The sequence below is a fragment of the Apodemus sylvaticus genome, chromosome 22 (assembly GCF_947179515.1).
Source record: "Apodemus sylvaticus chromosome 22, mApoSyl1.1, whole genome shotgun sequence".
Taxonomy (NCBI): Eukaryota; Metazoa; Chordata; class Mammalia; order Rodentia; family Muridae; genus Apodemus; species Apodemus sylvaticus.
The window spans coordinates 25,829,384-25,898,031 of NC_067493.1; the positions used below are offsets into that span (position 1 = coordinate 25,829,384).

The 68,648-nt window shown below is 50.0% G+C and overlaps 1 protein-coding gene and 1 long non-coding RNA gene across 2 annotated transcripts; one reads left to right on the forward strand and one right to left on the reverse strand.

The window, feature by feature from the left end:
* Positions 1–5,123: 5,123 nt before the first annotated feature.
* On the forward strand, positions 5,124–46,788 carry Card11 (caspase recruitment domain family member 11). The gene is made up of 23 exons (XM_052169168.1): positions 5,124–5,365; positions 9,369–9,506; positions 11,213–11,538; positions 15,924–16,103; positions 17,470–17,622; positions 18,848–18,973; positions 20,234–20,431; positions 23,215–23,391; positions 25,473–25,524; positions 27,880–27,962; positions 28,892–28,992; positions 29,794–29,846; positions 31,985–32,117; positions 33,695–33,896; positions 34,096–34,222; positions 35,937–36,177; positions 37,164–37,260; positions 37,688–37,783; positions 39,377–39,512; positions 41,589–41,768; positions 43,187–43,311; positions 45,314–45,429; positions 46,229–46,788. The coding sequence occupies exons 1-23, from the start codon at positions 5,167–5,169 to the stop codon at positions 46,431–46,433; spliced, it is 3,444 nt and encodes a 1,147-aa protein (XP_052025128.1). The 5' UTR covers positions 5,124–5,166; the 3' UTR covers positions 46,434–46,788.
* On the reverse strand, positions 11,928–12,331 carry LOC127673411 (uncharacterized). Its single transcript, XR_007975154.1, has 3 exons — positions 12,266–12,331; positions 12,086–12,205; positions 11,928–11,965 (listed from the first exon to the last, which is right to left on the reverse strand). It is a non-coding gene; the product is annotated as an uncharacterized LOC127673411 (long non-coding RNA).
* Positions 46,789–68,648: the final 21,860 nt, after the last annotated feature.

Below are 68,648 nucleotides of genomic sequence, written 5' to 3' on the forward strand. Positions count from 1 at the left end.
GTCATTCAGTTGGAGAAGATTAAATTTTTTCACCAAATCATACTTGGATAGCTAGATATCTCCACATTTTAAAATGCAGTAAGGAGGCTCACTTCTCTTGCAGAGGACCCAGGTTTAGTTCCCAGAAGCTCGAAACCCCTTATAGCTCTAGTTCCAGGAGACCAACGCCCTCTTCTGAGCTCCGTGGGCACCTACAATCCATGTGCCATCTCAAACAGATAGGCAAAATTAGAGTTTTCATCTTGAAGATGAAGGATTGGGAGGGGGAGGAGGAAGAAGAGGAGGAGGAGGAAGAGGAGGAGGAAGAAGAGGAGGAGGAAAAAGAAGAAGAGGAGGAAGAGGAGGAGGAAGAAGAAGAAGAGGAGGAAGAGGAGGAGGAAGAAGAAGAAGAGGAGGAAGAGGAGGAGGAGGAAAAAGGAGGAAGAGGAAGAGGAAAAAGAAGAGGAGGAAAAAGAGGAGGAGGAAGAAGAGGAGGAGAAGGAAGAGGAGGAGGAGGAGCAGCAAGAGGAGGAGGAGGAGGAGGAGAAGGGGAAGGGGAAGGGGAAGGGGAAGAAGAGGAAGAGGAAGAGGAAGAGGAAGAGGAAGAGGAAGAGGAAGAGGAAGAAGAAGAAGAAGAAGAAGAAGAAGAAGAAGAAGAAGAAGAAGAAGAAGAAGAAGAAGAAGAAGAAGAAGAAGAAGAAGAAGAATGCATTTGGACCTTTATATGGCTTGACAGTTGACTCATGGGTTTAATAAACACTTGGGTGCAGCTGGTGCTGCTGTTTGGCAAGGGGCTACAGAACATTTGGGAAGTGAAGCCTTGACGGAGGAAGTGGGTAACTGAAGGTGAGTTTCAAGGCTTTAAGATCTGGCCTCACTTCCTGTTCCTTCTTTGCTTCCTGACCATGAATGCAATGTGACCAGCTGGTCTCTGTTCCTACCACCATACCTTCCCCCACCATGAGGCAATGCTCCCCTCCAACTGTGAGCCAGAACAAATCCTTTCTCCCTTAAGTTGATTTTGTCCAGGTATTTTATCATGGCAGCAGAATCAGATGCCTATATCAGACCACAAACACAATTTAATGAAGTGAATCATAAGCCTTGGTTTAAAAGCTTAAACATAAAACTGTAACAAGAAAAAATGTAAGCCTTCATTGCTTGGCTTTTAGACCAGTGTTTCTCAGCCTGTGAGCTGTGACCCCTTTCGTGTAAGGGCCACATATCAGATATCCTGCATATCAGGTATTTACACTATAACCCACAAAATAGCAAAATTACACTTATGAAATAACAATGAAATAATTTTATGCTGGCGGTCACCAAAATGTGAGGAACTAACTGTATTAAAGGGTGACAGCATTAGGAAGGTTGAGAACCACTGTGTTAGATGATGTGTGTTTTACGAATGCTGAGGTGAAAACATTCAACAAAATGGATGACATCTGAATTTAAAGGTTATGGGCCAGAGAGAGGCCTCAACAGATAAAGGCAGGTACCACCATACCTGTCAACCTGAGTTCAATCTCAGGGACCCACATGGGGGAAAAGAACCAACTTTCCCAAGCTGTCCTCTGACCTGCACATGTGTGCTCTGGCACATCCACATCCACACATGCACACATATGTACACACATGTACACATATGTACACACATGTACACATATGTACACACATGCACACAAATGGAACTTCACAGAGGAATTGAAAGTGTGTGTGACAGACATTGTCTTATAGACAGTTGCAAGGATAGCTGATGACAGTCTTGCATGCGGGATTCGTGAGGAAGCTCTGAAGCTCAGAAGAGATATTCCTCTACACAAGTGGCCAATGCACACATGAACAGGTGCTCTGCACCATTAGTCATTAGGAAAATGCAAAGCAAAACCACAATGAGATGCCTTTTCACAAGCAGGAGATCAGCTATCACAGAGAAGATGGAGGAGAGCTGGTGTTGGCCAGAGAATGTGGAGGGGTCAGGGAGGAGTCAGTCCTCGGGCATCACTTACACCAATGGGAAACCATGCCCCCTTGCTTTGCAATATGCTGTGGCAGGTCCTCGAAATGTAGCATCTGCCTTCCTGGGTCTGAGGAGATGCCTCAGTGGGTAAGAGCGCTGGCTGTGAGACCATGAGTTTTCACATCCCCAAGTTCCCATTTTCAGCTTACCATGTGACTAGAACACCAAACATGGCTGTGCTGTGGAGTAAGGGACAACAAAGTCACAGAGCTAGCTAACCACCAGCCTACCTCCAGGGTCAGCAAGACACCTGGCTCAAAGCAATAGAAAGAGGGGAGATAGCACAGGACCCCCAACATCCTGTGGCCTCCACATGTGTGCATGGGTGTGTATACCTACACACCCACGTATGTCTCACACACATGCCCACACACACACATAGTACTTTCCATCCAGCTTAGAGTTTCCAATTCTCTGTATCTCCTCAGGGGAATAAGAAGCACATATTCCCACAAAATCCCAGTCATGCGTGTCCTGAGCAGCACTGTCCGTCAAATGACTCAAGGAGGCAGAATGAGCCCAACCATCCGTCAGTGCATGAAGAGCCAGGCTGTGAAAGCAACACAAGGAGCAATCCTTTGACAATGAGGTTGTGCCCACCTGTGTGGGGGTGCACCTGTGTGTGTAGGACAAGTCTGAGTGTGTGTCCACCTGTGTGGGTGCACCTGTGTGCACAGAACAAGTCTGAGTGTGTGTCCACCTGTGTGGGCGCACCTGTGTGTGTAGGACAAGTCTGACTGTGTGTCCACCAATGTGGGGGTGCACCTGTGTATATAGGACAAGTCTGAGCATGCATCCACCTGTGTGGGGGTGCACCTGTGTGTGTAGGGCAAAACTGATTTCATTTTTTCAGATACTGCACACCTTGGGTTTTCTGAGACGAGGTCTCTCACTGGTCTGAAACACACTAAGTAATCAAGGCTGTCTGTCCAGTGAGCCTCAAGGATCTACTACTGTCTTGGCCTCTTAAGAGCTGGGATTGCAAGTGTGAACCACTGTGCCCAGGTTTTTATGTGGGCTCTGGAGAGCAAACTCAGAGGGTTTTTTGACTCCCCAAAGATGGACACGGTTTTGGAGGAAGAGCTAGTGTGGAATGACCACACCACGGAAGGCCGGAAGTCGTGATTCGTTGCTGTGATGATAGTTTGGATCACCACTGAACACAGGGTAGAATCACCTGAGCTGAGTCCTACTGAAGAGTGTCTAGATCAGCCTTGTCACAGGTCCACAGGTCAAACTGTGGACATGTCTAAAGGCAAGGTGTTTCAGTCACACTAACTGATTCAGAAAAAGCCATTCCCTGGACGTGGGCTTTGAGCTCCCCTAGCGAAAGCGAGCTGAGCCCTCTAAGGCACGCCTTCCTTTCTCTCTGCTCTCGACTGTGGGTGTGTGATGTAATCAGCTGCTCCAACACCCTGCTTGGTCTTCCCCACAATGATGGACCTTGAGCTAGAATCGTGAGTTAGTGTAAACCCTTTATCCCCTAAGTTGTTGTCTTGTCTGGGTATTTTATCACAGCCACGGAAACAAAACAGGGAAGCCATGGAAACAGGAAGTACATTAGTTGTTGCCAGGAGCTGGTAGGTGTTGGGGGAAAATGGATGGCTGGGTTTCCTTTTGAAATAATGAACACGTTTTCAATTGATTGTGGTGACAGTCACACAGTTTGCGAACTATTGAACTGTACACATTAAAAAGATGAATCACACATCACATGAATTCTAGCCCAATAAAGAAAACTGTTTTGAAAGGAAGGGAGGAGGAGGAGGAGGAGGGGAGCCAGGGAGAAAGAGAAGAGGGGGGAAAAGATTGATACTTACTTCAAAATTATCAGACTTTGAGAACAGTATGGGAAATAAGCTGTCCACAAAAGGTTACATGTTTTGAATCTGCATAGGGGAAATCATAGACAGAAAGCAGATGTGTGGACACAGATGGGACACTGGAGATCCAGTGACTGCTGATAGGGCTGGGGAGATAGTTCAAAAGTGGAGAGTGCTTACTGTACAGCAGAAGGACCTGAGCTTGAATTCTACCTTTCATGTAAAAAGTTGGGCACTATGATCATGCCTATAACCCCAGTGCAGAGGGGCGGAGACAGGAGGATTCCTAGGTTTGATGGATACCAGCCTAATTCCAGGTTCAATGAGAGATGCTGTCTCAAAGGAGTAAAACAGAGAGGATCAGGATGCCTGACACACTCGGCCTTCCATGTGTGCACACAGGTGTACGTGCCTGCATACCTGCATGTGCACATGCACTGTACACACACACACACACACACACACACACAAAGAGTAACCCCTCATAGGTATGAGAAATACTTTTAGGAAAGACATAAGTACTTAAAATTATTGGGCCATTATAAATGATAAGAGAACAACACAGTGTTGTTTAAAGAGCGTTTAGGCTGGAGACACGGCTCAGCAGCTGAGCTCTTGCAGAGGACCCAGGTTGAGTCTGAGCACCAAAATCGGCCGCTCACGACCACATGGAATTACAGGTCCAGGAGACCTGACGCCCTGCTCTGGCCTTCAGGAGCACTCGCACAGGCAAGGCGCACATAAACGCATACATGCAGGCCCGCATAAATAACAAATAATTCCTTAGGTCACTGAATTAAAACTGAACAAGTTTATAGGGCTTGAGTTGTATCTTAATAAAACTACATTTTAAAAAATAAGTTAATTGGGTCTATCTGCACCCACCTAAATAAACCTCAAAGAAAATGCAGAGGGGGAATAATGTGGAAGGAGATACAGACAGTATAGTATCATTTGTGTGGGATTTGAAAGCAAATGGTATTATATAAATATTGTTGGGAGAAAGATATATGCTTGGTAGGATAAAACCTGCAAAGAAAGAACATATATGCCAATGACAGGACTTCCCATCTCTCCCTATAAACTGTCCTTTAAAAATATTACAGCTCATCTTTCTATTGTTTAGTGTTTAGTGTGTAAGAAAATGTATACTTGTATTTATGACCCCAACCCCTTCTCCCTCGGATAAGAGGCAATCTGTCCCTTGCACTTTTCTGTGCTATACGTTTATATTTTTCTAGCGGTATTTGCCAGCCATCACTCCCGAGGGTTTTATAGCATTGTTTTGTGAGACTTTTTTATTAACCTTGCTGGGGTTTACGCCTCACAGGAGGAGGGCCAGCTATGGACGACTACATGGAGACGCTGAAGGATGAAGAAGAAGCCCTCTGGGATAACGTGGAGTGCAACCGGCACATGCTGAGCCGCTACATCAACCCCGCTAAGCTCACCCCCTACCTACGCCAGTGCAAAGTCATCGACGAGCAAGACGAAGATGAGGTGCTCAACGCGCCCATGCTGCCGTCCAAGATCAACCGTGCAGGTAACGGAGGGAAGGGGAATGCGTGAGCCGCGCATGCCCAGTCAAGGCCATGCCTCTGATCAGCTCCATCTCCGGAAGAGGGCTCTGGGGTCCGGAGATATGTTGCTTGTCTTTCCTGAATGAGGCTTGGACGAACGTCTTCTCACCAGCACCAACCCCCCACCCCATACTAGGCACCAATGCCAGACCAATGACACAGCTCCGCCCATGTCTATATCAAGGAACCAATGAGCTACTTACAGGGTGTGTGAGGAGTCACATAAGAACATATGGTATTACTAACGGGAAGGGAGTTGAAGAGTTCCTTAAAGGAGCCTGCGTGGGGGACTCCCTGGTACGAGTGTGGGTGAGAGGCTGCATACATGGGTCCATTCGGTGTGTGTGAAGGTCTCCTCGCAGAAGCCTGGGTAATGGGTCCCTCACTGGAGCCTGGGTGAGCGGTACCTCACAGAGTATAGGTGACTCTGGGACCGTCAGCACAAAAACTGCATCCCTGGAAACCCCTGGACAACTGGCAGGCAGCTACACTGAAGGGTCCTCTCCACAGCAGTTGTCACTGCCTCCGAAACCTCTGGGTGGGGCCTCGTGAACCTCCTGAGCTTCATGATGCCCAAGCCTTGGCATGTCCTCATCTGAACATCCCTGATCCTTTCCATATCTGGGCAGAAATGTTACAGTACCTGGAGGGAAGGACATCACAGTAGGCCGCTCCCTGCCCTGTCTAAGCTTCATGTGTGCAGAACTCAGAATCAGTGAACTTGAAGGGGAGGGTACCTGTTCTGCTTTTGCAAGCCTACAGTAACGTTTAGCTTCACCTCGCATTATTGAATGGCAGCTGGCAGTAGATCACACCGCTGATTAGTGGCACCTTTGACCTTGTCAACAGTAAAGACAACAGCGAGACCTGTATCACATCCCAGTGCTGCAGACAGTCAGACAGACAGATAGAAATATCTTTAGATATCTACAGATATAGACAGAAAGTCTTCCTTTCTTGTCTGATGTATATAATGTTTTAAAATGCTATTTGGCTGGGAGATGTACCAGTTTCATAGAGCCCCTGCCTAGAATCCCCCAGTGAAAGGCTGGGAGTGTGGCTCAATGGTGGAGCACCTGCCTAGATTCCCCCAGTGAGGGGCTGGTGGGGCGTGGCTCATTGGTAGAGCCCCTGCCTAGAATCTCCAGGGAGGGGCTGGGGGTGTGGATCATTGGTAGAGCACCTCCCTAGAATCCCCCAGGGAGGGGCTGTGGGCATAACTCAGTGGTAGAGTGTTTGTCTAGTATGCACAAGTCCCTGGTTTCCATCCCATCACCACAATACTATATATACTCTACTGTTCTAAGAAGAAACCCACAGGCCTCTAATGGTTCACAGGACATGCTCCGCTCTACTGTGTTCTTTGATGTACCCGTGTTTGTGTGCTCATCTCTGTGTTGGCCACTGGGTCACACTACAGAATGTTTTTCTTTCTGAGGATCACAGTTGGAAGGGTTTGAAAATCCCCTCCACAGACCACAAGGCGGTCGGCAAGCTTCCGTTGTCTCTTGCATCCATGGAGGCCAGCCTTAATTAAGCACAGCATGCTTTCCCACTGAGCTTGGATGCTACTTGGAATCCTTTTCAATGTAGTACTCCAGGCACCTTAACCAAACAGCCAAGATTGACTTACAATGAAATAGATCCTTTCTGTCCTAGGGAAACTCCTAAGTGGAGTGTTAGGAACCTCCAGGGAAGTGACATCTGAAAATATTTAAAGAAAGACCACGAAGTATAAACAGTAAGAGAAATCAGTTGTGTCTTGGCCCTTGTATTTGTTGATATGACAAAATCCTGAGGCAGGGCAGTTTATATAGAAGAAAAAGTGTGTTTAGCTCAGTTTACACTCAGCTCCGGTGAGAGACATCTTATTTGTGTCATGTGATAGAAGGGGCCACTGGGCCCCATGCCTTAAAGGTCCCGCCACCAAGTAACTTCTCTACAATTAAGGACCAAGCTCCCAACACACAAACCTTTGGGAGAACAAAAAGAGTCAAACTACAGCAAGTAAGATAGATGCTAGAAACTTCAGAAAGAATTCCACATAAAGATGTCTCCAGGATGTGTACAACTTCCAAAGAATAGATGCGTGGCCCTTCCCTATGACTTCCCCAGCTTTCTGCATCCATTACTTACCTTTCTTGTTGCTATGACAAAATGCCCCGCAAAAGGCAACTTAGGGGAAGGAAAGGTTTATTTTGGCTCACAGTCTGTGGTGACTCAGTCATCATGGCTGATCATATTACATGTACACACAGAAAGCCAAGCATAAGCAGGAAATGGGGCAGGGCTACAAAGCCTCAAGGCCTTCCTCCAGTGACAGACTCCCTCCAGCAAGACTCCACCTCCTGAAGGCTCCACAGCCTTCCTGAACAGTACCAAGTGAGGTCCGAGTGTCCAAACACGCAAGCCTTTGAAAGGCATTTCATGTTCAAACCACAGCATGCAAATGTGTGTCTTCCTGCACTGAATCCCAGTGAGCCAGGTGATTGTTATAGCACAGAAGAGCTGATATTTTGGGGGTCAGTTTGGGGTTGTTGCTACTGCTTCTGCTGATGCTGATGCTATTGTTGTTATGTTGTTATTGTTGTTGTTGTTGTTTTCTAGCTTCCTAGGGTTTAGTTTTTTTTTTTTTTTTTTTTTTTTTTTTTACTCTTTTGTACTTGGTACTTGGGAATCAAACCCAAGGCCTTGCACATGCAAAGCAAAATTGCTCTGCCACTGAACTATGTGCCCAGCCCCCTTGTGGTTTGTCTTAGCACTGGTAGACTGGGAAAATCTTTCAAAGTGCTGGTTTGTGGCTCTCTCTGGCAATAATGCCGTCTCTCCAGGTTTTATGCATTTATTAACACATTAAACGCTCATTGGACTCAGCCAAGGGCCTGGCTCCTTTATTCACATTGTCCATGCAATAACTCAGGAATGAGAGGATGGGGTGAGACTTTGGGTGTGGTAGCTCACATTTTAATCCCATTGCTGGAGGGGTACAGACAGGCTAAGGCTCACTGGCCACACTGTAAGTCAGCAAAAGGTCCTGAATCAAAGAGGAAGTTGTCTGAGAGTCATCCCCCCCCATTATAATAAAGGCAACACCATTTAAACTCCTCTAAATGAGACGTTTATATAACACACACACATACTCGCATGCATGCACGCACACAGACACACATGCACACACAATGCTCAGGTATCATAAAGAAAGAAGGAGCAGAAAGAAGGTAAGAGTCAGGGGTAGTGCGTGTCTGGGGAAGGAAAACATGTTTGTCAGACATGACAGGGTCTTTGAACACAGAATTCACACTTGGCACGCACAAGACCTGCTCAAGAAGAAGCCAACCAAAATTCAGCAGAGGTAAGAAAGGGTCTCATGAATTCTTCATGAAATCTCACCTCTAGCTGGCTATTGGCAGTCGGTATTTTCTGGGAGAGGGAGAGTCAGGTTTCTTCAAAGAGACCGGAGATGGGTGCAGGAGAACCCCTGGAGGCTAACAGACAAGCTACCCTGGAATTTTCAGTGGCAAGCAAGAGAATCTGTCTCAAGTAACATGAAAGGCAAGGACTAATTCTTGGAGTTCTCTTCTGACCTACACACATACACCATAGCACATAAGTGTCCAAACGAACACACACACATATGCACACACACACACTACACAGATACACAAACTCAAACAGTGAGAATTCTTTTTTGAATGGGGTTTTTATCCCAGCAATAGAAACCTTAACTAAGACAATACTTAAGAATGAACACCCAAGACTGTGTTCTGTCCTCCACACATGTGTACTCGCTCCTGCAAACATATCTGCATACACACATGTATACATACACATGTGTGCACGCATGTACACACAGAGAAGAATATAAGACTGTCTTTTCAGAGCTGTTAAGGGTTATAAGTTTAAGAGACACAGAGCCTGTCATCCAATCAAACACATTCTCACCACTTGGACTGAACTTCTCCCCAGGCCGATTGTTGGACATTCTTCACACCAAGGGACAAAGGGGCTATGTGGTCTTCCTGGAGAGCCTGGAGTTTTACTACCCCGAGCTTTACAAGCTGGTGACGGGAAAGGAGCCCACCCGGAGATTCTCCACCATTGTGGGTAAGTGGCTTTGCTATGGGGGGAAGGGAAATGTAGTAGTAGGATGAGTGGGAATGTGTGTGTTCATGTGCACATGTGTGCATGTAAGTGTGTGTGTGTACACATGCATGTGTGTGTCATGTGAGTGTGAATGTGGGTGTGTCATGGGAGTGTGCTAAGCACATGTGAGTGTGTGGCATGTGTATGTGCATCTGTGTGCATTCATGTGTGCATACCTGTATGTGGATGTGTGCACATGTGTGTCTTGTGAGTGTGTGCACACATGTGAATGTGTGAGTGTGTGTGAGAGTATGTGCATGTGTGTCATGCAAGTGTGTCACATATGTGTGAGTGTGCACGTGTGAGTGTGTGTGCATGTGTGTATGTGTATGTGTTCATGTGTGCATATCTGCATGTGTGTGCATGTGGGTGTGTGGGTGTGCATGTGTGTCATGCAAGTGTGTTCACACATGTGAGTGTGTTTGCATGTGAGTGTATGTGCATATGTGTGTATATGTTTGTGCACATGTGTGTGTCTTTGAGGGATAGTGACATGCCAAACACTTGGGCTGCCCATCACTGATGACACAAGACAGGTGAAGGGGACAAACTGAAGCATAGACTGAGAGCACACTGGGTATTGTTAATCACCCCTCAAAATGGGGTTGGAATCAGCGCAAAAGTTTATTCTATCTTCAGAATCCTCCTTCCTGAGAGTCCTTGAATCAGTTTATGCTCTACCTCATGCCCAGACCCCAGGATCCCTTTATCCAATCAAGACCTGCTGTGGTGGCATCCACAGCACTTCCAGGGGTCGCTTTGCCAGCTTAGAACCAAGACACGAGTCTTCAATTTAACCACAATTTAACCCTACATACAACATGTTCCAGTTCCTCTTTGGCCCTCCACTCCCCATCCCTCCCTCCTTCCTTCCCTCCTCCTTCTTCCAGCATTGCTCCCTTGCCCCCCAAACCTCAACCTCTGCCTGACCCCATGGCACACTCTCATGACCCTGTGCCTAGACTGTATGGAATCCTCAGTCTAGTTATACCGCTGTCATGATTTGATTCTTATAAACATCTGTCGGTCTTGCAACACAGTGAAATCTACTGCAATGAAAGCCTGTTTGGCTCACCCTAAAATCCCAGTGCCCAGTAGGAACTAAGAGCTTGGTAAATGCTGCTCTCACAGCCTGGAAAACTCAGTGAAACTTTTATCTCCAAAGTGTTGCAGAACACTGGGGTTACAGCTAAGCAGCATCATTCAATCCACTGCATTGAAATAAATAAACAAAGAAAAGGATGATAGGGATATCTGTTAATGTTCTTGTTCCTGTGACAAAATACAAAAGCAATTTAAGGAAGGAAGAGGGGTTTTTTGAGGCTGCAGGTCCATCATGGTGGGGAAGGCATGGCGGCAGGAGCACGAGGCAGCCACCACATTGCATCCACAGTCAGGAAGCAGAGAGAGGCGAATGCGGGTGCTTGGCTCGCTTTCTCCTTTTTATTCAGTCCAGGGCCCTGGACCTTGGAACGGTGCAGCCCACAGTTAGAGTGTGTCAGTTAACCCCATCTAGATAATTCCAGACACTCCCAGAGGTTTGCTTCCTGGGCAATCCTAGATCCTGTCCATTTAGCAGTTTACAGTATCTCAGTGAGCGTTTGAGTGAGTAGATGCCGCCGCCACTGCCTCGCACCTCAGGTCTGACTGGGTACCCCTCTCCACAGTGGAGGAAGGCCATGAGGGCCTCACGCACTTCCTGATGAACGAGGTCATCAAACTGCAGCAGCAGGTGAAAGCCAAGGACCTTCAGCGCTGCGAGCTGCTGGCCAAGTCCCGGCAGCTGGAGGATGAGAAGAAGCAGCTGAGCCTGATCCGGGTGGAGCTGCTGACCTTCCAGGAGCGGTACTACAAGATGAAGGAGGAGCGGGACAGCTACAATGACGAACTGGTCAAGGTCAAGGACGACAACTACAACTTAGCCATGCGCTATGCCCAGCTCAGTGAGGAGAAGAACATGGCGGTGATGAGGAGCCGTGACCTCCAACTTGAGGTGGGGATGCCTGGGCTCCGGCTGAACTGAGGGAAGGGGAAAGAAATGTCCTGGGGACTCACGGCCCCTAGAGGGGCGCATGCAGATATGCCACACAGTCTACCTCCAGTTTTGTGCCCCAGACAAGCCAGAGACAGAGGGGGTACAGGTTCTGCAGGGGGCGCTAGAGCCACCAGGCACCGGTATTTTTCCTCCACCTAGATCCACTCTGTGCGTGTGCAGACACATGCATGGTGGCCAGAGGGCGATGAAACTAAATCTACACTGCGAATGTGCAGGCTCATGCATAAAGGCTCATGGGAAGTTAGGGGACGTAGATCTGCCCTGCATACATACAGACACGGGCACAAAGGCTCATGGGAAGTTAGGGTACCTGGATTCACTCTCCACAGACACGGGCACAAAGGCTCATGGGAAGTTAGGGAACCTAGATCCACTCTGCATACATACAGACACGGGCACAAAGGCTCATGGGAAGTTAGGGGACCTAGATCCACTCTCCTTACATACAGACATGGGCACAAAGGCTCATGGGAAGTTAGGGGACCTAGATCCACTCTGCATACCTACAGACACGGGCACAAAGGCTCATGGGAAGTTAGGGAACCTAGATCCACTCTGCATACATACAGACACAGGCACAAAGGCTCATGGGAAGTTAGGGAACCTAGATCCATTCTGCATACATACAGACACGGGCACAAAGGCTCATGGGAAGTTAGGGAACCTAGATCCACTCTGCATACATACAGACACGGGCACAAAGGCTCATGGGAAGTTAGGAAAACTAGATTCACTCTGTATACATCCAGACACAGGCACACAGACACTCTTTCAGGAAAGATGAGAGGAGACATTGGAGACTTAGGGCCGAGGTTCTGTGAAGAAACGTGGGAGACCCAGTACCCCATATTGTGATGCTCACAAAACTTAGTGGAAAAATGGATAACGCCTATTGGGTAGGTGTAAATTCCAAAAAGCTTGTATTTGAAGAGCTCAGCACGGTTGCTAGCACAAGAGACAATCAGTATGTTTTACCACCAGCCAAATGATTGACATATTAAATGAATTTACCTCCTAAGTAGAAAAGCAGAAGGTTTGCTTCATTTCCATTCTTTTGTTTGTTTGTTTGTTTATCTGTTTGTTTTTATTCTTCTGAGACAGGGCATCACTATGTAGCCCAGGCTGGCCTTGAACCCACAGTCCTCCTGCCTCAGCCTCTTAAATTCTGGGATTAGGGACCGTGCTCTCATCTTTCCTTTGGTTTATTGATGACCACCATATTCCTAGCTCTGTTCCAGGTGTATGAACCTTAAGACTACAGTGCCTCTGTGGAACTCTGGTGCAGTCCACCTGATTCCTTGAGACGTAGCATACCAAGAATAAATGATAAAGCCACGTGTGGTCATTTACACCTGTATCCTAGAACTCAGGAAGCTGAGGCAGGAGGATTACAAGTCTCCGTGCTGGCTGAGCTCATGCTACATAAGAGCGAGACTCTCTAAAAGTAAAACGGAGGGTGAGGAATGAGGGCAGCATGAGGCACAGGGAATGCATGGGAAACGGGACCGAAAGGAAGGGAGCAGAGGAAGGGGTGACAGGTAGCGGAGGGCAGTCTTCCAGATATCACGTGGCCATGGCACTCCTGAGCTCCCGGGAGCTGTGATCCAGTGCTCAAGGCTCTCGCCATGGAGGGAGAAGGCCTGTGTTCCCTTAGTCCTCCCTAAGGATCTACAAACAGTTCATGGTCACTGAAGGAGGGAGAGACATCTTCAGGGGTGTAGCCATTGGTAACGTGTCCGTATTCCTGTCACTAACCCTACACCTTGGTCCCCATAAAGCAACCCTAATGAAACCCACTAGGTCCCCCCAAAAAAGGGGGGAACTAGTTGGGAAGAGAAAGAGGATCAGCAAGAGTGGGAGGGGACAAGAGAGCTTAATAGGGTAAATATGATTTAAAACTTAATAAAAGGTGTGCATGCGTGAAAATGTCAGGACGAGACCCATTGTTATGTATAATCAATACATGCTAGCCGATATGTTAATGAGAAAAATATTATTGTCTTAATATAATTTAATATAATGTTGTTTAATAATAAATAGACAGAGAAAGCAATTTAGGGGGCATAAATGTAAAACAACAAAAAACAAAACAACAACAATGAAAAAAAAGAGGTTGGCCGGGACCTCTGGGCTCCCTGACTTCTTAGATGGCTGGAGAAACAGTAAGTGAGCCTGGAACCAATTGAACAAATGGACCTGAAGGGGGAGGGAGAGGTGGTGCGGGTCCACATCAGGGGCGTGGTGAGAACTCCGGGATTTATTCTCCCAGTGATGGGAAGCCACTGACGGACGGTGAACTGGGGAATGACAGCTGATTTATCTCTCGGGAGGCTTGCTCTGGCTGCAGGGTGGAAAGCAGACTCAGGATATTTATTAAGCACCTGCCACGGGTAAGACACTATGCTAAGCACTGCAGGGGGACACGAGGATAAATAACCCAAGTTCTGCTCCGGTCCCGTACAGTTTAATGAAGTGGACCGGTCAGTAAACAGGCTGTGCGAATTCGGGGGGGATTGAGTCTTCATCTCAGCCCGAAGCCAGGCATGGAGGGTGGATGCTCATACTCCCAACTTGAGGGAGAATAAGGCAGCAGAATCACAAGTTCAAGGCCAGCACTGGCTATGTAACAAGTCTGAGGCCAGCCAGGGTGACACGACAGGACCTTGCCTCAGAAATTACGGGAGGACCGGAGAGGGCTCAGTGGTCAAGAGCACAGGATGCTCTATCAGAGGGCCCAGGTCCAGTTCCCAGCACCCACACAGCAGCTCACACCATCTATAACACCAGTTCCAGAATAGCATATGCCCTCTTCTGGCCTTCGTGAGCACCAGGCACGTATCTGGTGCAGACACTCATGCAGACAAAACACTAATATCCATAAAATAAATAAATATTTTATTTGAAAAAGATGTTCTTTCAGAGTTCAGATTTTCACTTCTGACTTTATGGTCTCCTTGACTATGGCTTTGGGGTTTGTGGGTTGTTTGTTGATTTGGGGGTCTTTTTCCCACCTGTACAAGAGATAAAGGTATCTGTGCCTTAAGACTGCAGAGAAAACACCATAAATCTTTAGCAGAGTAAGTCTCACATTTGTGTGGGACTGGAAGTCTGGGAAGTCTGGACACAACCTGAGACCATGTTCTCGGACCAAACTTTAAATACGCTGAATAGCAATTTCTTTTTTCTTTCTTTCTTTCTTTTTTTTTTGGGGGGGGGGGGTGGATTTGGTTTTTTTGGAGACAGGGTTTCTCTGTATAGCCCTGGCTGTCCCGGAACTCACTCTGTAGACCAGGCTGGCCTCGAACTCAGAAATCCGCCTGCCTTTGCCTCCCTGGGATTACAGGCCTGCGCTACCACTACCCAGCAGCAATTTCTTTATAGGGGTCAAGAAGAAGGGGCCTCTGGGCTGTTTACTTATGAGTTAGAAACACAAGACTATAGCAGAGACTTCAAAGTTTCTTTCTTAGAACTTTATTCTGAGTTATGTTCCAATGGATGGATGGATGGATGGATGGATGGATGGATGGATGGATGGATGGATGGATGGACAGATGAATGGACAGGTGGATGGACAGGTGGACAGACAGGTGGACGGACAGATTGATGGATGGACAGATGGGTGGGTGGATAGGTATTAGAGGCATTCCATGTGTCAGTAAATGTATATGCGTGTGTGTGTGTGTGTGTGTGTGTGTGAGAGAGAGAGAGAGAGAGAGAGAGAGAGAGAGAGAGAGAGAGAGAGAGTATGAAACCCACAGGACAACTTCAGCCATCTTTCTTCTCTTGGGCACCACTCACCTTGCTTTAAGACCAGGCGCTCACTGGCCTCCCAGCACACACACCAGTACACACACACCAGGTGGGTATACCTGCCGGAGGATGAATACCAGGTCCCAGCTTACTAGCGACAGGGTCACAGCAATGCACATCTGCCTTAGCACCGGACCTCCTCCCAATGTAAAGTGAGAGTAATTACAAACCACGCTGTTGGCAAGGCTGACATTATATGAAAGGGGTTTGGGCTTCTTGTTGTTGTTGTTGTTTTATTGTTGTTTGTTTGCTTGCTCGCTTGCTTTTTGTCCAGACCTAGTGGTGCATATCTGCATACTAGCTACTTGAGAGGCTGAAGTTAGATGATTGCAACATTAGGGACTCCCTGGGACAGCAAAATGTGTTCACATCAAACACTGGGCACAGTGGTGTGTGCCTGTAATCCAAGTGCTAGGGCAAGCACTTGGCCAACCGAGCCATCTCCTCAGCTGTCTTCCCAGCATTCCTTGGCCGCCATCCTCACCCCCTCTGCTAACGTGCCTTGTTTTCAGATCGATCAACTCAAACACCGGCTGAATAAGATGGAGGAGGAGTGCAAGCTGGAGAGAAATCAGTCCCTCAAGCTCAAGAATGACATTGAGAACCGGCCCAAGAAGGAGCAGGTCCTGGAACTGGAGCGGGAGAATGAGATGCTGAAGACCAAAATCCAGGAGCTGCAGTCCATCATCCAGGTGAGACACACCAACCTTACGTAGGTGAGGGCTAGGCAGCCAGGTGGGTATACCTGCCGGAGGATGAATACCAGGTCCCAGCTTACTAGCGACAGGGTCACAGCAATGCACATCTGCCTTAGCACCGGACCTCCTCCCAATGTAAAGTGAGAGTAATTACAAACCACGCTGTTGGCAAGGCTGACATTATATGAAAGGGGTTTGGGCTTCTTGTTGTTGTTGTTGTTTTATTGTTGTTTGTTTGCTTGCTCGCTTGCTTTTTGTCCAGACCTAGTGGTGCATATCTGCATACTAGCTACTTGAGAGGCTGAAGTTAGATGATTGCAACATTAGGGACTCCCTGGGACAGCAAAATGTGTTCAGGAGCAACCAGGACAACTTGGTGAGATACTGTCTAAAATTTTATAAGTTTAAAGAGGGATGAAGTGTAGATCAGTGGTAGAGCCCCTGCCTAGAATGTCCCTTTGAGGGACTGAAGTATGGCTCAGTAGTAAATCAGTGAGGGGCTGGGGGCGTGGCTTGGTGGTAGAGCCCCTGCCTAGAATCCCTCAATGAGGGGCTGGGGGCATGGCTCAGTAGTAGAGCCCCAGACTAGAATCCCCCAGTGAGGGGCTGGGGGCGTGGCTCAATGGTAGAGCCCCTGCCTAGAATCCCCCAGTGAGGGGCTGGGGGCGTGGCTCAGTGGTAGAGCATGTGACTTAGATGTCTGATGTCCTGGATTCAAACTGATGGCAATGCCTTGAACATTCTGGGCAATCTCCATCACTGAATTCTATCCTCAGCCTTTATTATAGGTGATGATACTTATAAAAGGAAATGACAAATGAGAATCACTATCCACATGGAAGCCAGTGCCCTAGCTCCAGGAGAAGAGAACATTCAGGAAAACTTAAGAGAGTTCCCTGGACACTATACTCAACCTCAAGCACCTCCCATACTTGTCACCGCAGAAACATGTGGTTACAGAGAGAGATTAACACTTACTGAGGGTTAATGTTCCACCTGCAAGGGGAGAAAACACATCTCAGTCCTTCGAGAAAGACCCCCATGACTGCCCAGGCTCAGCACTCTGTAAACAAGAGACTGATCCTAGATTAGCAGGAACTGCTTAGCTGGTATTTGAGGGGGACAGCTGGAATGCAGAGGTGTTTCCCTTCTTGCCCCTCTGAAGTGTCTTGAGAAGTCACAGATGCTTCTCTGGGCTCAGCTGGGATAGAGCAGTGGGCTCCGGGTTCCCAGCCTCGTTACAGGTAATAAATTCAAATGATAATAAAGTCCTGAAAGACCCAAGACAAATCCCCTCTCGTGCAGGGGCTGGTTCTTTTGTCTTCCTCCTGTACTGATCCCTGCCCCCAATCTCACCCAGGCTGGCAAGCGCAGCCTCCCTGACTCAGACAAGGCCATCTTGGACATCCTGGAACATGACCGGAAGGAGGCGCTAGAGGACCGGCAGGAACTGGTCAACAAAATTTACAACCTACAAGAGGAAGTCCGCCAAGCAGAGGAGTTGCGGGACAAGGTGGGAGCCAGTGCCTTTCCCAGCAGAGTGCACGCATGTATGCTAACAGGAATTTCTGATGTCATACCCTAGTCTGAATCGCCTATACTGCAGGTCCCAGCATCCAGTCCCATTGTGGCTTGTAAATGCGGAGAGTTAGAGTAGTTCCCGCCATCCCCCTCCCCCCCCCGCCCCCCCCCCGCCCCCAAACTTGGGAGGGGATAAGCTAACTGTAGCCACTAAGCAAACAGACATTGGACGAGGAGATGGCTCACACTGTAAAGTGCCAGCATAAAGATTTAGATTCCTACGACCCATTTTAAGCCAAGCATGGTGACACACAAATGTTATCCTAGTATTTGGGAGGCAGAGAGTGGAGGATGCCTGGGGCTGGCTGGCCAGCCAATCAATGAGTTCTAGGTTCAGAGGGAAACCCTGTCTCAAGAAAAATAGAAGAATGATACTTGATGTTGACCTCTGACCACATGCATTCTCATTTGCATGTATGTACACATCATACACACCACACACATATAGCCACACACACACATACACATCATGCATACACCCACACCACACATGTGCACATACATAGTCACACACACACACACATAGCCACACACATGCACACATGTAGCTACACACCACATACATGTAGCTACACACCACACACACATAGGCACATGCACACATATGCACATCACATACATGTAGCCACACACACACATACATACCATACATACACTCACACCACACATGTGCACATACATAGCCACACACACACACACATAGCCACATGCACACATATGCACATCACATACATATAGCCACATAAACACACACCACACACACATAGTCACATGCACACACATGCACATCATATACATGTAGCCACATACACACACACATAGTCACATGCACACACATGTACATCACATACATGTAGCCACATACACGCACACACCGCACACACCACACACACATAGCCACACACACACACATTCACACCACATATACAAAGCCACACACACATGCCCACCACATACATACATAGGCATACACTCACATATGCACTCACACATGCACTCTCATGCACACACACGCACTCTCTGTGTGCACACACATGTGCGCACACATGCACTCTCACGCACCCACACACTCACACCTGCACTCTCACTCACACATGCGCACTCTCCCTAACCCCTGGAAGAACCAGAATTGCACTGCTCTCTCCTGTTGCTCACAGTACCTGGAGGAGAAGGAAGACCTGGAACTCAAGTGCTCAACCCTGGGGAAGGACTGTGAAATGTACAAGCACCGCATGAACACAGTTATGCTGCAGCTGGAAGAGGTGGAGCGGGAGCGGGACCAGGTAAGGTGCCACACAGGACGTGGCCGACCATGAGATTGCCCAGCAGTGCTGTGGCACACGGAGTCTATTTGCTTGTGGTCGATGGCCACATGGTCTATCCCCCGGACCTTACAGAGCTTCCTCATGAATCCATCATCTCAGTCCCCAGCTCAGAGATAAATTCCACATCAGAATGAGTGGGTTGGAAAGCCTGGGTCAGAAAGTGGGTCAGATCCCCTTAGGGGATCGGAGAGGCCTGAGCTGCACCCCAGTGGCTCCCATAACAGAGCATGGTGTGTAGCTGCTCTCTTTAGTAAAATGAGGAAGTTGAATTCCAGTCCCGTAGCTCACAAAGTGTGTGTCCAAGGCGAGGTATCTCCATGAAGACTCAGTGTGCTCATCTGTAAACTGGGTCTTGTTCCTACATTAGCATGGTACAGACAGACCCTGGGGGATGGGAGGTAAGACACAGCCCTTCATACTGTCCCTGACACACGTGACACACACATGGTCAGAACAGGTTAGGGTAACAGTATGCAGACATTAGAGACTGGGATGCCAAAACGTCAGGGACAAGCAGGGTGTGCTAGTGAAGGCTTCCCTTCCTAGTGTTTAGGAGATGGAGACAGGTTGATCATAAGCTCCAGGCCTGCTGGGGCCACAACAGTGAGTTCTGCATCAGTCGGTAACTTAGCCAGACCCTGTCTCCAAATAAAAAGCGAGACAATAGCTGGGGATGGGCTTAACAGTGGAATGTGTACCTAGAATCCCCCAGGGAAGGGCTGGGGTGTGGCTCAGTGGTAGAGCCCCTGCCTAGAATCCCCTAGTGAGGGGCTGGGGCGTGGCTCAGTGGTAGAGCCCCTGCCTAGAATCCCCTAGTGAGGGGGCTGGGGCGTGGCTCAATGGTAGAGCCCCTGCCTAGAATCCCCCAGTGAGGGGCTGGGGGTGTGGCTCAGTGGTAGAGCCCCTGCCTAGAATCCCCTAGTGAGGGGCTGGGGGTGTGGCTCAGTGGTAGAGCCCCTGCCTAGAATCCCTTAGTGAGGGGCTGGGGCGTGGCTCAATGGTAGAGCCCCTGCCTAGAATCCCCCAGTGAGGGGCTGGGGTGTGGTTCTGTAGAGCACACACCTAGTATACACAAGACGCTGGTTTCAATCCACAATAGCTCATGAGGAAGGAAGAGTAGTACACAGTGTGTCCCTTGGCTGCTGCCTGCACCAGAGGTGATGCAGATCTGCTTTACCCTCGTTTGCTTTGGGTGAACACATAGCTCTTCCCTGACAGGCCTTCCACTCCCGAGACGAGGCGCAGACACAGTACTCACAATGCTTAATCGAGAAGGACAAATACCGGAAGCAGATCCGTGAGCTGGAGGAGAAGAACGATGAGATGCGTATTGAGATGGTGCGGAGGGAGGCCTGCATTGTCAACCTGGAGAGCAAGCTCCGGCGCCTGTCCAAGGACAATGGCAGCCTCGACCAGGTAGGCTTAGCCAGCCATGTCCCCGTGCCCACAGCCAGGTGCCCTCCCAATCCCTGCTGGTGGCTGACCAGAGCAACGCACACTTACATGGTCATCAATGTGTCCCCTGCCCCCACTACAGCATGCATGTGTGTATGTGTGTGTCTGTGTGTCTGTGTGTGTCTGTGTATGTCTGTGTGTATCTCTGTGTGTCTGTGTGTGTTTGTGTGTGTGTCTGTGTGTATGTCTGTGTATGTCTGTGTCTGTGTCTGTGTGTGTGTCTGTGTGCATATCTATGTGTATGTCTGTATGTGTGTCTGTGTATTTGTGTGCATCTGTGTGTTTGTATATGTCTGTGTGTGTGTCTCTGTGTGTGTCTGTATATATATAGATATAGATATAGATATAGATATAGATATAGATATAGATATAGATATAGATATAGATATAGATATAGATATAGATATAGATATAGATACATGCCTGTGTGTCTGTGTATGTCTGTGTGTCTGTGTGTGTCTATGTGTGTAGGTCTGTGTGTGTGTCTGTGTGTATGTCTGTGTCTGTGTGTATGTTTGTGTGTATATGTCTGTGTCTGTGTGTGTATGTGTATATGTTTGTGTGTATATGTCTGTGTCTGTGTGTGTATGTGTATATTTATATGTTTGTGTGTATATGTCTGTGTGTGTGTTTGTGTGTATATGTCTGTGTCTGTGTGTATGTCTGTGTGTGTCTGTGTGTATGTTTGTGTGTATGTCTGTGTGTGTATGTCTATGTGGGTCTGTGTGTATCTGTGTCTGTGTGTATATATCTATGTGTGTGTCTGTGTGTGTGTCTGTCTGTGTGTGTCTATGTGTCTGTGTGTATCTGTGTCTGTGTGTGTGTTTGGGTGTATATGTCTATGTGTGTCTGTGTCTGTGTGTATCTGTGTCTGTGTGTGTATATCTGTGTGTCTGTGTCTGTGTGTGTCTGTGTGTGTCTGTGTGTGTGTGTGTGTATGTGTCTGTGTGTGTGTCTGTGTCTCTGTGTGTGTCTGTCTGTGTGTGTGTGTCTGTGTGTGTGTGTGTGTGTGTGTGTGCACATATGCCCAGGCCTCTGAGAAGGCTGGGTGGGTAAAGGTGCTTGCCCCAAGCCTGATGACCTCAGTTCCACCCCTGGGACCCACACAGTCCCAAGAAGGACAAAACTAGAAACCTCAAAAGTTAGGAGTGTCAGTGACATTCCAGGCTGGCCGCTGCCTGGCTGAGTGACTTAGATCACTTTTCTAACTTTCTGTGCCTCTCAGTGGATCACAGCCAGCAGCGAGCCTTCCCTTGGCACTCTCTGGCAACGTGGAAGGTCACCAGGAGTAAGATACCCTGTGCCTGTTAAAGTCACTGGTGCCCATGGGTGAACACTCATTACTAGGCAGAGAGGCAAGTAAGACTACATCTCCCAGGAGCCCCCTTGACACCTAGCTATGAAGGAACACATGACACATGACATGAACAGGTGACACGTGCCTGCTGTAGCTGAGGGTCTGCCAGACTCTGTCCTGAGCAGAGACTGCATAAAAACACACAGTATAAGATGGATCAAGTGTTTCCCAGGCAGCCGTGAAGAACTGAGTTCAATCCCCAGAAGATGCATTTAAAAGTGGGGGAGGGGCAAGCATGGTGGTGGTGGTGGTGGTGGTGGTGGTGGTGGTGGTGGTGGTACCTGTAGTCCCAGTGCGGGGGAGGTAGAGACACATGGATACCTGGGGCTAGCTGCCCAGCCAGTCTGTACAGACAAGGAGCGGGAGGGGGAGGGGAGAAGAGAAGGGGGGAAGGGAAGGGGAGGGGGAGAGGAGGGGAGAGGGAGGGAATGGGGGAGGGAAAGGGAGAGGGAAGGGGAGGGGGGTCTCAAAAATAAAAGCTGGTGGCATATGAATAATGACCTCAAATGTCATCCTCCAACCTCCACATTCTTATGCATACACATCTTACACACATGCACACACATCAGAGAGAGAGAGAGAGAGAGTGGGGGAACACATAGAACAACCATGATGGAAAATGCCATGCAATTAAATCCTCATTGTCAAAGAAAGAGAATATAGAATTGGCAGTTAGGCATAGGCGAAGTTGTGGTGTCAGAACTGTTGCTGTGGTGTTGTGTATTTCCAGTTCAAAGGCATGAAACCCATGAAGGAAGCCTTCTCTTTGGGGAGTTCTGGAAGCCATGAACCCCCACCTGGAAGGCCCCTAGTCAGACTTCTCCTGGCCACATAGACCACTCAACTTCCGGTCTTGCCAATGTGCCTCTTTCTCAGGAAAACCTTCCCTGACCCCTGAGGTGGAACTCAGAAGCTCTAGGGCTGTGATTTCATCCTCTGAATGTGACAGTTTGTCATTTGCGTGAGCCACACACGGGCACCTCTACCCTGAGCCCAGCTTACTAGACACAAAGACCCTCCATGTCTTCATGAGGCTAGAGTCCCCTCACCCACAGTGGGCCAGAAGCAGCACAGATGGTAGCCTAACCCTGGTGATGGTGTGAGCCGAGACCAAGAGGCAGACACAGCCAGCAGGTGGCCAGCAAGTGATGGTCCCCGATGTCCGTTGGACTGGAAAGCATGAGAAATAGGAAGAAGGAACAGACCCATGTCAAGGTGTGCTGACGAGCCATGGCGTCCAGGTGGATATTCAAGGAGTTGGAAAAGAACAGCTCAGGCTGGGTGTCATGCTTGCGTACCCAAGGGGAAAAACATCATCCCATCAGCCAGTGTGCCGTATGTGTACTCCCACTCCCAGCCTTACCTCGTGCTCATCCCCCTTGTCTAGAGTCTGCCGAGACACCTTCCAGCCACCATCATCTCGCAGAACCTTGGAGACACCAGCCCCAGGACCAATGGCCAAGAAGCTGATGATTCTTCAACCTCAGAAGAGTCTCCCGAAGACAGCAAGTACTTCCTGCCTTACCACCCACCTCGGCGCCGGATGAACCTAAAGGGCATCCAGGTACCCAGGGGCATGGGTGTGAGGCAGATGGTGGCATGGGAGCCCCATGAATGGGAAGGTAGCACCTGGCTCTGCTTGGGTATGACTTGACCTGGTACAGTCCTGGCCAGAAGCCATGCTTGCTTGCAGGTATTCATTTGTTTAGAAAGCAAGACCATGCACAAGAGAATCAATCATCTTTAGATTCCTTTCCCAGGCCCCATGTTGAGAGCTCACAGCACAGCACTAACACTGTGTTTGATATCCAGGGAGACCCAGGACATGTGGCAGGTTCTGAGAGAGTTCATGAGTCTATGGGTGGGTAAATGGGAGGATGGATAGGTGGTTACACCAATGGGTAAATGCATGCATGCATGGAAGGTTGAGTAGGTAGGAGGGTGAAAGGATAGATGGTTGGGAGAATTAGTGGATGATGGTGGATGGCTAGTTACATGGATGGATTGATAGATGGATGAATAGATTGATTAATAATGGTTGGATAGGATGGTGGATGATGGAGGACTGGGTAGATGGAAGGGTAGTTACAAGAATGGATGGTTGACTGATAGATGGGTGAGTGAGTGAATTGATGGATTAATAAATGAATGGCTACATGATACATGGGATGGTGGCTGTATGGATAGATGAGAAGATGGTGGTTGGATAGTTATACAGATAGATGGTAGATTGATGGTTAGGTGGATAGACAGTTGAGTGGATAAATGGATAATGAGTGGATGTATGAATGGATGGAAAATGGATGGGTGGATGGATGGGTGAGTGGGTGGATGGGGAATGGATGATAATGGATGTATGGATGGAAGGATAGATTGTTACATGGATAGAGGATGGGTGAATAGATGCTAGATTGATGGGTAGATAGATGGATTAATGAATAAAAGTGTGAATAATAAATAGCTACACTGAATGATTGCATAATTGGAAATAGATTGATGATTGGAGGATGGATGGATGGATGGATGGATGGATGGATGGATGGATGGATGGATAGATGGATGGATGGTAAATTAATAGGTAGATAAATAGTTACATGGGATGGTGGATGAATAAGTGGATAGATGGATGAATAGATGGATAGATGGTGGATGGCTATGTGAAAGAATGTGTAGTTACATGGATAGTTACTTGGGTGAATTGATGAATTGATGGATTAATGGATGGATTAATGATGATTGGTTACATGGATGGATAGAATGGTAGATGAGGGGTGGGTACGGCTGGGTAGATGGATGATTAGTTACAAGAATGGATGGTTGACTGATAAGTGAGAGGTGGATGGATGGATTGATAAATGAATGATTACGTGATAAATAGGATGATGGATATATGAATTGATGGGAAGATGGGTGGTTGGATAGCTACATGGATAGATGGTAGACTGATATGAATGGATAGATGAATGGATGGATGGACGGACGGATAGATGGATGGATGGATGGATGGATGGATGGATGGATGGATGGATGGATGGATGGATGGGTGGGTGGGTGGATGGGTGGGTGGATGGGTGGATGGATGGATAGATGGGTGGATGGATGGATAGATGGGTGGATGGATAGATAGATGTTTAATGAATAGATGTGTGGATGAATGGATATTTCCATGCATGGATGGAAGATTCGTTGATAGGTGAGTGTATAATAGATGGATGGTATATGGATAGTTACATGGATAGACCACTCATCAGAGTCTAGGTACCCTGCCTCTCTGTGCTAATGGGAGAGGGAACACGTGAATCAAAGGCAGCAGGCAGCTTCTCTGAAGCCCAGCCTCTCATGGAGGTCTCTGCACATGAGTCAGCTTGGCACACAGGGCTCCTGGGCTTCAGGATCGTAGAGCCCTGTTCAGGGGCTCCCTTGGAGGGGGCTCATCTGGAGTAGCAGTTGGCTGACCCAGGCCTGGGGAAGAGAGGCTACATCTTGTCCCAACTGCAGGAGCCTGGCATCCAATGTACGGCCCACGCCAGGCAGTTGCGGAGCAGACGGTTTGTTTTATTTTTCTCTTAGCTGCAGTGACATGTGTCTAGGGCCCTGTTTGATTTGTGTCGTCTGCCTTGTGACTTCCCCTCCCCTCTCTCTCAGCTGCAGAGAGCCAAATCCCCCATCAGCATGAAGCAAGCATCTGAGTTTCAAGGTTAGTAGGCTGCCCGGATCCTTTTTGCCCTTGTTCATCTGTCACCGTCCTCCCCCTCCCCTCCTCGTTCCATCTGTTTCTCCTGCTGCAATGACCAGCCCTGCGAGTTCAACCTGGGCGAGGCCTCCGGGGTATCAGGGTGCAGCGTTTCAATCAATCAATAAGTGCTGCTCATCATCATTCAAAGTGTGCAGGGCTCTGTCCACCAGCGCGTCACCTCTGTGACCCTCCTGGCCAAACAGAGCATCTTATTATTTATCTTTGCATGAGCATTCGTGTGATGCCTGTACATGTATGCTTGTCCCTGTGTGTGCACGTGGGTTGTCTGTGCAGAGACCTCAGGCCCTCAATTGTTCCTCAGCTTTATTCATGGAGGTAGGGTCTCTCAGTGGAACCCACGCTCACAGATAAGAGTAGTATAGCTAGCCGGGTCCTTCCAAGTTGTCTCCACTTTCTGAATACCAGAATACAAAATGGCTACCACACTGCCCACATATTTATAGGGATGCAAGAGACCCAAACTCAAGTCCTCATACTTGTACAACAACCATTAGCTACTTTATCTACTAAGGCATCTCCCTAACTCCTGGTCTGAGCTCATCAGTAAAGGGACTTTTGAACTTCCTCGTCTAAGATTTCGGCTGGCAGTGCCCAGAGGTGTGAGGCTACAGGGTCAGTCACAAAGTCCCTGGCTCTCCACAGCACACTGTCTTCAAGGTTCTCCTCTCGGCCTCACATCAACTCCAGGAGTAGCGACTGTCTAGGGAAGGTTTTTCAAGACAAATGAAGGTCCTGCTACATGGCAGGTGATGGAAGGTTCTAGAACGTGCTCCACCGTCTGTAAACTCAGATCAGGGTCACAGGAAGAAGATGGAAAGTGCCCAGCCCCACCCCTCCGGAAGCAATTGAAAGAAAATTGGAGCATTCCTTTAAATTGACTCTGGAAACAAGATAGAGTCTGTGCAAAGAGTGTAGAAAGAGGGAGGAGAGCCAGCCAGTGGTGCTGCACGCCTGTAATCCCAGCACTCTGGGAGGCAGAGGCAGGCGGATTTCTGAGTTCGAGGCCAGCCTGGTCTACAGAGTGAGCTCCAGGACAGCCAGGGCTATACAGAGAAACCCTGTCTCAAAAAAACCAAATCAAAAAAAAAAAAAAAAAAAGAAAAGAAAAGAAAAGAAAGAAAAGAGGGAGGAGGACCTGGGAAGTTTGGGGTACAAAAATGAGAGTTAAGAATGAGACCCCAGACAGACAGCAGCCACAAAACCCAAGGTCCATTCTGACCTCCTTCGCTCTATTTATTTGACTGTAGTGACTGTAGGGAGGTGGGGGAAGAATAGTACAGACCTAAATTCTGACATTTGGTTGAGCTCCCTTACAGTTAAGCTAGGTCAGGTGTCTCAGTGACATTCTTTATCCAAATGTGATGTGCAAAGGTCCTGGGGCCTGTGACATACAGACAAAACACCACCCCCCCCAAAGGAAATAGAAGAATGCTAACCAACCAGAGGCTGTGCTTTTTTTTTCATCACTGTTAACCAAGCCTGGCAGGCTGCCCCCTGTGAGGATCTAGGGGCACATGGAAGTATAACCCAAGGCTTCTCTCAAGGTGCATACATAATGGGGACCTGAGCCTGCACAGCTGTGCACACACATACAGGCTTAGGCACCGTGGGGAACAGGTGCCTTGTAGGTGGCAGGTTGGTCACACAAAAATTGAGGAAGATGGTCACGCAAAGACCATCTTCCTCAAGATGGAAGATGGTCAGGGGCTAAGGATCCCCTAAAGAGCAAGAGCCAACACGGGAGGCTTTGCTAAGGAAGTGATGAGTTCGTCCCTCTTTTTGCTGTGTGCACACGCACACACACACACACACACACACACACACACACACGCTGTCTGCCCACCTTGTTGAGCAGGGAATGGTTTGATGAAAATGGACATGCGGTTTTTCTTGTCTACCCAATGCTTCCTCATTGGATGGAGGTGGAATGGCGGGGGGGGGGTGGGTGGGCCGGGGGGGAACCCTCTGTGAGTCCTTAGAGACGGGTGACATGGTTTAGTCTTGACTGGAGCGACTCTTGGCCAGCCGGACCTGGCGCAGGATATGCTATCCTGAAGAAAAGAAAAATAGTGCCACCTGGAAGAGAAGAGAAGCAGAGGTTTTACTGATGTTGCGTCCCCGGGTCTCCACAGGGGACAGAACAAGCCCCGATTTGCCCAGTCCCCTGCCCACCCATGTCAGGAGAACCCCGGGTAGAGGCTTTAACTCCCCTCTCCCTCCCTCCCTTCCCCCCTCCTCTGTTTTCTGGGCGCGCTTCTCCCTCCGGCCTCCCTCCCGCGGCTCTGATGAGGACAGTGAAGGGGCACGAAGAGGATTTCACAGACGGCAGCCCCAGCTCCTCTCGCTCGCTACCTGTCACCAGCTCGTTCTCCAAGATGGTGAGCTGCTGTAATTCCCACTCCACTAACACACCTTCAGAGTCCCTGGGCTGAGCCTGGGGCCTCACTGATGTTTATTTAAAGAAGTTTCCCTTTCCCCAGCCCAGCTACGCATTCACACCCTTCCTGCTGCCTCCATTCCCAATTTAACACTCGCGGGAGGGGGAGGCGGCGGGACTCCTAAGGGGCGGTGGCAAACAGGACCGATTCTGCAGCTTCACAGACCCATGCAACCCCGGGCCACAGTCCGGGGAGGGTTTGGGGCAGGGCAGGGGCTGCTGGAGCCTCAGGAGAGGGCGCATCCCCTCCCCACACTCCTGTACAGAGCTAGGCAGGGGCCCCAGCCTTCTGGTACATCCAGCTATCTATTTGTAACCCGCAGACGGCACAAGATTAGAAATTCTAAGCCCGAGGGGTGCCCTGGGAAAAATGTCAGCTCAGCTTCTCAAATCAGACCCTGAGGGAGGTAGAAATTTGGTAATGAATGTACAACAACGGTCTGGTATCAGCTCCCGGGCCAAAATCCAAGGTCCTTGTCCCATCCACGATCCCACCTCTCCCCCAGCCCCTCCGCAAAGCACTCCTCTCCACACCCACCCTGTCCAAAACAGAGCCCGCAGGTGGGGGGGGGGGGCACGAAACCCAGTCTGTGCAGGGTCATGAGGCCTCGGCTCTGGCTCCCCAGCTCAGCGGTTTCCGTCTGTTTCTCCCAGCGAGCAGCTGTGGAAGCAGCTGCGCTCTGACGGCCGCAGGGCTGAGCCCAGCCTCCTCCAGCCAAGGTCATATTGAGGACCAACTTGCTCAGCCCATGCTTCCCGAGTAGGGGTGGGAACATCCCAAGTTAAATTTAGTTCCCGTGTATATAATATTTATGCCCGCCGAGGCATCGCAGATAAATATCCGGTAACACAGCTGTGCCGCGTTCACAGCAACCCCATCGGAGCCGCAGCAGTATCATGTCAATCACCGCAGAGCCCCCGGGAAATGACTCCATAGTCAGACGCTGTAAGGAAGATGCGCCACATCGTAGGTGAGTGGCAGGTGGAGGCCTTGGCTAGCTGGCTGACCCTGTCTCCAGGTCCCCATATTGGTATGAACTCCTTAAGCCTCTCAACAACGTTGAAAGGCGAGAGGAGGCCCACTGTCCTAGTTGAGGCTTGGAGATGTAGAACCACCTTCTTTATAAGCCTGGTCCAAGCTGACCTGTGAAAATACCTGCTCGGTCCCCCAGGGGGCGCCCCTTCTGAACAGTTTAGACTTGTGTTCAAGGACCTTACAGAAGTCTCCCAAACCCACCTACATACACCACTGTGGCCAGCCAAGGGTTAATTCCACCTACTCCTGCCTAGAGGGCGCTCTGCTGCCTCGGACCCGTCTGAGAATGCATAGGGGGCAAATCTGTAGTGTGAAATGCAGAGGCTACTTGGCCTCTGGAAAATTCGTACCCCAGGCTGGCCTCTCACGGGCAATCTCCCTGCTTCTGCCTCCTGAGTCCTGTGAGCAGCCAGAACCACCATGTCTAGCTCCACCCGCGCCACCACCACCCCCCAACACATATTCCCCTGATCTTTGTCCCTCCTCCTCAGCTACCAAGATATAGTCTCTGCAGGCCACCAGGGCTGCCTTCCTGCTGGTTTAGTCCCTCTTCCTTGCCTATCCCGCCTTATCCCACCCTACTCATCCCTGCCCCCTTCCCCTCCTATGCTGGCCTCTTAGAACCAAGGCCTGGCGGAAAGCCAAATCATTCTAGAAGCTTCCTCTACCTTGTTCACCTGCAGCACACACTCACACCAGTGTCGTCTCAAACCCCCTCCCCGCTTGTTTCTTACAGCGCGGTAGAAGAAGACAACGATAGCTTCGGGTTTGATGCCCTAGACCTTGACGGTATGTGTGTGTGTCTGCCAGGCCCGGAGGAGTCCTGGTGACCGGGGAGGGCAGTCTGTCCCAAGAAGGACTCAGAAGGAAAACACGGAAGGAAGTCTGATCATAGACTCGAGCTGGGGACCAAGGTGGTCCTGTGATTTATAGGCAGAGCCAGCCACTCAACTGAAGAACAAGGAAAGCCATGGATCTAAAATAATAATTCTAAGACTCAGAATGTGGCTCAATAGTAGACCACCTGCCTGGAATTCCCAGTGAGGGGCTGGAGGTGTGGCTCAGTGGTTGAGCCCCTGCCTAGAATCCCCGAGGGAGGGGCTGGGGGCGTGGCTCAGTGGTAGAGCCCCTGCCTAGAATCCCCCAGGGAGGGGCTGGGGGCGTGGCTCAGTGGTAGAGCCCCTGCCTAGAATCCCCGAGGGAGGGGCTGGGGCGTGGCTTAGTTGGTCTAGAGTTTGTCTAGCATGCCTGAAGCCCTGGGTTCCACTCCAGCACCACATCACCTGGGCTTGATGGCACACTCCTGTGATCCTAGCACTTGGGGGACGGGGGGAGGCAGGTATAAGTGAAGTTCAAGATCATCTTCCACTACTTAGAAAATTGGAGCCTAGCCTGGGCTACATGAAATTGGAGGTGGAAGCCAGGACTGAATTTTAGGACATGGTCCTCAAATGACCACACTGGGGACACTGACACTCTCTCAGTCATACACAGGATATGGAAATCCAGGAATAAGGGCCTGGACTTCGGGGATACAGAGTACTTGTGTGGTCCCGATTACCTGCCTCCTCCCAGCCAGGGATTCCTGCTCAGTCCCAGTTCCAGCATCCCTGGCGACAGAGACTATGGTGCCAATGCCAGGCTGGATCCCTGAGAGGGAGGGAGCCTGGAGATGGGCCCATGCCCCAGGCATCACCAGACCCCTACCCTGCTGGAAGGTTCGGCTCCGCATCCTCCAGATACACCCTTCCAGCACACACATATACATCCCAGTGCTCCCGGCCCCATCTGTGCCCCTGACTAGCAGAGGCCACCAGCAGATAAAATGGAAAGATTAGTGATCCTCCATAATTGGGGACCATCACAAGCTATCAAGTGTTAAAGAGAGGTTAGCACCTAATGGAGGCTGGGTAATGAAAGGAACCAAGAGAGTTTGAGAACAGGGAAGCCAGGCAGTGAATCCTGGGCAGGCGTCCAAAGTATGTTGCGGGTGTTGGGAAAAATTCCTGTGCAGAATTGGCCTTTGTTATCAGGCCCAAGCAGGACCAGTGTGTCCCTTACCCTGGTGGCTCTGGTCCAGTGAGCATCTTTCCTGAGAACTTACAGTCCAGCTGAGGTGGGAGAAGAGGATAGGGACCCCGGGCTACCCAGGCCCAGAGTCTTAACGTCAGTGGAGGAGGGTGGGGAGACCACTTGGAGGTGGGGGTGCTAAAGTGAGAACCCCAGAGTCCACTCCCGAGACGGAGCTGAGAAGTGCAGGGACGGCTCAACTGCTGAGTTCTTCTCCACATCATGAGGACGGGAGCTCGGGTCCCAGCATCCTTGCAGCAAGCTGGGCGTCCCTGCAAATGTCTCTCACCCTAATTCTGAGAGGCATAGAGACAAGGCTGCTGGGCCTGGCTAGCCTCCCACCTCTCTGAGAAGGCGTGAGCCCTAGGTTTGGGGAGAGACCCTGCTGCAAAGGGGTAGACAGAAAGTGATAGAGGTACCAGATGCCCTCCTCTGGTACCTCCTAATTCCTACATGCCGACATCTAGTGAGGCCCCTTAGGAGCAGAAGCAGGAGGATGTCTATTTTGGACTTTACCTGCCCTGATGGAGAGAGATAGGCAGAGTTCAGTAAGAACTGCAGGGCTCTGACCCCAAATCCCTACATCTGGGTACATACTGTAATCCCAGCACAGGAGAGATGGAGGCAGGAGAATGGCAAGTTTGAGGACAGTCTGGGCTACATGATACAACCCTGTGCTATGCCTCTGAAGACTCTCCCCAAATTCCAGTCTACAGGGCTATGCTACTATTTAGCTCCATGCGGGGGGGAGGATGGTGGTCCTAGATGCTCCCCCTGGTGCTCCTGGGTGCTCCCCTAGTGCTCCTGGGTGCTCCCCTGGTGCTCCTGGGTCCTAACAGACCCTCACTCCTCTGCAGATGAAAATCATGAACGTTACTCCTTCGGACCCCCCTCCATCCACTCCTCCTCCTCCTCACACCAGTCGGAGGGACTGGACGCCTATGATCTGGAGCAGGTCAACCTCATGTTCCGGAAGTTCTCTTTAGAAAGGTATGGAGACAGGGTTGGGGAGATGGCGCTGTGGATATAGCACTTGTCACGTGAGCATGAAGACTTGAGTTCAAAATCCCCAGAGCCCACATAAAAATCTGGGTGTGGTGGCGTATGCTTGCCATCAGCAAGCCCCAGATGCAAAAGCTTAAGGATAGGACCCCAAGACCCAAGACCCTCGTCGGTTCACTTCCCTAACAGAGGGGACCATGTCTGTGCCTTAGGACTAAGCCCAGGGTCTCAGTCACAAATCAGTTCCTCAGGCTAGGGGTGTGGCTCAGTTGGGAGGATGCTCACCAGCACACAGGGGACCCCTGGGCTCCAGCCCCAGCACCGCATAATCAGGCAAAGGAATCCCAGCACTCAGGAAATAGAGGCTAGAGGATCAGAAGGTCAAGGTTTTCCGCAGCTACCTAGTGAGTTGGAAGCTAGCCTGTGCTATGTGAGAACTATCTCAAAGTGGGGGCACTGGGGAAGGGAGAGAGGACCACTCCATCTATTCCTTGACAGTCAGGATAAGAAACCTAGACATTGTTGGGTGGTGGTGACACACACCTTTAATCCCAGTACTATGCAGGCAGAGGCAGGCACATCTCTGAGTTCAAGGCCAGCCTGGTCTAAAGAGTGATTTCCGGGACAGCCAGAGTAACACAGAGAAACTTTAGATAGATAGATAGATAGATAGATAGATAGATAGATAAGGTAGATAGATAAGATAGATGATAAGATAGATAGATAGATGATTAGATAGATAGATAGATAGATAGATAGATAGATAGATAGATAGATAGATAGATGATAGATAGACAGACAGGTAGATAGATAGATAGATAGATAGATAGATAGATAGATAGATAGACAGACAGACAGACAGACAGATAGACGGACAGAAGGTAGATAGATGATAGATAGATAGATAGATAGATAGATAGATAGATGATAGATAGATAGATGGACAGACAGGTAGATAGATAGATAGATAGATAGATAGATAGACAGACAGACAGATAGATAGACAGAAGGTAGATAGATGATAGATAGATAGATAGGCAGACAGACGGACAGATAGTCAGATAGATGGACAGAAGGTAGATAGATAGATAGATAGATAGATAGATAGATAGATAGGCAGGCAGGCAGACAGACAGACAGACAGACAGACAGATAGATAGATAGATAGACAGAAGGTAGATAGATAGATGATAGATAGATAGGCAGACAGACAGACGGACAGACAGACAGATAGATGGACAGAAGGTAAATAGATAGATAATGGATAGATAGATAGATAGATAGATAGATAGATAGATAGATAGATAGGCAGGCAGACAGACAGAAAGATAGATAAACAAGAGAGACACACAGACACACAGACAGACAGACACACAGAGGAGGAGAAGGGGCGGGTGGTTATTCCTACTTCCTGACGTCCTCCTGCAGTTGTGAATCCCTTAGAACCCAGAGGTCCCCAAGCTTCAAGGACACATACAGTCGTGCCACCAGCATCCTTCCCCAGCCTGCGAGCATGGTCTCTCTTCTCTTTTGAGTCTGACTGCCTATTTTATTTCCCAACTCAGGCCCTTCCGGCCATCGGTCACGTCTGGGGGTCACGTGCGGGGCTCCGGACCCTTGGTCCAGCACACAACTCTGAATGGCGATGGCCTCATCACCCAGCTCACCCTTCTGGGCGGCAACGCACGCGGGAGCTTCATTCACTCTGTCAAGCCAGGCTCGCTGGCTGAGAGGGCCGGACTGCGTGAGGGCCACCAACTCCTGCTGGTGAGACATAGAGGGAGAAGCTGCGGGGGTGTCCCCAGGCCCTTCTCTTCTACGCAGACGCATGCGCACTTAGAGACACATGCAACCCAGTGGCACAAGATGCCCTTATGTCCTGTGAAGGATGCTCCGGTGAGAAGCAGCCTTCGCCCCGCCCATCGGCAGAGCCGAAGAAAATGAACTGCTTGTTCTTGCCCTGTAGCTGGAAGGTTGCATCCGAGGAGAAAGGCAGAGCGTCCCACTGGATGCATGCACAAAGGAAGAGGCCCGTTGGACCATCCAGAGGTGCAGTGGCCCCGTCACCCTGCACTACAAGGTCAACCATGAAGGTAAGACCTGAGCCGGACCTGGTCCACGCAAGGGCCTATAGGGTACAGGACGCATACCCTGAGCCTCCCCCCTTGCTCCCTCTCTGCGCCATGAGAATTGAGCTGCTTCTCAACCCAAGAGGATAACAGGTGGGTTTGAAGATACTCTGTGTCACCCTGAACCAAATCCACAAACCTCCTAGGGAAACAGAGGACACGGCTCCAGTAGCCTGGCTCGCTCCTCTCCCTGCACAGGTGACATCTGTCTCCCCCTTCATGCTCCCCAGCCTACTACAGGCAGAGAATCGGGGCGAAGCACATCCGGCCCCCGCTGACAGGCAGGCAGCCCTGCCTCCCCGCCCGGCCCAGCCCCCAGCAACACTGCTTGCTGCCTGGGTGATGGTTTGGATTCTCATTCTCACCTCTGGGTTTTCCTGCGTGATTGCCTCTGCAGCTGGGTCTTATTTTTAACCACAGTAATCATGAATATTTGAGCAGAGCATAAATAGCCAGCCAGCCTCTCCAGCCGCTCTTCTGCCCCTTCCCAGCAGCACCCCTGGTGCACTTCGGAGCCCAGTCACCTCCGACTCGTGGGATTTGCTCCTACCAGCTCCTGGGGATGGGCTTCCCAGGGTGTGCCAAAATAAATAAATCTCTAGGGGACATCTTGACCCTGTGGGCTACAGGGCTGCAAAGTGAGTTGTGGCCCCTAATGGTGAATGGCAGCATAGCCCTCCAGTCTGAATTTCTGGGAAAGCCCTAAAATAGAGCTCAGACTCAGGGATGCGGGGTGGTACTAGGGCATCTGAGCCAGGGCGGGACAAAGCTAGGACACCCCTGAAGGACCCGATATGGAATCTCTGTTTCTTCGTACCAACTCAACTGCTTGGAATGCTGTTCGGCAATGAATGACCTCCTAGGACCCTGCTTGTTACAGCTCCCACTTTGACCCACAACCCTCTGTCACTGGGGCTATTCAGGGATATAAATTATGGGTGTATACCATAGGTGTTCACTGACAGGTTGCAGCACTTATTAGATTCACACTGTAAGCCCTGCATACTCCCAAAGTTACTTGCAAAGTTTATTCAAAAACACCAGCAACGTGTGGCCATAATCACACCTGAAGCATTTGGCAGTAGCTACTAAAGCTTCCTCACAGATTCGCAATGACCTGGTGACTCGACTTTCTGTATCTGTGTTCCAGAGAAATGAGCACATCTGTCCCCCAAAAAGAACGTATCTGAGTAACGAACACCAGTGTGGAGTACTATACAGCAATGAAAAGGAATGTGTGCCACAGAGCCGTGTCTTATAAACATAATGTTGAGCAGTATCAGCTAGAAGCAAAGAACTCATGATACTTCTTTCCATTTTTGCAACATGAGGTACAGCTAGCTAGAACTACAGCAATCAGGGTAAGGTTAGCCTGAGAGAGCCTACTGGTTTAGAGTAGGAGCTATCCACGTGTATGCATTTGCAAAAATTCATTGAGTTGAGGGATTCATATAGCCTGCTGTGTGTTAAGTACCACTTGAAAAGCATGGGAACCACAGTACAGATGCTAGTGAGTTAGACATCGAAGTTCAGCACAGATTTTAGCCCTAAGCTTTCTTGGAAGCTGAAGTGGAAGAGGAACCCCTAGATGTTGTGGCCGCCCGCTCGCAAGGAGGAAGACAGGCACTCAGACAAGGTGTCTCCACGATGCTTACATTTTTGGATTACATCTCCTCAGGATACCGGAAGCTGCTGAAGGAGATGGAGGATGGTCTGATCACATCAGGAGACTCGTTCTATATCCGCCTGAACCTGAACATCTCCAGCCAGCTGGATGCCTGCTCCATGTCCCTGAAGTGTGACGATGTGGTGCATGTCCTAGACACCATGTACCAGGACAGGCATGAATGGCTGTGTGCACGAGTCGATCCCTTCACTGACCAAGACCTGGACACAGGCACCATCCCCAGCTATAGCCGGTGAGTGGGGGATGGGCTCCCAGACCACCCTGGGGCCCAGAAGCTCCCTCAACCTGAGGATCTGGAAGATAGGGGCACCTCCTTCTGCGAGAGGCTTCCTTGCTCTTGTGAGGACAGCACAATGTCCTCACAAAATCTCCTAGCACCCTCATTCTATCCAGTGACCACCAGGCATGCTGGGAAGCTCTCTACCCATGAGCCACACCCCCAGCCCCTCCCTGGGGGATTCTAGGCAGGTGCTCTACCACTGAGCCATCCCATCCACTCACTGGGAGATTCTAAGAAGGGGCTCTACCACTGAGCCACGCCCCAGCCCCTCACTGGGGGATTCTAGGCAGGGGCTCTTCCACTGAGCCACGCCCCCAGCTCCTCACTGTGGGATTCTAGGCAGGGGCTCTCCCACTGAGCCACGCCCCCAGCTCCTCACTGTGGGATTCTAGGCAGGGGCTCTCCCACTGAGCCACGCCCCCAACCTGTTTTGTTATTTTTTAATTTGCAATAGAGTTTGACTGAATTACCTAACCTGGTGTTGAACTTACAGTCCTGCCCTCAGCCCTTCTCCTCCCGAGGCAGCTGGGATGATGGTCCTGCCTCACCTCTTTTCTTTTTATCTGAGGTTCAGGGTCAAGGTGGGAGGAGATGGAATCCTCAACCCTGGGCATAGTGGGCAAATGCTCTGTCTCTGAGCCATGCCCCAGTCCTTCTGTGATTTCTCTTTAGTCAGGCTGGGCGGAAGCCATCAGGTGTCATGGCTTTTCTTCCACACAGTGACACCTGCTCTTCTGCGCCCTTGCTGCTGCTTAGTCAGTCACAGGCAGTGGGTCTCAGCCAGTCGGATGGTCAGTGAAGAAACCCAGGCACAAGGGCGTGACCCTGCAGCTGGTCCGCAGGAGTCTGGATCCCAACCCCAATGGGGAAGCCCTGTGTTTCTCGGGGAAACCTTCTCCAGTCATAGCCCTGAGGCTGCTCCCATTTCCCCTCCTCAGGGCTCAACAGCTCCTCCTAGTGAAGCTCCAGCGACTGGTTCACAGAGGCAACCGGGAAGAGGCGGACAGCGCTCACCACACCCTGCGCAGCCTCCGGGTAGGTACACAGATGTACACACGCGCACGCGCACACCTATTCCTCCCTATACGGAAGGAGCCATGTCACCAAGTCGTCGTCGGGAAGATGCACTGCAGGGAGTTTGGGTCCTTGGGAAGGGGGAGCCCCTCACTGGGGGTTTCTAGGCAGGGGCTCTCCCACTGAGCCACGCCCCCAGCTCCTCCGGTGAGCCCTCCCCAGCCCTGACTTAGGAGACTCACAAACGCTTCCCAGCCCTTTTTGCTCTATCTCAGATGCAAACAGCTGCCCTCTCCCAACCTCTGCCACCGCCGGGGCTGCAGGTCTTTGGTGTTGCACCTGACATTTGGGCCAGAGGCGACTTGGGGCCAGGTGTACATCTCTCTACGGCAGTCTCACACTCAGGAGCCCTTTGCTGGGCCTGAGCTGATTGACAAACTCATTCTAGAACACCCTGCAGCCGGAAGAGACGCTTTCGACCAGCGACCCCCGGGTCAGCCCCCGCCTCTCCAGAGCGAGTTTCTTCTTTGGCCAGCTCCTGCAGGTAAGGTTGGCGACCGGGTGCGCACTGACTTTTCTAGCACACTTTGCCGGGTCTCCTACCCTCTGCCTACCAAGAAGAAATGCCAGGAGGGCATAACCAGGCATTGTATTTAGGACGCCCCTTGTGACTTCTCACAGCGCCTGGCTTCTCCAGTCCCATTTTATCCCTGCAGTGACAGGTCTGTAGACAGACTCCGCGCCTGCTGGAAGCCAGTCTCGCTTTCACAAAAGATTTGAAGAAACTTTAGGCCAAAAGCGCTTCAACAACTCTGCTGCTAAATTATGATTTGAAGAAAAAAAAAATCAGATGTGCTGTGTTGGGGAAAAAAACCAAACCCTCCAGATATGTAGGCCAGTTTATTCTCTCTGGGACAGCATTAAACTTACCTGAGCATCCTAGCAGCCAAAGAGACAAGGGAAACCCAGTAGGCGCCTTGGCTCTTACTGATCTGTGGAAACAGTTCAGCTCTGTGGAACCGGGGAAGAATGTTTCTCTCCTTGTACTTAACTTCTAAAGAAAAAGCAAATATTTGGGGGGTGGATAATACAAGGACCATTGACAGGCTTGCTGTGTGGCTCCATATAGGTACAGATTCCGTGATTTCAGCCATTTCTTGTTTTGATAGTTGAGAGAAGCAAAGGAGGTGAGCCCAGACTCACATTTCCTGTGTGGGTGCTGCATTAATTACACTCCAGTGCAGCAAGAAATAACTAACACCTTGACCCAAATCCCAGATAGATACAGTTCTGGAACAGAGTCAGCCGGGTGGCAGGAGACCTGCAGAGCATTGAGGCCTCCAGAAGGCAGGGCCTTCCATCCCTCATGACACTGTTAGGCCCATGTGTCAAGACTAAACCATCAGGGTTTCAGCCAAAGACCCAAGGCTAAGCTAGGGGCCTAGCTCAGTCATTCAAAAACCCTACCTACCATGAACGGAGCCCTGGTTCCTTCCCCAGCACCACATAAACCTGGCATGGTGGGGTAGGCTTGTAATCCCAGTTCTCAGGAAGTAAAGGCAGGGAGATCTAAAGTTCATGGTCCTCCGGGGCTACATAGTGAGGTTGTGGCTAGCCTGGGCTACATGAGACCTCTATCTGTAAAATATGTAAGAATACAAGCATGAGGCCGGTACATAGTAGGACTGGGCAGACTCTTCTGAAGTGAGGAGAGACTCAAAGGTGTCCAGAGAGCTCTGTGCGAACCTGGACTCTGTGCCAGAGAAGTATCTAGGAACTGTGCGGGAACCCGTGATCCCAGAACCCAGAGGCTCATGGGAACAATGTGGGACTTGGAGGTTTCCAGCATGTACGGACCCCAGGGGCTGCCAGCCTGGGTCCTCACCAGCCGGAACAGTAGCTGCACGTGGTGTCTTCATGGGATGGTAGCGAGAGTGTTCCAGAGTCGCATTCAAGGGCTAGCTCTTTACCGCAGAGGAGTCTGCCCTGGGCACCCCGCAGTGCAGAGTCAAGGTTTGAACAAAGGTTTTGTCTTCCTGGTGCAGGTCAGTCTTGGCGCAAATCAAGAGATTATGCCCCGCCCCCTTGCCCCCACCCTCTGCCCTGCCCTCCTTCCACACCCCCCTTCCCTCCACAGTTTGTCAGCCGGTCAGAAAACAAGTACAAAAGAATGAACAGCAATGAGCGCGTGAGAATCATCTCTGGGAGTCCCCTGGGGAGCCTCTCCCGGTCCTCGCTGGATGCCACCAAACTCCTGATGGAGAAGCACGAAGGTATGTGAGGGCCTCCCGGCCCCTCCCTGCAGCCCAGCAGGGGCATGTCCGGTACACACCCCACCCATGAACAGACAAGGGAGGGGCTGAAGAGACGGTCAGTAACGTGCTTACCCCAGCAGCTTTCCAGTCTGAACTTACGACCCCAGCTAGAGGAGGCAGAGACAGGAGGATACCTGGAGTTCAGTGTCCAGCCATTCTGTCCATCGTTAAGCTTCTGATTGTGTGAGAGACCCTGTCTTAAATAATAATAATAATAATAATAATAATAATAGTAATAGTAATAGTAATAATAAGATATAGAATAATTGAGAAAGATACCCAGTGAGATATCCAATATCTGCATCTGACTTGTGTACGAAAGTGCCTGTGAGCACACACACACACACTCGTGCACATACAAAGAAACACAGACACACACACTCGTGCACATACAAAGAAACACAGACACACACACACACACACACACACACACGTACACACATGTGCCCAGATGTCCACATTGACTGAAGCCATGTGCCAAGACTTATGTATTTATTGATTTCTCTCCCCCACTGAGTACCTTTTACTGTTTTTACCTGACTGGTAAAATGTCACCCCGCGCCCTGTCCCCCAGATGATGGTGAGCCCTCCCTGCCTCCCCAATCCAGGCTGGGCTGTCTCTGAAACAGAGAGGCAGACCTTGAGTATGGATAATTAGGAAATCCTCTTTGTTCCCAGGCTGGGCAGGCCAGGAGCCAAGGAAAGTGGGCAGGAGGAAAGGGCAGGCCCCTGACCCTGGGAACGGGCTCCCTGCATGCCTGGCCTTTACGGATCCCCTAGCCCTGGGACTCGAGGGAATGGAGGAGTCAGGCTTTCCATGACAGACCGCGAAGCTAATCTTGCCGCTTGGTCCTCTCCGCCGCCCCTCAGTCTCCTGTACTTTCACCCAGCTGTCTGCCTGAGCCCTCACACCCCGTGATTTTCCTGGGGGGAGTCCCTATCTGTACACACCCGACAGAGAGGGCAACATCAACCAAAGGAAAGAGTCCAGCCAACGCTACCATGGAGAACCAGTGAGTTCTGGGGCTGGTGTCAGGAGCATGTGCGCCTCAGAACACGGCATCTTCAGAAAGGTCCCACCACAGCACGGGTGAAGACTCACAAAAGGGACAGCCCTGGAGCTCCCCCCTGCACAACCTGCAGACAGCTCCGCTGAAGAGTCTCATCCCTAACACTGGTTGGCTGCCTCTGTAACCTCCTGGCTTTCTCTGCACTTGTGTAGCCATATGAGGTCAGAGAGGTCAGAGGTCTTGTTCTTCAGTCACCACCTACCTTAATGGTTTTGGTGTTGTTATCGTTGTTGTTTTGGCTGAGATTTTGTTTTGTTTTACTTTTCATTTATGTGTGTGTACACACTCTTGCTACACGAGTGCAGTTCCCTCAGAGACCAGAAGAGGGAGATGAACCCTCTGGAGCTGGAGTTACAGGTGCTGTGAGTCGCTGGGCTCCTCTGCAAGAGCAGCAAATGCTCTTAAGTGCTGAGCCAATCATCTCTTCAGTCCTCTTCCTGTTTTTGAGGCAATCCCTCTCATTGGCCTAGACACCCTGATAAGGCTAGACTGACCAGCAAGTCCCCGAGATGGGTTCCGGAGACTAGTGTAGGTCTTCACACACGTTCCCAGCAAGCACTGCGCCCACAGAGCCAGCCCCACCCCCCTCAGTTAAGCAAGTTTCTAGCCTCCCCCCTGAGTCATTAGTTCCTATTGAGCCCTGTGGCCCCCACCAGGAGGGAACATTTCAATCAGAAAGGACAGTACTGCATACCTGGCTGTACTCCGCAGAACCCTCCGCTTTTCTAAGAGGCCATCCTTGGTCTTCTGAGGTGGTCCAGACTTCAGAACCCATCAAGGCTCCTCTGTGTCTTCCCTACAGGCCCCTCAGAGGCAGTGCCTCAGGGACCCAGAGTGGCTCCAAGATACCCATGCCCCTTTCCCTACCACCAGAGGCCTCCAGGATTGACCAAGGCCCCCAAGACCTGAGTGTGCCCTGGGGCAGGGCAGGCTCTGACAGCCCACTGTTTCTGTTCTCCATTAGAACTGGACCCTGAGAGTGAGCTCAGCCGGAACCTCACCCTGATCCCCTACAGCCTGGTGCGCGCCTTCCACTGCGAGCGCCGCAGGCCTGTGCTGTTCACGCCCACCATGCTGGCCAAGACACTGGTGCAGAAGCTGCTCAACTCGGGGGGTGCCATGGAGTTCACCATCTGCAAATCAGGTGAGCATGGCCAGGTGACAGACAGAGGGACACAGGCTTCTGGGGCCCATCACAAGAGTGACTCCGCCTCCCTGCCTGCACCCGTCCCCTTTCTTCCATTGCTCCTCCTCCTCCTCCTCCATTTGTGGCAGGAAGCCTGCCCCTCCCCCTACTCCTCCTCAGTGTTCTCACAAAAGGTCCCCTTCACTCTGCCCACTCAGTCACTTGGTAATGATCTCCAGCTAGTTCAAGGTTCCTTGGGTGCAACAATGTGTCCCATCACGTTTTTTTAATCCAAACGGTTGACCATGAGTAAGATCCTGTGGGTGGGTGGATGGATGGATGGATGGATGGATGGATGGATGGATGGATGGACAGACCGTTGGATGGACGGATGGATGGACAGACGGACAGATGGGCAGATGGATGGGTGGATGGATGGATGGGCAGATGGATGGATGGATGGGTGGATGGATGGATGGATGGATGGATGGATGGATGGATGGGCAGATGGATGGATGGTCAAATGGATGGGTAGGTGGATAGATGGATGATGGGTGGACAGACAGATGATAGAAATGGGTAGTAGGTAGATGGGTAAATGGGTGGGTGGTAGATGATGCAAAGGTAGATGATAGATGGATGGATAATGGATTGATGGGTGGCTAGGAATGGGTAGTAGGTAGATGGATGGTAGACACTTGGAAGATATAGTTGAATGAATGGACAGGTTATGATGAGTGGATGATGGATGATGAATGGTTGGATAAGTAAGTAGATAAATAGGTGGTGGATAGTTGAATAATGGATGGGTGGGTTGATGGATAGATATGTAGATGTGTTATGATGAATAGGCAAATGGATGGATAAATGAGCAGATGGGTAGATGGATGGACGTCCGGACGGACAGACAGACGGATGGATGGATAGAAAGGTGAATGGATGCACAGATGGATGGATGGATGGATGGATGGATGGATGGATGGATGGATGGATGGATAAATGGATGGATGGATGGATGGACGAACGGACGGATGGACGGATGGATGGATGGATGGGTGGATGGATAGATAGGTGGATAGGTTTGTGGGGTTGGCTCCATAGATGAGTTTCATTATTAAATCATACATACGTTGCCCCACAATGCCTGAGTTACTTTGTCCAATGACACCCACAGTTGAAAAGCCAGAACACAAGGGTCCACAAAACCCCTGCTGTGTGCGTAGTCTAGCGTAATGATCATAAACCATGACCTTGACCACACCTCCAGGGATCTTCCTTATTTCATAAAGAAGATGAAGTCCCAGTTAACCGTAGTGGGGAAGGACTAAATGAATATCAAACTGTATGTCACCCAAGATGATACAGGCAGGGCCTGGAAAGGACAACCCACCACAAATAGCACTTGCCACCCTGGGTACTAACTCCCCTCTCTGCAGATATCGTCACAAGAGACGAGTTCCTCCGAAAGCAGAGGACAGAGACCATCATCTACTCCCGGGAAAAGAACCCTAACACCTTCGAGTGCATCGTCCCCGCCAACATTGAGGCCGTGGCGGCCAAGGTGAGGGGCCCCGGGTACCGGCCAGACTAGGCCCTGCCCAACCATCTCTGTGGGGTGCTGGGTCGTGGGCCAGGGTGGGTGACCACAACTGCGTCCGTCCTTTCTCTCTACTCAGGCCTCGGATCTCTCTCTGCATCCACTCCTTGTCCTCACATCTCTGATGTGGGCTTGTAAGTTGGGAGCCTCTTCTGTTTTGTCACAAGAGACAACAGTGTGTTTCTGCCAGCACTGGTGTTGGTTCATGTTAGCTAAGGGTGTGTGTGTGTGTGTGTGTGTGTGTGTGTATACCTAAGAGAGAGGGAGAGGGAGAGGGGTGTTAGATAGAAGCACATTCTGATTTGTTTTCTGCTGCTACCTGCAATCCTATTTCATATTTCAAATTAGAAAGCCAGGTCCTCTTAGGGAGGTCTGGCCACAGAGAAGAGAAAGTGAGTGGGCCTCAGACAAGAAGAATTGTTCTGGAAAGGTGGAGCCCCACCAGCCAGGGTTAAGGGGAGGCAGGGAGCAAACAGATAAGGGGAGAAGGTCCAGAGGGGCGGGGTTTCCAAGCTGTGACTCCCCAAGGCCTGGATGCCAGGTCCACGGTGTGTGCAGAGGAAAAGTTCGCAGAGTGGTGGGAACACTATATTCTCTCTCTCCCTCTTCTTCTCTGCCTCTTCCCCCTCTCTCTCCCTCCTCTTCTCCATCCTCCTCTCCCTCCTCCTCCTTCTCTAGTTTTTTGAAAGGGTCTCACGGGTAGATCAGACTGGCCTGAAAACTACCTACAGTCTCCCACCTCCCACCTCTTAGGTGACAAAATTACAGTCATGTACACTTGAATATACATATACATACACATATATGTATACATACACATATGCATACATATACATATATATACACATACACATGTACATATACATACACATATACACATACATATTATTCAAGAAATATATATATTCTGTTTTTTGTTTGGCTTGGTTTTTTAAAGATATTTTTGTTTGATTTTTTTGTGTGTGTGTATCTGTGTCTGTGTGCACTCGTGCAAGCACACATGAGTGTAATGCCCACGGAGGTCAGAAGAGGGCATCACATCTCCTGGAGCTAGAGAGTTCCAGGTGAGCTGCCTCGTGGGTGCCGGGATCTGAACCCAGATCCTCCGCAAGAACAGCAAGTGTCCTTAACCACTGAGCAATCTCTCCAGCCTTTGCTTGCTTTTTAGATAAGCTTTCACTATGTGGCCCAGGCTAGCCTGGAACTGGCTATGTGGCCCAGGCTGCCCTCCAATTGCTATCCTCCTGTCTCTGCCTCCTAGGATCACAAGTGTGTCCCATACACCTGCCTCTTTATACTGATTTCTTTTTCTTTCTTTTTAATTTTCAACTCTTACTAGATAGCCCAGGCTAACCTGAAACTCATGATGCTCCTGCCTCAGCTTCCTCCCACATGCTGGAATTACACACACACACACACACACACACACACACACACACAGATTTCTATGTCCGGTTTCTTGTTTAGTTTGGCCTGGTCATTTAGACAGGGTCTCACCGTGTAGCCCAGGCTGACCTGAAGCTCTCAACCTCCAGCCTCAGCCTCACTAGGGCTGGGATGGCAGTTGTGCATTTTTTCTATTTGATGTAGTTTTGTGTTTGTTGGTTTGAGCGATGCCTTCAGCCACATGGGAATGTCCTTTTCCACAACTAACAAGCTCCAGGTTAGACAGGTAGCCCGAGGACTCCTCAGCCGCCTCCTTTCCTGGCGTTGTCTGTTCTCTTGCCCATTACCAGGAATACCCCGGAAAGCTGGAGGGGGGGGGGGGCGTGAGTGTCCACTGCAAACCCTGCTTGACTCGACCTCCATAGCCGGTGTCACTGTGCTCAGCAGGGTTGACCGAGCAGCACTCGGGAGTAGGGCTACCGCCTCACCGAGGCTAACTCTGCAGTTTCCTAGCACAGCCTGGCCCCCACAGGGGCGGGTAAGTGGGCACCACTGCTGACCATGGCCGCTACACTTGCAGAATAAACACTGCCTGCTGGAGGCTGGGATCGGCTGCGTGCGCGACCTGATCAAGTGCAAGGTGTACCCCATAGTGCTGCTCATCCGAGTGAGCGAGAAGAACATCAAACGGTTCAGGTGAGGACGCCCCGCCCCCACGCCTGCCCCACCCACCACCCTTACTCAGCCCTTCCAAACGTTCCGGGTGCTGGGGCACTGACCCTGAGCGCAGCAGGGCAGACGCTGGTGCACGTACGTAAGACGCATGGGGTGAATGTGGCGGTTGGGAGAGGGTCTATCAACTTCCTGTCACTGAGATGAAGTGCGTGAGAAAGTCGAGTTTGAAGTGGGAAGTGGCCAGATGTGGTGGCACAAGCCTGTATCCCAGCCACTCAGGACGACAGCAAGTTTGAGGTTAGCCTGGTGGAATAGTATTCAACCTTGAAAAGGGAGGATATTCTAACACCTGCCAGGATAGGGGTGACTCTCGGGGATAGGATGCTGTGAAATCAGCCAGGAGGACAGACACCATATGGTTCCCTTAATGGAAATCCCTTTTATCAGACTCATGGAGACAGGAAGCAGAATGGTAGAAGCCAAGCTCAAGGGGTGGGGGCAGAGTTTGTGTTTAGTGGGGACAGAGTTTCCATTTGGGACGATGACCTGATTCTGGAATGAAAGGTTCTCACCATGTAGCCCAGACTAGCGTTGAATTCACATGTTACCCCCAAACTGGTATCAAACTCTAAGTAGTCTTAAGAATATTTACTCACTGTTATAATCCCAGCACTAGGGAGGTGGAGTCAGCAGGTCCCCCGCCCCGCCCCCGTAGGCAACACAGGCTTCTAGCTCACAGTGCGAGCATCGAGCATCGAGCCCTGCAGCCTCCCCATGTCTTCCCCTGCTGTCTCTCCCTGCCCACCCCAACCACCCCCAGGAAGCTGCTGCCGCGGCCTGAGACGGAAGAGGAATTCCTTCGAGTGTGCAGGCTCAAAGAAAAAGAGCTGGAGGCGCTGCCCTGCCTCTACGCCACGGTGGAAGCCGAAATGTGGAGCAGCGTGGAGGAGCTGCTGCGAGTCCTCAAGGACAAGATCGTAGAGGAACAGCGCAAGACCATCTGGGTGGACGAGGACCAGCTGTGAACTTGTCTGAGTCCGACCGGCCGGACACAGATGCACGGGGAGGCCCCCGGAGCCCCTGGCAACAAAGTCACCAGAAGTCGCCTGGTGGAAGGAAGGTCAGGCTCTGCTGGTGTGAACAGAGATGAGTAATCCCAGAGCCTGGGGTCCAAGGCCAGCAGCCTCTCCAAGGCCAGAGCAGCAGTTGAATGTAAACGCATGGGACAGGGACAGGTCCCTGCAGGCCTCCGGCAGCCAGAGTGACTGCCAGCCCTAGAGGAAGCAGGAAGCACGAGTCCCAGGCAGGCTGGGTCTGGAGAGACAGGACTCCTCCTATGCCGTTCTTTTTCTTGCATTAAAATTTCTCCAGTTCTCCGTGGCTGACCTAGTCCTTTGCAAAGGTTCTTATCCCACAGTCTCACTAGCTGGGGGTCCCTTCAAGCGCAGTCAAGGCGGGAATGGGCCAAGGCTTCCCACGTGACCGTTTGCTCTGAAAGGGGGTGGGGGTGAAATGAGACCCTTTCTACCCATACCAGATGCTAACTGGAGAGTTTCTCGGCTAGGGGTGGGACCTCGGAAGCCACGCCCACCCCCGCAAGCCCTGCTAGAACTTTTAAGGGTTTGATCCTGTACAGAAAACCACTGCAGCTCTGGGCTGGTGAGCGGAAAACCCTGCTAGTCCCGGGGACAACTCTTCTCACTTCTCCGCTCTCCCCACCATCCTCAGACTTTTGCGACCTCTCCGCACACGTTCTTGGGGTGAGGGGTGGGGGTGGGGGAGAACAGAGGTTCCAGCAACAGCTGAGCCCTCGCAGCCACTTAACCTGAGCATTCTGACCAGTTTACCAGCCTCTGCTGTAAGCTCTGCCCCGAGGCACACCACGCCTCTCCCACCCAGGTGGAAAGCGCCATGCTTCTGTGGGTACCTTACGACAGATATCACAGGTTCAATCTTCATGGCTTTGTAACATTATCAAGACACCAATTGTCCCATCTTTTTTTCTCATTAAAACAAAACAAAACCAAAAAAAAAAAAAAAAAAAAAAGCCACAGCATCGTGCAGCCTAGAACAGTTTCCGCCATTTTAAAAAGATACCAATAGCGCAACATAGAAGGCTGAGAGTGGGTAGCCCGGGGACCCAGAGGCCACTCTCCTTCCTGCCTCACGATCCATCCGTAGTCTGCCAAGGAACCAGGCCCCTTTCAAATCAACACTCCTGGCAACGCCGCCAAGCATAGAGCCTTCTTTTTCCAGAACAGCCCATAGAAACAAGTTAACTGCTCTGGGTCGGCCAGGGTCCAGCTGCAGCCATTTAAGTCGCGATAGAGCGCCTGGTGAGGAGCCGAGGGGCAGCAGGGCCAAACGCTCCCACCTCCCACCTCGGTAAAGCCTGGAGTGATGGTAAATTTCCTTCAAGCAGAGGCCCGGCTCGCTTCCTCTTAGAAGTCTGGCCAAGGGGAACAGACGTGACCGGAAAGGAGCCTCGATAAAAAAAAAAAGAAAAAAAAAAGTCTACTGATTCATTTTTGTTTATTTATTTAAGTTCAGAAGCCTCAGGCTGGCTGAAAAGTCAAATGCACTTGTGCAGAGTTTGAGGGGAAGGAATGAGTGTCTAGATGCTCTCTCCTGGAATGGCCAAACTCCAGTCTGCAAGACTGAGAGGCAGGCCCAGTGTGACGAGGTTAGACCGAGGGAGGGATGGAAGGAGATACCTTCTAACACCCCACACTCTCTACACTGACCTGAAGTCAACACAGCCTCAAATCCCAGGCTCCTGGGCCTCATCTTTCCTCACAGAGCCACCACAGGCTACCCAGGGCCTGTCTGCAAGGAACAGGCCCTTACATGTGGGCAAAGCCCAAAGCTGCACAGGAAAGGGGGGGGCAGGAGAAGAGAGGGGTGTTTTCTGTGTTGTTTGGACAGGAAAGTCATGAGTGAGGATGGAGGTGCTGGTGTCCAACCCCACCCCACCCCACCCCCCGGGGCTGCTTTGAAGCCACCGGGTGCCTAGTTCAAAATCATACTGAAAGTTTCCACACCGGCTTCGTGACACCCCCCAACCCACCCCCACCCTGTCATGTGGGAATTTGCTTTTCTAACTCTCTGTCAAGTTCAGATTCCATTCTGAGCTTCTCCCCTGCCTGTCTGATGGGCGGTGATGGGAGGAGGAGGTAGGGGACCAAGCTGGAAAAATTGCACTCACCTATAGGTTTATATCTGGAGGAGAAGGAAGGGGAGGAGGGGGAGGAGGAGGGAGAGGAGGAGGGAAGATAAGAGAGAGAAGGAATGACAAAATGGAGCAGCAGAGTACTTGCTGACCAGTGAGCCGAAAGGATCCCTGGGACGGAGAGCCCAGGATTCCGTCTCTGGTTTGTTTATGTGGGTTCTGGTGGTTGAACTCAGGTCCCCAAGCTCATCATGTAAGTATTTTAGCAAGTGAGCCACCTACCAACCCAATTTAGAGAAATGAGCCTCTGGGAATTGGTGCCATGAGAGCCAGTCAAAATGTCACTTAAAAAAATGCATGTATTTATTTTAACACTTAGAGAGAGAGAGTGTGTGTGTGTGTGTGTGTGTGTGTGTGCGCATGATGAGCTTGGGGACCTGCTGGACCATCTCACTGGGACTTGCTGACCCTGTCTGTGGCTTGTCCACTCCATCAGGATTGCTTCACTATCCTCACTCCAGGGGAGACCCCTCCTCCTCTCTCCCTCCTCCCTGGGGACACAACAGAGCCCAGAGCACGTAGGAAGAAGTGTCAAGTGGCCATATTCTACAAGGCCAGGGTACAGGGTCAGTGCACACAAGGTCAGACCAACATGCCTGCCCCCTCAGAGAAGGCGGCCAAGGTCTGGTGTTTGCAGACATTCCAAGCAGCATCCTAGAACCTGTTGCTGGCCACCTGAGGATTTGATGCTGACAAAAAGCTGATGATCCAGGGTCCTGGGTCCTTTCTGCTATGTAGATGGCCCTGAGCCTGGGCATGTTTAGCAACCTAAACAGTTAGTGCTACAGATCCCACAACCAAAGCTACAGTCCTTGATAGAGGTGATTGCCTCGGGCGGGGGAGAGGGGGAAGGCAGGCAGGAGGACCAGATGTTTAAGGGCACATCCTGGGCTATATGAGAACCTATCTCATCAGTAAGTGAGTTAAAATCTTAAACAGATCTTGACGAGCTGGGGGTGTGGCTCAGTGGATAGAGTGCTGTCTTTCCATACATGAGTCCCCTGGGTTTGATCTCCAGTGACACACATATACACAGACACACACACAAAATAGACACACACACACACACATCTGGAGCCTCGGATACCTGGTCCAGAACTCACCTTTGAAAGGCCTCGTGCCATCCTGTCCCTAGAGACCCTGTCTTCTCTAAATGAACACATGCACAGGCCATGCATTTTCCATGGATGGAGACAAAGGGCGCTGTGGTGTGAACAGCTGGGCCTGGACCTGGGTCTCTGATGTCAGATCCCTTGACTACAGTTGTCCCTCCCTGTACTGAGGAAGACACCCGAAGGAAGGGAACACCAGCTCTCCTGAGGCCAAAGTCAATCCCAACAGTGTACCCAGCCCAACAGAGAAAGGTACTGGCGTCACCTCACCGACCCGGCACTGAACTTTCCCGAATTTGGTTCTGCTGCATTTGGAGCCAAGATTAATATGTTATGTCACTCAAGGGAGGTGGTTTGTGACATCCGCCCTGGGTAACTCCTGCTGGTACAACAGAAATCAGAACCCTAAGCTAGGGAGGAGGCATACCCAATGCCCGCAGACCTGGAGAGGGGAGCTGAGTCAGAGACCAGGTGTCAGGAAAACCCTGGGGGGGAAGGGGGCTGAAGGAGGGAACACTCCTGGTTCCTGTGTCTGTCAGTCCCGCCTCCGGCCTTCATACTTGACCGAAATTACCATCCGTGTGGCATTTCCCAAGGTCTCTCTTTTCTTTTGCTTTCTTTTAGAGAGAGAGAGAGAGAGAGAGAGAGAGAGAGAGAGAGAGAGAGAGAGAGAGCTAGGAAGACTTCTAGCACCCTCTAGTGGTGAGAATGGCATCACTGTGGCCTCTGTGTACCTAGGTGGGCCATGCTTATTTAGATATGTGTATGTATGACGCCGTTAAGGTGCATGTGTTTGCATGCATGATCCAGCACATGCATGTGTATGCACATTTGAGTATATGGACATGTGGTGTGTGTGTGTCTGTGTGTGTGTGTGTATACATATATGTGTTCTAGTGTGTATGTGGCTGTAGACACTCATGTTCACCATATTAAGATCTGGGGGTCAGGGCACATGTGTGAGCACAGCCCCACCATGAACACCCGGATGTCCTAACTGTTTTCCAGCGACCTCAAGACCTCAATGCTTGGTAGCCATCTGTCCCCTGAGCTGAGTGGACCCAATTTCTAATGACTGTGCCCCTCAGACCCACGGATCCACCTTTCAGCCAGAGAGGTGTAAGTGAGGAAATGGGGACTCGAGGAGAACCCCGGTTCCCTTCCCCAGAGTTCTTACAATCCTCGATGCTGTAATCCACAGTCACAGGACGACACCTGGTCATCCCTTCTGTGCATAGTTTGCTTGAACAGATCAAACAATACAAGCAGGAGGTCAGCCCTTCTATTCCTGACCCTTCCGCACCCCACCCTACCCCAAAGCCATTCCTCAAAGTCCTACTGTGCTGGGTTAGATGAAAATGTCCCCCACAGGCTTGTAGGGAGTGGCATGATTTGAAAGGATTAAGGGGTGTGGCCTTGTTGGAGGAAGTGAGTCACTGGGGGTGGGCTTTGAGGCTTCAGAAGCTCAAGCCACGCCCAGTGTCTCTCTCTGTCTTCCTGCCACCTGTGGGTCTAGATGTGGAACTCTCAGCTCCTTCTCCAACACCGTGTCTGCCTGCATTCTACCGTGCGTGCTTCTAGCCATGATGATAATGGGCTAGACCTCTGACCGATAAGCCAGCCCCAGTTACATGTCTGCCTTTAGAAGAGTTGCTGTGGTCGTGGTGTCTCTTCACAGCAATAGAAACCCAAAGTAAGACAAGGGTGGTCTGTGTGGAGGAGAGACTACTGACAGGCCCTGAGCGGTCTCACAAGATGAACTCTAGAGTCCCTGGCTGCTCCTGACTGATTGTACCACATACATAGTTCCAGTAGGCCTCTGGGTTTCCAGCTGTAAAATGGGTTCAACGTTATGAAACTGGATCACAGCACTGCACATGTTACCACAGTATACACATTACAGAAAGTGTGTATCTTCATTAAATGGAAAAACAGCCAATCAAATGTGACTTTCTCGGTCAGCAAGGAAGGGGAAAGCGCAGAGGTGTGACACGTGGGGAGGGCACTACCATAACAGTTGTCACAATCTATTTCTTTACAAAACTCAAGGGAAAGGGCTGGGGATCTAGCCTGTAGATAAGGCACTTGCCACACAAGCAGAGGACCAGAGCTTTGATCCCTAGGACCTACATGAAATCCGGGCAGACATGATATAATCCAGCTTTGGAGACGTGGAGACAGGAAAAGCACCCGAGTAACATGGCTAACAACTATTCAATCAGCAAGCTCTGGGTTTGATTGACAGACCCTGCCTCAGTAAATTAAGGGAGGGTAGTCACAGAGACACTCTCAGTGTCAACCTCAGGCCTCTGCAAGCACACACACACATGTCCATGTGCACCCACACATGTGCGAACACATACACACCATTCATATATGCACATACACGTACTAAAGAAGAAAATGCATAGAAAGTATTGGAATTCTGTAGAGGAATCCAGGAACAATGCAGGTTCATTCTACACCTCTGCGCATCTCCATGTGTTTGAACTGATTCGTATAGAGACAGTACAGCCAGATAGGGTGGTGCACACCTATTATCCCAAGTACTTTGTGGGCAAGGCAAGAGAATCAGGAGTTCCTGGGCTTATATGGCAAGACCATGCTTAAAAAGATAGATAGATAGATAGATAGATAGATAGATAGATAGATAGATAGATAGATAGCTGATAGATAGATAGATAAACTGACTGATGATAGATAGATAATTGATTGATATATAGATGGATAGATAGTAGGTAATAGATAGATAGATAGATAGATAGATAGATGATTGACATATAGATGGATAGATGATAGATAGATAGATAATTGATATATAGATGAATAGATGATATATGATAGATAGATAGATGATAGGTGATAGGTAGATAGATAGATAGATGATAGGTGATAGGTAGACAGATCAATAGATAAATACATAGATACATAGATAGATAATTGATTGATATATAGATGGATAGATGATAGATAGATAGATAGATAGATAGATAGATAGATAGATAGATAGATAGATAATTGGTAGATAGGTGATAGAGAGATAGAGATAATTGATTGATATATAGATAGATAGATGATAGATAGATAGATAGATTGATAGATAGATGATAGACAGACAGACAGACAAATGTGACATTAACCTACAGAGGAGACTCAGACTCCTTCAAGGCTGTTGAATGCTCATTTCTTCTGTCCCTGCACCTGCTGTGTGATCCCCCTGTCCGTCCTGACCCACCGGCTCCATCAAGCCCTAGGGATCCTCTGCCCCTTCCCAATATTCAGTGGTTAACTCACTCGAAGGGCTCTGCTCAGACCAGAGATGTGTACCCTGGAACCACAGCCTACAACCTCAATGGCAGCACAGGCAAGGTCCAGGGAGCTCCCAATATGCAGTGTGTGAGGTGGTTTAGGAGGCAAGGTAGTATATATCCTATAGATGACATGTGTGTGATATATAATATGAGGCTGCAAAATAAATTGATGATCTTGATTTTCTGTTATCATCTATCATTGGCAAGCAATGCAGGTTTCCCATAAGTTCATAAATTATGGTGATGCATACCCCTCTCTCCCCATCCCCCTCCTTTCTCTTTGAAAAAGCAGGTTCTCTGCATGTAATCCGGGCATCCTGGCTCTTCCTGCTCCACCTCCTAGGTACCAGGATTTTGGGTGTGGGCCGCCACAACTGACTTACAAAGTTTCGTCTTATGATGGAATTATGGGAATTAACAATGAAAGTGTGGGGACAACGAGCAGATAGCTCCTCCCTTGAACACTTGATGCTCAAGCACAGGGACCTTAGAAACATCTATGTTCCATAGAAACATCAAGGAAGTGGCTCACAGCCCTCTGTAACTCCAATGCCAGAGGCTGACGCCCTCTTCTGGCGTCTGTGAGCACTACACACAAGTAGTACACAGACATCCCTACAGGCAAAACATCTCTACATATAAAAAATAAAAATAAGTAAACCTTTTGGGGAAAGATGGCTCAGCAGATAAAGGTGCCCTTGACACACAAGTCTGGTGATCTGAGTTCGAGCCTCAGATCCCATGGAAAGGAGAATGAAGTGAACTGATTTCACAAAGTTCTCCTCTGACCTCCAAATGTGCTATATGTGCCCATACATGTATAGGCTCACACAAAATAAATAAATCTAAAGGTATATACATACATGCATGCATGCATACATACATACAACATACATATATACATAACAGCTCTTGAGGAGTAGCACTAAAAGTTGGGCTTTGGTCTCCACACACAAACACATACCCATAAACATGTAGAAGTACACGCATGCTACATATCAAAAAAAGTGATTATACTTAAAGACGAAGTGTGATAGGAGATGGCATATGGTGCTGAAGGTGTCTGACCCTGAAATATGCATGTGCTGGCCCTGGGACACACTCCAGTGCTAACTGGGCCACCTAGAACATGGGACATTTTCTTCCTATACACCAAGGGACCAGATGAACACTAAATGGCATGCAGGTAGAACTGGAAGACAGGGAGATGCGGATAACAGGACCTCCAGAATCCTTCAGTGAGGGGTGAGAGTGTGGCTCAGTGGTAGAGCCCCTGCCTAGAATCCCCCAGGGAGGGGCTGGGAGCGTGGCTCAGTGGTAGAGGCCCTGCCTAGAATCCCCCAGTGAGGGGCTGGGGGCGTGGCTCAGTGGGAGAGCACCTGCCTAGAATCCCCCAGGGAGGGGCTGGGGGCGTGGCTCAGTGGTAGAGCCCCTGCCTAGAATCCCCCAGTGAGGGGCTGGGGGTGTGGCTCAGTGGTAGAGCACCTGCCTAGAATCCCCCAGGGAGGGGCTGGGGGCGTGGCTCAGTGGTAGAGCCCCTGCCTAGAATCCCCCAGTGAGGGGCTGGGGGTGTGGCTCAGTGGTAGAGCCCCTGCCTAGAATCCCCCAGTGAGGGGCTGGGGCCGTGACTCAATGGTAGAGCCCCTGCCTAGAATCCCCCAGTGAGGGGCTGGGGCCGTGGCTCAGTGGTAGAGCCCCTGCCTAGAATCCCCCAGGGAGGGGCTGGGGCCATGGCTCAGTGGTAGAGCCCCTGCCTAGAATCCTTCAGGATCCTAGTATTTTCTAAGGATGTTTTCAGCACAGTCTAGGACTGTCCAGTTTTCTCTTCTACAAGCAAGCCCTATGTCTAATCCATGGTTACATCTGACAGATCCCAACAGTCCCCATCTGGAGCCTATGGAGTTACTTCCTGTTTATCAGCCATGACCTGGCTCAGTGCTTCTCAACCCTCCTAATGCCGTGACCCTTTAATACAGTTCCTCAGGTTGTGGTGACCCCCAACCATAAAATCATTTCTGTTGCTTCTTCCTAACTGTCATGTTGCTGCTGTTGTGAATCATAATGTAAACGTCTGTGTTTTTCTGATGGCCTATGGCGGGCGACCCCTGTGAAAAAGTCCCGGAAAGGCGTCCCAGCCCACAGTTTGAGAACCGCCGGCCTATCAGATCAGACTGACAGGTGAGGGCAAGTGCCGCCCACACGCGGCATTCTGGGTAGAATGAGCTCAGATGCCCCAGAGCCACAGCTGCACTTAGAGCTAGAAACTCATGCTGCAGGAAGCAGGTGGTCATGGGAAGGCACACCAACCGAAGGCTAGCTTTTCTCTTGGAGGTTGAAGCCACTGTGGAGCCCTGTAGGAATTCCCGCAGGTCTACCAGCAGGGGACAGCAGAGCACAAGTCCTAGCCTTAGCTCCATGCTGACCAGGGTAGGACCAGAGTCCTTTACTCTCCTCCCTACCTCACCCTCTGGGAAGGCCAGATCCCTTCCTGTCCCATCCCCCAACCAGGACCCCTGCTCCCAGGATACCTGTGTATCTCTCAGCCCCCTCACCAGGCTCTAGAGAAACCACTGTCTCCTGGGCAGGATGGTGCACGCCTTTAATCTCAGCACTGGATAGGCAGAGGAGGGTATAACTGAGTTCAAGGCCAGCCTGGTCTACAGAGTGAATTCTGGGCCAACCAGGGGCTACATCGTGAAACCCTGTCCAAAAGAAGAAAAGAAAAGAAACCCTATGTTCCCTTGGTAGGGAAATGGGTTCTGTGGGAGCCGCATAGTGAGGTCCCCATGGAAGGGAAAACCCCCACAGAAAACTGAGCTCTGTCGGGTTTTTTTGCCTCCCTGGAATCGGGGCTTAGAAACCCACTTGACAATTCGGTCTTAAGAGGTCCTAAGATATGCATACATCATCTCTAACACATCAGAGAGGAAACTGAGGCCCAGAGATCATACGTGACTTCCCTAGCCAAAAACTACAGCTGGGCTTTAGAACTGAATGAATTACTGGGACCCAGGGAGGCTGACACCACGCGGTCGCTACAGCGCATGTGCCGGAAATGGTGCCCAACACATACGCATGCCCGGGGAAAGCCTATGCTAAATAGCCCAGGGGGCAGCAAGAGTTTGATATGGTGCAATGTGGTTGTGTTTGGTTATGACATGTCTCACTACATAGCCCAGGCTGGCCTAGAACTAGCTATGTAGCCCAGGAAAGTCTTGAACCAGCTGACACTCTTGTCTTGAGTGCTGGGATTACAAATGTATACCACTATACCTGGCCGCAAAGGGGTGCCGATGTGCCATCTTTGGAGACACGCGGGAGAGGGGAAGGAGTCAGGGGACCCCGGTGAGCCCCAAGAACCATTTCTATTTCCTTATTGTACCTGCGCCTGGAAAACAGTTTCTACAAAGAGAAGGATAGGAATCCTTCAGCTGAGCTTCTAGAGTTCTCCGGGTGGGGGACAGGAATGAGCCCACGGAGGCCCCGGCCCGGAGCCCGTGGCTGGTGGAACTTTGAAACTCGGGGACGAAGCTGGGCACCGTCGCGTGCACGGGGGCCATCCCAGCACTTAGGCAACTGGTGCCTAAGAATGGCAAGGTTGAGGTCAGCCTGTGCTACATAGCAAATGCTAGACCATCCAAGGCTATGTACTTAGACCATATCACACCTACCAAAGAGAGGGTGGGGAGTTGGCCCGGCTGGTGGAAGGGCCTGAGTTGGGTGTGGCAGCACACGCCTGTTATCCTAGTGATGGGGAGGCAGGGAGCCCCCGGATCTCCATGCTCAGCCAGCCCAGCCAAAACTGAGCTCCTAGTGAAAGACTGTCCAAAAAGTAATGCGCGATGGCCTGAAGAAGTGAATAAAGCGTTTGCCACACAACCGTAAGGAACTGAGTTCGAATCCCAAGAACTCAGATTAAAAACTGTGCCCGTTAGTGTATTCATTTACAATCCAGGGCTCCTGCGATGAGACCGGAAGTGGAAACAGAAGACTCTCCAGAAGCTTATGGGCCAGCTAGCTTGGCATACTTAGTAGCAAGACCCTTCTCAAACAAGTACGAAGGATGGCTGGAGAGATGGCTCAGTGGTTAAGAGCACTGACTGCTCTTCCGAAAGTCCTGAGTTCAAATCCCAGCAACCACATGGTGGCTCACAACCATCCGTAATGAGATCTGATGCCCCCTCTTCTGGGGCGTCTGAAGACAGCTACAGTGTACTTACATATAATAAATAAATCTTAAAAAAAAATAAGTAGGAAGTCAAGGACCAACACTTCAGAGGTCCACTCACTGTCGAAAATGCCTAACACACACACACACACACTATATATATATATGCACACACATAGAAATTTAAAATAATCAGATAAACATCAATTAAGAAAGACATGCAACACTGGCTTCCACATACATGTGCATATGCATAAACACATATAGCACACACACACACAAAGGAATTTTAGGGTGCTGGTGCCCCCAGGATGACCACACCTCTCTCCTGTAGGACTTGACTGCAAGCTCTCCTGTCAGAAGAGCATCCCTGGGGGGGGGGGAACCCACCTTTCCTAGGGCGGGCCCTGGCCCCCCACTGTGGGCTAGGACATAAATTAAAATTCAATTTCATTAGAGCCAGTAAGCAATCAATCCCAGGCTGGGCTAACAATGCGGGGCAGGGGCCTCGCCGCCTCACTCCTCCCTCCCGGAGCTGTAATTCACTCGGCCTCCCCTGCTCTTGTTCCCAAACTGCTAGAGCTGCACTTTCCAACCAAATTTATGGTCCTGGCAGCGTCTGGGGCCTGAGTTACAGCTGCAGGTTTGATCGGGGACTGCATTATCCTGCATCTAATCCTTCCTCCTGACAGCCAGGGAAAGGCCTAGTATGGCCCCAAGCTAGGCATTGTCCTCTGGCCAGCCTGGCTCAGGAGGAGGCTGAGGGGTCCCACGCCTGGGCCCCAAGCCATAAACACTCACACAGGACTGCTGTGATCCCAGAGCTCCGCCCACAGCTGTGCTGACGTCTGTCTGCCCAGCAGTGTTGGCTGCATTGAGTTCTGCGAGGAGAAAGAGGAATAGAATCCCATGTCACAGAGCCATAAACTGAGGCATGGCTGGAGAGGTCACTCGAAGGTTCAGCAAGTGGACGCCAAGCCTGGGCATGACAGAAAGACTTACCAGGAATACACAGAGACTGTGTCCTCAGAGTCCATCACAGCACTGCCAACAAGGGCCCCCAAACAAAACAACTGCCCATTATCACAGATGGAGGGAATACAGAATCTCTAGTTTTCTGGCATCTGTGTGTGTGTGTGTGTGTGTGTGTGTGTGTGTGTGTGTGTGTGTTTGGTGTATGTGTGTGTCTGTGGGGGAGAAAGAGAATATGTGTGTGTATGTGTGTGCGTGCTATATGCACATATGTATACATAGATGTACACACAAGTTAAAAGAGAACATTAGAATATTGCTTAATCACACTCTGCCTTTTTTCCCTTGACAAAGAGTCTCTCTGTAGCTCAAGGTACCAAGAATTCATATCACTCCTGCTTTCTCAGAAGTATAAATGCTGAGGTTATGGGCGGGGTGTGGGGGGGGGGAGGGGAACCATCATAGCCAGAAAAGAAAAGCTTGCTTTTTAATTTATTTTCTAACTTTGTTTATTCATTTACTTGTTTTTATGTACACTGGTGTTTTGCCTGCATGGTGAGGGTGTCTGAGCCCCTGGAGCTGGAGTTACAGATAGTTGTGAGCTACCAATGTGGGTGCTGGGAATCGAACCCTGGTCCTCTGAAGAGCAGTAGCCAGTGTTCTTAACTACTGAGCCATCTCTCCAGCCCCTTATTTTTACTTTTTTATGGCAAAGATCCTGATTGAACCCAAGGCCTCGCATATGCTAAGAAAATGCTCTACCACAGAGCCATGCCCCGAGCCCCTCCCTAGAGCATTCTAGGCAAGGGCTCTACCACCGAGCCATGCCCCAGCCCTTCACTGGGGAATTCTAGGCAGGGCCTCTAGCACTGAGCCACACCCCCAGACCCTCACTGGGGGATTCTAGGCAAGGGCTCTACCTCTGAGCCACACCCCAGCCCCTCACTGAGGGATTCTAGGCAGGGGCTCTAGCACTGAGCCACACCCCCAGACCCTCACTGGGGGATTCTAGGCAGGGGCTCTAGCACTGAGCCACACCCCCAGTCCCTCACTGGGGGATTCTAGGCAAGGGCTCTACCTCTGAGCCACACCCCAGCCCCTCACTGAGGGATTCTAGGCAGGGGCTCTACCACTGAGCCACGCCCCCAGCCCCTCACTGGGGGATTCTAGGCAGGGGCTCTACCACTGAGACACATCCCAGAACCTCACTGGGGGATTCTAGGCAGGGGCTCTACCACTGAGCCACACCCCCAGCCCCTCTCTGGGGGATTCTAGGCAGGGGCTCTACCACTGAGACACATCCCAGCCCCTCAGTGGGGGATTCTAGGCAGGGGCTCTACCACTGAGCCACACCCCAGCCCCTCACTGGGGGATTCTAGACAGGGGCTCTACCACTGAGCCACGCCCCCAGCCCCTCACTGGGGGATTCTAGGCAGGGGCTCTACCACTGAGCCACACCCCTACATTTTACCATTAGCCCAAAGATTTGCTTTAAGAAGCAATGTTCCCCCTGCTGGGCATCTGGCTACATCTAAGTTTCTACTTCCCCATCAGGGGAATCAGAAGTTGATTACTATTCTAGAGAATAGGTGGTCTATGATCCTGAATCCAAGCACAGAGAATGACCTGCAGAGATCCTGAGCTCCTCTCATTAGAACTGGGCACCTGGGCCAGACTCCTTGACCTCTGACCTCTTTGGCTGGCCTTGGGGATAAGCAGCACATAGAGATTAGACAGAAGTAATAGAAAGGCTGGTTTATAAGCCAGTTCTCAGGTAGCATCATGTCACCGCCACCCCAAGTCTCTTACAGAAGTTTGAGAGGACCAGAAGGGGCCACCTGAGTCAGCTTCAGGTCTAGCTGTCTGGGATGCACCCCTGGATCAGCCCATAGCGTGAAGGGAGGATGAGTGTGTGCTATCATGAGAGAGTTCCTCGGATCCCAGCGGAGGATCTGACCCCACCCCCACCCTTGTCAGGACCCAGCAAAGGCAGCTTCCTCCTTCCTCTCTTTGCAGGACTCTCCTTGGGGAAACCACGTGCAGTTAAACCTCATTTGTGATCCTGAGACTTACCTGCAGCTCCGAAGGCATCCCTGACACCCATGGAGGCTTAAGGCTCAATGGAAAAGGAACGTCATAGAAACCGTTGATTAGGACTCCTGCCGCCATCTTTAGAAGGCTGGGTGCGCTTGCAAAAGGCCACCATAGCCGGGCTTCTTGGGTGTTGATGTTCCCTCCCAGGTGAGGGAAGAGAGGGGTAGCCTCTCCTAAGTATCCAGCCACTTTCCCCCAGCAGTTGTATGCAATTCTGCCCTGTGTTTGGCTTTGGGTGTCTCTGGGAAGGGCTAGAGGATATGGATGGGAAAAAATGAGAGGAAGAGACTTCATCTGCAGAGCCATGGAGAGTCGTCCTCCGTGCTGGCTAAAGACCTCCCAGGGTGGCTGCTTTAAGGTGACCCATGCTCTTGGCCATAATTCCTCACTAGTGCTCTGTAAGTCTAATTAACTGATTCCGGGGTAAACTTTGGTGATATTGTACCTTGGTATGTCGCTGGGACCGTAGGAAAAAGAAGCGATGTTTATGCCTCTCCTGGGAACGGAATTTCAGCAGCAGAGATGCAAACATAGCAAAGTAAGACAGGCCAGCCTGGGCTGCCGTCCAACAGAGTCTGTCACCTCTTCATCATAGCAGTCATTCTCGAGTCCAGGCCACTGTCACCTCCCATGGGCCACAGCAAAGGTCTCCTCCTGTCTCTGAAGGCTCTCTGCAGCCTGTTACCTTCCCTGTAACAAGAATAACAGTGAGTGTGTGTGCATGCATATGTGTATATGTGTGTGTGTGTGTGTGGTGTGTGTGTGTGTGTGTGTGTGTGTGTGTGTGTGTGTGTGTGGTGTGTGTAGTGTGTGTGTGTGTGTGTGTGGTGTGTGTATGTGTGTGTGTGTGGTGTGTGTGTTCACTGAGCCATCTAGCTGGTCCCCACGCCCTACCCCTCTACCCATCCCTCTATCCCCCGTCCCCTGATGTCTTCGTAACTGCAAACAGGTTCTTTTATGCTGTGCTCAGCCTGTGCTGTCCCTGAATGTCCATCTTCCTGCCTCAGCCTCAAAGTATCTGAGATGGCAGATCCGTGCCACCGTGCTCGATGTACATTATTGGTTGGACGCTGAAAACCAAGCTGGGTTCCTACAAATGCTGAGACCTCCTAAGGTCTCAGCTAAGAGGAGAAAGTGAAGAGGTGTTCCAGGGCAGCGCCTCCTGTAGACAACACTGAGGTAAAAAGGAGACTGAGGTGAGTGACAAGGAGCCAGCAGAAAGCCCTGCCTGGTTGGGAAGCAGAAAGAGCAAAACCTGGGTGATTCAAGGCCATCTCCTCCTTGGTGCAATACAGAGCCATAGCTGAGCATGATCTGTAGTCACTTCCCTGCGCCATGATAAACCCACACACCAGGTTCCCAGCCTGCAAATCCATCCTGGCAGGACACAAGCAAGACCTGACTCGGCGTCCTGGGCAGCTAGCAGGCAGCCTCCGTCTCTCCAGCCAGGGCGTGCCTGAGGGTCACCCTTCTGGGCCATGCATGCCTTCTGATGGGAAGAGTAAGGGACCTCATTCATCCCCTGCGTGCTCACCCAGCCTCTTCGTACGTTGAAATGTATTTTTTCCCCTTTTCCTAATTAACTCCCTGCCACCCTGCTTGCAGTAAAGGCTGATTTATTTCCGCCTCTTTGCATTCAGGCAACAGGCTATTTAATCTCCACTGTGTGGACTCCCAACACCGTCTCAATGAAATGCAGATCCCTCACCCATGATTGTCTTGCCGGTGCTCCTCCATCTTCCTGCTATCCGCAGCTCTGCTGTCCAGGCTGTGGCTGTAAATCACGCAGGCTCTCCTTTATCACAATGCCCTTCGACCCTTGGCCACACCTGTCAGCAGCCTTGGGACTCTATTTGCTGAGCCAACATCAGTGGTTCACTCATGCAGGCAAACCTAGCCTTGGGCAGATAATCCGTTTTAGTCAACAGGGAAACTGGGATTTGAAACTGTCTACCTCCATGGTCCTGTGTAGTGGATGTCCTGCCAGTAGCCCTCCGTCGAACCCACATGCAGGTAATCCTCATGTGTTTCTGGGGAATGTCTGCTGGCAGGGAGCACACTTACCCATCTGCCAGGCAACCAAGGTTACCAAGGAAAGCTGGAGCCTAGAGATGATAAATGATGGGTGGGGGGAGATACTCTGGTTTGGAAAAGGAACCCCAAAACGTCCATGAATTGTAGAACAGGCCACGGATCCACATTGCTACTGAAAAATGATGGAATTTTTGAAGGTGAGGCCTATCGAAGGATGTTATATCATTAAAAAAAAAAAAGCCCTCAGAGGGATCCTAGCAGCCTGGCCTTTCCTCTTCTCTCTCTCCTTTGTGGACACTGTTAGCTGAATAACCTCTTCTGCCAGGCATTCTCACCACAATGTGCTATACTATTACAGACCCATCGTAACAGGACCTCAGTGATCATAAACCAAAGCATACAAGATCCAAACCTTCTCTCCCTATTCAGATTGATTGGCTCAGGTATTTTGTGAGTGCCAGAAAACTCACACATACAAAGGCAAGGGGATCAAAAAGCCTAATTGATAACATTCATCAATTTCTCTCTGGTGTCATAGTCCCACCATAGCATTTTTGACCAGAAACATGATACCATTGAATTCAAAGCTGGAAAGAGACACCATACAAAGATCTTGCCAGTTAATCTGAGATGACTCCAGTACAGCACCACACCTCAGTGGGAGGGATCAAAGCCCCTCCTAGAACAAATACCAATAAGTCAACTGCCAATAGCTATAACCCCTTATGTTGTCAGTTACACTGTCTTTCAAAGAGAGAAATCTGAGTCCTATTCACTAGTACCTGTGATTACAATAGTCACAGGTAATAGGACAGATAAACTTGCATAACTTTGCAAAAACAAAACCAGCTCTAAAACATTTGTATTTGTACCAGACACTTGAAGATGACATGAGTCAGTTAGTGAATGTAAATAGGAAGACAGGAACATTTGGCCTAATAAATATTAAAAGGTGAAAAGGAACTATTTGAGCTGGGTATCAAAGGGTGAACAGCAGTCACTTGGGCTGGGTATCAAAAGGTAAATAGAAGCTTGCTAGGCAAAAGAGGAAGGGAACAAAAGGGCACATTCAAGGAGAGCAGGAAAAAGACCTAAACATGGATAATTTCAGGACCAATTTTAGAAGTTTGGTTTGAGTGTAAAGTATCCTTTCTCCTCAGGTTCATGTGTTTGAACTCTATGAAGCTAATTGGAGATATTGTGGAGCCTTTAGAAAATAGAGCCTAACAAGAAGTATATCTCATGTTGGAAAGCATGAGGGTTACATCCTGGCCCCCAGTTCCAGCCCAGGTTCCCTGCTTCCTGGTCCACCAAGGTCTGAAGAATCCCAGCCAATGTTCCTACTACCCAACTTCACCACACCTCCCCTATTACAATGGATTAAACACGCAAACCATGAGCCAAATTCACCCTAAGCTGCTTTGTTAGGTATTTGACACAGTAAGTAAGAAAAATAACTACCAGGTATATTTTAGACAATTCATGCAGGTAAGACCATGTTAATTATAGTACATTGTTACCATGGCACCCAGAACTGCCTCTCAACAGCTAGAACAGCCTCCTCTGGCCACAACAGATGGCCATATTTCTTTTCCAGAAGAATGAGCCCTAATTCATGATGATGGTTGCCTGGGTGGTTTTTGACATACCCTAAATTAAGTCCTCAGATTCCTTCTGTACTAAAAGCTTAGCCACATGCTTTGTAACCTCAAGGCCTAGTGAGCTATGTCTCTGTATTATTTAGGACTCTTTATTAATACAATTATTTTTACTTTGTTTATATGCATGTGTCCGTGTTTATGTGAGTAGGTGCCTTGTGGGTGCAGGTGCCCTAGGAGGGTAAACAAGCGTTTCAGTTCCCCTGAGGTTGGGATTGTAGATGGTAATAAAGTCACCCAGAGTGGGTGCCAAGCACTGAACTTGGATTCTCTGGAAAGTAGGAAAACCTCTTAACTTCTGGGTCATCTCTAGGATTCCCTAGAGGACCAGAACCAGTAGAATGAGTATATGTTACAGAGAGAATTTATTACGTTGGCTTTCATGATAAGAGATGGGTAATCCAACAGTGGTTGTCTATATGCTGGAGAGTTTGGGAGCCTGGTAGCTCCTCAATGTGTGCAACTGGGTGCTTCAGCCTTCCCAACCTGATGTTGAAGGCCAACCTGCCAGAATACTGGTAAGCTGTGTATCTTCAGTTCGTGTTGGGAGGCTGAAGAAGCTAGATTCTGGAGTTAGTAAAGGATGGCTGTAGCAGCAGCAGAAGCAGCAACCGAGTAGATGCACCCAGAAGCAAGGAGGAAAGGCAGACAGGCAAAGCACTGCTTTCCCCCTTGGACCACCAGAAGGTGCTGCCTACTCTGGGGAAGGTCTCCTCCTATCTGTTAATTCACCATGGCAATGCATTCCAAGGCCCACCCAGTGGCAGGTCCCGTAGTTGGTTCCCTTGAGTTAACAATCAAGATTAACCGTGGTGGGCCCCATTCTTCTATTCTGCTGTGACGCTGAGAACAAGCCTTGGCTGAGCCTTACACATGTGGAATGAGGAGGTCACACGTGACTGGTAGATGGTGTTACTCGGGCTTCAGTGGGTGTGAGGACAGAGGGCAAGCTTGGAACCTGCATAGTCTCCGACTCTTCCTCCAGGTGTTCCAAATGTGAAGGTGCTCGTGACCCTGAGACTCTGAATTGCTTGTATGTAAATATGGGTGTGCGAATGTCGTGCAGGTGTGTGGAGATCAAAGACCACATCAGGTGTCATTTCTTAGGAGCTATCCACCTTGTTTTATTGAGACAGGGTCTTTCACGATTCCTGAAACTTGCCAATTGAGCTAAACTGGCTGCCCTACCTCTACCTCCCCAGTGCTGGGATTAGAAGTGTCCCCCATGATGCCCTGCATTTTATATGAGGTCTAGAAGTCAAACTCTGGTCCTCATGCTTGTGAGGCAAGTGCTTTATTGTCTGAACTATCTCCCTGACCCCAGAATCCGGGTCTCTAATGAGCATGGGGTGGGGGTGCTGCCTATTGATGGAGCTCTGACTATAAGCCTATCCTAGAATGTGAAGCCAGGCAGCCTAAGCAGAAGGGTCAGAGGGCCAGAGAAAGCTTGGGCAGCATTCTCGAAGCAGCCTTTGGGCCTCAGCCTGCTTATGTTTAAACATAAACAATACAGGGCTGGAGAGATGGCTCAGCAGTTAAGAATACTGACTGCTCTTCACCAACCTTACATCTGATAGACGGCTAATATCCAATATATACAAAGAACTCAAGACCCCAGGGAACCAAATAACCCTATTAAAAAATGGGGTACAGATCTAAACAAAGAATTTTCACCTGAAGAAATTCGGATGGCCGAGAGGCACCTTAAGAAGTGCTCAACATCATTAGTCATTAGGGAAATGCAAATCAAAACAACCCTGAGATTTCACCTTACACCAGTCAGAATGGCTAAGGTCAAAAACTCAGGAGACAGCAGGTGTTGGCGAGGATGTGGAGAAAGAGGAACACTCCTCCACTGCTGGTGGGGCTGTAAGATGGTACAACCACTTTGGAAATCAGTCTGGCGGTTCCATAGAAAACTGGACGTGACACTTCCGGAGGACCCTGCTATACCTCTCCTGGGCATATACCCAAAGGATTCCCCGGCATGCAATAAAGGCACATGCTCCATTATGTTCATAGCAGCCTTATTTATAATATCCAGAAGCTGGAAAGAACCCAGGTGTCCCTCAAAGGAGGAATGGATACAGAAAATGTGGTATATTTACACAATGGAATACTACTCAGCAATTAGAAACAATGAATTCACAAAATTTTTAGGCAAATGGTTTGATCTGAAAATATCATCCTAAGTGAGGTAACACAATCACAAAAGAATACACATGGAATACAATCTCTGATAAGTGGATATTAATTAGCCCAGAAGCTCTGAATACCCAAGGCACAAATAGCATAACAAATGACTCCCATGAAGAAGTAAGGAGAGGGTCCTGATCCTGGAAAGGATTGATCTAGCATTGGAGGGGAGTACCAGGACAGAGAAAAAGGAGAGAGGTGATTGGAGAATGGGTGGAGAGAAGAAGGTTTATGGGACATATGGGGAGGGGGGATCTGGGAAAGGGGAAATCATTTGGAATGTAAACAAAGAATATAGAAAAAAAAAAAAGAATACTGACTGCTCTTCCAGGTGTCCTAAGTCAGTTCCCAACAACCGCATGGTGCAAGGTGCCTCACAACCATCACAGTAGGATCTGATGCCCTCTTCTGGCATGCAGGTGCACCTGCAGATAGAACACTTAGACGTGAAAAGCACACAAATAAATTACAACGGACACACACGCACGCATGCATGCACACACACACACAAGCTGTGTGAGACCTAACAGCCACAGAGCACCCAGTCCTCGGCCTGTTAACAATGGATATGGTAATAGTGGGCAGTGTCCTCTTTCCTCCGTCTCCTACGCTTCAGTTTCTCCAGCTGCACAGTGAAATGGTTTAGTGAAACTAACTGGGGGACTCTAAATTCTGCCAGCTTCACACACTATTACAGTTTATATAAATCTCGCTTCGGGCCTTCCCAGTGCTCAGAGTCCTACCTGTCAGGTGCTACATCCATGGTGGATGCCATCTTAAGAGCATTTTTACAGATGAGCAAGTGGAGACAGAGACTTGCAAGACCCAAAGTCACAACCATTTATCATAAAATAAGGATAAAAAGTTAGGTTGTGTCCCTGCCTGGCCTCCACTGGCACAGCAAGGCCTGGACATAGAGCTCTTTGATGGACAGGGAGACAGGGGGATCAGGACACCCCAGAGAATAGGTGTTGCCATTATAGCCAAAGAGAGGGCTGAGATATAGGCAGAAGTTTTAGTTATAACAACAAATAAAACATAGATAGATAGATAGATAGATAGATAGATAGATAGATAGATAAGTCTGCTTTACTAAGGCACTGTGTGAGAAACACCAGCCCAGTGGCCAAGTGACTGATGGAGTTCTGGGCTTTCCCTGGCTGTTTGAATATTATTTTTAATATTTTATTTATTTATTTGATATATATGATAAGTACACTGTAGCTGTCTTCAGATACCCCAGAAGAGGGCATCAGATCCCATTATAGATGGCTGTGAGCCACCATGTAGTTGCTGAGAATTGAACTCAGGACCTCTGGAAGAGCAGTCAGTGCTCTTAACCTCTGAGCCATCGCTCCAGCCCCCATTGGAATATATTCTAGAACTCAGTTATATTGGCTCAAGGCTGGCTAGGACAGCCTAGCTTGAAGAATACCTAAAGGGGACTCCTGAGGCTTGAAGTCTGAACCCTAAGCTAAACCCTAGCACAAGGAGCTGGCCTAGGTCCCTGGGAGAGGTGGAGGTGGGATGGGTTTGCTCCCTTGAGCCAGTTGAGCGCTCCTGTCCAGTCTGCAGTTTGCTGATGTTAACAAATGGCCCTGCGCAGCTGGCCTTCCAGGAGACCTAGGCCGAATCTGATGGGTGGTGGCTGGATAATGCTGGAGAATCTCATCCTAAATGTTCCCCACTTCACACACACACACACACACACACACACACACACACGGTGAGGCGGAGGAGGGGGGGGACTCTGTTGCGTTCTCATCTACAGATATCTAGCCCAGTGCTTAAGTTCTGGGGGAGCAAACCTAGGTAGGTGATAGTGAGAACAAACGGGAAGCTGCATGCAGAACTCAGAAAAGATTTCTCCTAGTGCCCGGGACACAACAGAGCTTACCAGTTTCTGTACGTGGCATGAGCGACCTCTGGTGGTCACAAATAGAATTTCAACCAGCGACTCCCCGACTCCTCCTCCAAGGTTCTCTAGGCAAAGGTTGGGCCACCAGAGAGGAGCAGGAATTTTGATGGTGCCTGAGGACCTGGCAAAGATGCATAGGTATCATGCCACACCCTCTCCCAGTCAGAAGGCTATTCATTCATTCATTCATTCATTCCTCCAGCATTTACTGAGTGCCCATAGTATCTCCAGCATGAGGGATAGACAGAGAAACATCATGACAGAACATTCACCTAAGAGAGAGTGGGAAATGAGTGTGTACCTAGAAGGTAGTTTCAGGGTGGCAAGATGATTCAGTAATTACAGACTCCCCCTGCCAAGCCTGAGGACTACAGATCAATCCCTAAGACATACGTGGTCAAAGAACAGAACCAACTCCCAAAAGTGGTCCTCTGACACCCACATGAACTCTGGAGTATGTGTACCCAAACATACACATGCATACAATTTTTATTATAAAAAGCTTATACTATTAAGCCTAGCATAGTGGCAGAGCCGTGTAACCTCAG

Coding starts and splice junctions, on each gene's coding strand:
- Card11 (XM_052169168.1), top strand. CDS start 5,167: ATGGACGACTACATGGAGACGCTGAAGGATGAAGAAGAAGCCCTCTGG. Junction 9,507..11,212: donor GAGATTCTCCACCATTGTGG/GTAAGTGGCTTT, acceptor CCCTCTCCACAG/TGGAGGAAGGCCATGAGGGC. Junction 41,769..43,186: donor GTTCACCATCTGCAAATCAG/GTGAGCATGGCC, acceptor CCCTCTCTGCAG/ATATCGTCACAAGAGACGAG.